Raw genomic sequence first — 69,682 nt, forward strand, 5'->3', positions numbered from 1 at the left:
AGCCTTTTTAAATCCTCAGAGCCATAGGGAAATTGCAAACCAGTCACTTGACGATCAGAGGAAAATTAAAAGTCCAACTTCAGCGACAACAAAAATAACCCAAAGTCACGATGTGCAATAAACAGCACGGGGACCAGAAGGCTCTTTAAACAGGTTTTTTAATCTCCTCTCCCCTCTGCTCATAATATTGCCTTTATTATTTTCTGATGCAGAGCCTGATTCTCACAAGTGCAGCGGATGCTGACAGCAGGGTAATGGAGCAGCGGCAATTTCTCCTGGGCAGACCTCAGGGATTTAATATTCCTGAGGAGAGAGATGGGCGAGAGGCAGCTCAGGAGGAGAGGGCGAGCTGGGCCAGGAGGTGCCATGCAATAAGGTGCAATCAAGCCACAATGATAAAGTGCCTGCCACGCTGGGCAGGGTTCCTCAGCGATGGGTGAGCGATGGCCGCTTGCCCCGGCGCCGCGTCCCCTCCTAGTGCCCTGCGGTGCCTGCTGCAGCCATCGGGGTTGGGGGAGAAGGGATGGACAGGGACAGTGCAACCCGTGTCCTGTGGTCCTTTGCCCAAGTCTGCCCTTCAACCCCAGCGTTGGTGGATGCCAGCGCATCCTCACAGCCCTTCGTGTTCTTGCTAACACCGGAGACCCAGGTTGTTGCACAAGTGCCCCCTTGCAGCCAAGGCCACACTCACTTGGGAGGGCGGCTCGCAAGAGCCCCAGAGATGCAGGACAAGAGGAGGACACCCCATCACCAGCCCAGCTGTTGCCTTCAGAAGCCTCTCTGCACATGGGCAGGGAGATTCCTGCTCCCCATTTGGTGTTGCTCATCCAAAGGGTTCCCTTTTAGTTGAAAAAAAGTCAGCCAGCTGCATAGGAAAAACATGGATGCCCTTGTTCCTGCAGACACCTGAAATCCCCTTCCCGCCTGTGGCTTCAAGTCCATACGGCATCCTCCAACCTGCACAACATCCTGCTCCTGCAAGGGAGATACCTGGGGTCTCGCTGCCACCACTCCTTCTCACAAGTACTTGCTGGGGTCAGATGTGGCAGCACAGGCTGGCCCATGCCTGGACAGTCTGACTGAGCACTGACTGCCGCAGGGGACAGCTGGGGCCACAGAGCCCACGGGAAGGTCTCTACTGGCTTAAGAAAAAGGAAACGTGTTGAGATCTGAACAGTGACTTTCACACTCCCATCCCATCTCTGGCCTCTCAGAGCTACTACAGCCACCGTCACTGCCACGTTTCCCCACTGAGCTCTGCGTGGCCGTACACAGTCACCCAGATTTTGGCCACTGGTGTGACACCAGCAGCACTGACAAACACTAAAGAGGAATATTTAATGGTAGGACATAAGTGGCAGTGCAACAGATCTGGTCTGAAGAGCAAAGGGTGCCGGAAGAGAGGTCACATCCCATCTGCCCCCATGCAAGAGCACCCACCGCGAGGGAAAGCTCTCCTGGTGCCTACAGCCCCTGCACTGCCTGCCTGTGCCCTTCTGCCTGACAGCGGGACATGTGACTGCGGCTGGAGTGATGGATGGGGCCGGAGTCTCTATTTAATAGTATCTCACAGTGGTTTCCGTAAGTTGATGGAGATTGCACAACACTACCAACTGCCGTGCCGGATATATTTTGCAACCAGGGCTTCTATGCCACATCTGTAGGATGATATGCCAGAGCCTTCTGAGGAGGTCTGGGGAAGTTTGAGCACAGGAAGAAAAAAAGAAAGAAAAAGAAAAGGAAAAGAAAAAAGTCAACAAACTTCTTTCCATAGCAGCTATTTTGGTGAGGCACCCTGGGGTGAGGGGACCTGGCACCAGCCAGCTTTGGAGGCACAGCAGCCCAGCGGGGTGCTGCCCATCCCCAGCAGCTGGGAGAAGGTCCCTCTCCCATGGGTGGGTGGCAGCACACCACAAAATGCCTGGACAGGAGCTGCAGACACAGCCTGCATCACTGAGGAGTTACTGCAAGACGGGGCTTGAGGTAGCACCAACCTCCCTGGGGAAGGGGAGCTGCTGAGGCGCGATGGAGGCCATGGCCAGCTGCTGGGGGTGGCTGTGGGCTGTCTCAGCTGATAGCCCTGGGAAGCACCATCCCTGTCACCCAGGCTCCTGACGGAGGGTGAAAGCTCCCATGATCTGAGCTTACATCCTCTCCCATCATCTTGGCCTCTTTCCAGAAGAGGGAAAGGGACTTTAGGACACATGGATTGGGCTGGAAGATGTTGGTGAAGATGTTGGAAGAGGCACCAACCCAGCCGGTACCTCATGTGTCCTGGACACCAGCTCCAGTATCTCCATGGCAGAAGCTCACAGCAGTGACCCAGAGAAACACCAACTCTCAACATCAACCCACACATTGGCATTGCGTCTCACAACCGTCCACAGTCTTAAAATACACAGCACAGCCCCAAATGCAAACTGATACACCCCACATCAGTATCCCCACAAAATTGCCTTATCTGGAAAAATTTGGGGCCCAGCAAAAGAGCCAGTGTGTTGACTCCATCAGATTAAGGAGGCCAAGGAAAGAGGACTCCAGGATCTCCGTGTTTCTGGGCTCAGACATGCAACCATCAGCTCCTGGTTTAGGAGGAAAGGGATAATCTCTGACACAGGGAACCTAAAGGACTCTACAGACCAAAAGAGGCCACGGTGAGAGGAGCACCTTGCAGGGGCAGGACACCAAAGACACGGGCCATCCTCCCTGTGCAACAGTCTCTCATCAGTGAGGAGATGTGGGTGCAGAAGGAAGCATGGAGCCAAGGCTTCAAAGATGCTCAGGGCTTAAGTGGTTGAAAATTAAAGTGCTGGGACACTTTTTCAGCCTGCACTTGACAGTGGGAATGAGATAATGTCAGAAATGCTCAGCGGAGAGCATCTCTCGCAGAAGATTGATTATGCCAGCAGGGAACAAAGCCAAAAGCATCACGTCAACCTCCATCCCCTTGGAGATGAGCTCTGCCACGTGCAGGACCCCTACACGCTGACCAGTATGGGCCCTGTCACAGGTTCCCCATCACCAGTGAACCGGATCCAGTGCTCTTCACATCACTCCCCTGCCCTGTGCCAGATCTCCCTGCTCCCACTCCAGGACTGCTCCAGCCAGGGAACAAGCAGCTCTTCTGTGCCCAAATCTAATGGGTTGAAGACCCTTCATGTACCAGGTACGTCTCTCTTGTTCTTCATGAGTCTTTAGGAACCCTTATAAAAACCCACTAAGACACGACTCAGTGGTAGATCTGCTAAGGACTCCCCAGGTCTTTTGCAACTCACCCATTTTCCCCAGCTCTGCCAACACATCTGTCCTACGTGAGCTCAGACCTCTGAGCAACCATGGCCTGAGTGTAATTGAAGAGCAGAGAGTTTATTAAGCAGAGGTGTCTCACTGCCATGGGATGGGGAAGGTCTCATTGAATTACCCCTTGCCCCAGGGTAAATGCACTTGAGGAGCCACACTCCCTTCGGCATGAGGGAGAGGACGCACTATGCTGTTTTTCTCAGTCTCTTGCTCTAGAAGTGCTCTTCGGCAGCAGTCAGCACTCCAGCTGCAGGGCAGATGTTAGCAGCCCAGAAGAAATCTTGGGGACTGCGGGCCCTCCCAACCTTGCAATTGCCTGCCCTGCCCTCTCCTCGCAGGCTCTCTTCTCCTTAGAGGCAGCTGTAAGCAACTCCCTTCTCCCTTTTTCAAATAGGGTCTGAACTACCAGATGCTCACTCCAGGCAGTGACTTCACCCCACCACCCTATTTCTGTTTCTTCCAGTGTCTCCCGCTATTTTGTAAGGACCATCCTTGTTGTAGCACTGCTTGCGCTTGTCTGTGCAGCTCAGACCCAACACCATCTCATGCTGTGTGCCTTTGCCTGTGGATTTGCTCACCAGCTTAAACCAGATGCACTGGAGTCCTTGTATGCTCCTGTAAGCCTCAACCACCCCAGCAGTGCCTCAGTGGCCTGGTTAATCCTGACCACCCCGCCTGTGCCTGCGTCCTCTCATTTTAGGCGTCTTGGTGCCACCTTTGGACAAGCAGGTATCCAGCTCATGAGCTGAAGTGAGGCTCTCCTCTCCCCTGAATCGCACAGGTGAAACAAAAATGGGGTCATCCTCATGCTAGCAGCTTTCCCCTCATTTTGAGGAACTACCTGGGAACATGCAGCAGCAGAGCTGGCTGGTCCTTACAAGAGTAAGAACCAGCTTTCCTTTGATGCCTCGGTTCAGCCCGATTTCATCCCATTCAGAGGCGCAAATACCCCAAACCTCGGTCACGAGCCACCCAGGATGTGTTGTCCAGCCCCCTTGCCCAAGGCCAGCCCTTCTCAGACCTGCCATCACACTCTCCTTACCATGCCATCAGCAGTACCCACCCAGTTAGTTACTATTTGTTACTGCTGTTGCCTGGTGCCCTCTGAGCAGGTGAAAGAGCCAAAATGCTCCCTGGGGAGCCTGGGCTGAAAGCAGCAGGACTGTGTATGCCCCAGCACAAGCATCCAGATCCACCTGGGAATAGGGCCCACAGACAGGACCCATGACACAAGGATTGAGGATGTTGGAAGAATAACATGGAAAACACTACCTTCAAATTTCCATACACACCCTCACTCTTGGGGGGAAAAAAAACAAGAAAGGAAAAAATAAAGGGAAGGGGAAAAAAAGTATCCTTTTTCAAAGCAAGGATGTGGTAAGGCCCAAACAGCCTCCCCTGACACACGAGCCAGGATGCAGAGATGCTGTTTTTTCCAGGAGGAAAGGATGGATTTTACCATCTCCTCTATTTAATGAGGAATTCATCTTACCTCTCTGCAGGTGAGGGCAGCCCAGCATTGCCAGCGCCACAGCTCCTCATCCCTCCTCTCTGCCCTGTGCCTCAGTTTCCCCACCAGTAAATCATGTTGATGCTCATCTAGGACAGAGCCATGCAGCAAGGCTTAATCTGTAGCTGTAAAGACCTCGGAGGCCTTCACACTTTCCACCATCGTCTAGAACATGAACATGGGGTTTTTGCAGTGCAGAGAGCAGGTCCCAGGCAGGGAGAGGCTCAGCCCTTCAGGGCTCGGTCGCTCTCCCCACTCACCTCCCCTCCTACAGCAACAGGGCTCCTTTCCCTCATCTCTTTCCCGCACAGGCCAGAAGCAGAGCCAAGCTAATAATTCAGATAACAGAATTAAACTGATCCTGATTAGAAAAAGCCTTTACCCTGAAGAGAGCAAAACCTGGCTCTGTGCTGCCTGTAATCCAATAGTCTCCCACGGCCGCACAGCAAACTCGAAACCTGCCTGCAGGCAAAGACACTTTGTCTTGAAACAAGGGAAGTTAAATGTGTCTTAATGGGAATTTTGACACATTTTGCTTTGATTTTCCTAATGTTACAGAAGTAGCTGTTAGAAAATATTTCAGCTCCTCCATGAGGGGCTGGGTCCTCATGTGTATGGGCGTGCTGCCCAGCCAGGCCCTTCAGAAAGGGATCACGGTTGCAGGGAGGGGAGGTCTCGGTGCCAAGTCTCTCCACACTTTCCTGGGTGCAACTATTTCATTATGGGTCCATCAGGGAGGCAGAAATCCTCCAGCTCCCCTGGTTTGCCATGATACCCGTGGGGCAGCCCGCATCACAGAGGGGACCCGTTCTTGTCCACCCACACGGACAAAAACCAGGGGAGCTAATTCAGGCTGAGGGTCCTGTGGCTGCCAGGGTGGTGGGGTCTGGCACCACACTTGGGGGCATGGGGGATACAGGGTTGGGTGGTGGGGGTGCCATGGGGCCCACGGAAACACCCTCACAAGATGCAGGAAAAAAGGATGCACGAAATTGCTACGGGGGGAGATGCTAAGCCAGCACCCACCTGTGAGATCTGTCAGGAGGTGAAGACAGGCTGTCCCCAGCGTACCCCAGGGCAAAGGAGGATCCTTCTCTGCCTGTTTCCACTTCACTTGTACACGGGTACAGTGGGACAGTCACTCCTTGCAGGAGCGACACTGGCTCTGCAGGGACATGGCATCCACCAAGCAGCAGATGCTGAGCCCCATTGCTCCACGTGCACAGGAACAGCAGAAGGGACCCTGATGGGGGGCATGGGGACATGCCGCTGCCACGCTCTTGAGGGGGTGGGAGTGGAGACCTCCCTTACACCCGCGGAGACTCCTGGCAGCCCCACCTGGGGTTTTCCCCCTTGCTGTTTCCAGCCCCAGGCCAGGGTCTCTCATCCGCCCTGGGCAGAGCGGGGTTGGATTCAGTGCAGGCAGGATGGTGACATGAGCACATTAGTAATTTCCTGAGGTTTCAGCTATTTCTTTCCATTTGGCACCAAAACAGCAGCTGGTGCTTCCCTGGGCCTCAGTGACTTGGGGCTGGGGAGACCTCCTATACATTACGTGAACCCCACTGACATTTCAGGTGCATTTAACCCTGAAGCACCCGGAGACACGCACCAGGAGGGGGGTAGCTGCCTCCCACACTGAGGTATCGGTAAAACCCTGGGGCAGCAGGAGCAAGGATGTGCTTTCCCTGGCGTGTGGGAGCTCCTGCGCTCCACATCCATCCCCGATGGGTGCAGTTTGGATCTTAACTGCGATCCCAATCAAACACACCACATAGCTCCTAATCTCTGGCGTTCAGTGGGCAAGGAGCAGGATTTCCTTGGCTTTGCAGCCCCAGTTCAGCCTGGTGCTCACTACGGGCTTGCAGCACATCCCTGGCTGAGCTTTGGGGAGGAGCACTCAGGTACCCGCTGCCAGGCTGGACAAGGAAGAGGCGGGGGGGGGAAACCCTGATGCTGTCAGGACAGCACTAATTTTAGCAAGGCTGAATGCAACTACTCCAACTGGAATAAATCAAACAAACAAAGAGCTGGGGCTGTGGAGTTGCAGGAGGAATCTCTGTGCACCTTCTCAGAGATGGTGTTTACTTGCAGCGGCTTTTCCTGTCCCTGCTCTGGTGGCCCCATCTCCACCCAGCCTGTCGCAGCCCACATTTGTAAGCTATTTTTTGTTGTTTTAACGCAATGCTGCAATTCTAACCCAGAGCCTCGGATTGTCAAACAGTTTTTCTTTTCTTTTCTTTCCTGCAGAAAAAAAATACAGCTGAACTAATTTGATGAAAGGGGAAAATAAAGCGTAAGCCAGACTAAACACATGCAGTTCCTACCTACAGCCAGGGCCCAGCTTCTCCCAGGCCAAAGTCAACACACGTCAATTTTTAACATGACAGGGCTTTAAAAGGGAGGTTTGAGTCCTAGATGAGAGGCGGCTGGAAAACATTAATAACAAGGTCTGTCAATTAAAGGCAGGCATGACAAGCCACCAAGTCAAGGGTGGGGGGGTTACCCTCCCTCCCCTTCTCTTCTCTCTTAATTTGGTGAAAAAAGTGATTTATGAAGAAATCCATCCATTCGACAAAAAAAATGCAGCCACACTACCAAATGAAGGATGGGCTTTGTTTAGGATCCTTGAGAATAGCCCAGCAGGCAACGGTTGAGATCAACAGGTTCAGGAAAGCGCTGCCATAAGGGACGCTCCCAGTGGCCCCACCGGTCCCGGTGCGGCTGCTCCCGGGTCCCCTGGGCTCTCCGGGGGGGAGCAGCAGCCCGGCTGGCTGCTCCCCAGCACCACCACCCAGTTACCATGCTGGGCAGACTTGGTGGTGATGTGCCTGTTACACTAGAAATTACTCATTTGGGTTCAGAAAAAAAAAAAAACAACCCACCCTGTTTTTATCAGCCCCATAGGAAGCATTTCTATGGCCGGGCAGGTTTCTGCCCCAAGGCACCCACTGGGCTCCAAAACAACTGGGAAAAACAAGTGAAAGGGGTAGAGCAGCGACAGCCTGACCAGCCTTGGAAACGAAGGCAAAAGTGAGTGGGAAGTTGGGTGAGGGGGAGTGAGTGTTTCATTAGAGGGTGGAGGGAGAAAGAGCTTTTCTCCTGAAGTCTGGGAAACATCCACCCACCGTGCTGGGAGGAGGTTCCCGTGCTCCGGAGAAGCAGTGTTGGCTTTCAGCTGAGGGAGCAGGTAAAGATTCAGCCCAGAGGGAAACAGCAGAGATTCATTTCACCTTCAACACCTAAATAAATACTGCATCCAGAGTCACACACTCTGCACAGTATATACGGTGCCGGTGTGCATTACACATCCACGCAGCACAGGAACCGGCTGGTGGACCCGCTCCAATATCCCCTGCTGCAATATCCTGTCCCCAGCAGAGGCTCGACCAGATGCTCCAGCGGGTCTTAAGAGCCCTCAGTAGTCAAACACGACCTGCTGAGCCGCCCAGCGTCAGCTGTCTCAGTCTCTGAAGGAGAGGGGACCTTCCTGGAGACCCTCCGGGTACGGGCATCGCATCCACCGCTGACCCGAGAGCTGCCCATGCGGGGCCAGAGCAACACGCTTCAAGGGGCTGCTCAGATGCGCAGGGGCTCCGAGGGCCGGGGGTGCAGGATGCGGCTCTGCTGCTTCATGTGCCACTTACCGGAGTGTGGCGGGTGAGCTGGGCTCCAGCCCTGCGCTCAGGTTGCGTTTCGCTTTCTCTGGCCCAGCAAACAAAACCTCCCTCCAGCATGTATGGGGTTCACTCTGCAAGGATGGCAGAGCTAGCCCAGGTTGATTTATTCAAACAAGCCCCAGACTTGGCCCCTGAAGGGGTGAAAGGCTCTTGGGCTCTGTTAAATACCATCTTCTCTACTGGGTGGAAAACAAAGTTATTAGGTGCTCTTTTTCTCAGGGGCTTGTTGCCACTAAGGACTGAAAGAACAGACTGAGACCAGCACACCAAGAGAAAGCACTGGGGAAGGTGAAGCTGGTGCCTTCAGCCCAGCACAGACTAAACGCACTGAGGATACAGAAACCCCACAGGAGAGCCTGTCCCTGAGCTTCTGCCTCAGGCACAACCACGTCAGTCTTCCCCATTTGGGGCTCACCAGCCTCACTGCCCAGCTTTGGCCACCACCACCGTGGCATCATGGGCCACTAGGCCAGGCAGAGCCCACCCACGCTCGGCACCCCAGAGCTGGGGCAGGTGAGAGGACGTGATGTTCAACAAGCCAAGCCGGGTGCTCCCATCCCAAGGAAACAGCCGCTTTGATCACCAAAAAGCATTTGAAGGCAGAGCTCAGCAAGCCTTGAGCCATCCCTTCCCCGTGCCCACAGCTCCTGGGAACGGCTTCACCGATGCGCCCCACGGCCATGGGACGGCGGCTGTTGGCAGCACCGGCAGCGTCTCCACGGGCGGGGGCTGGAAAACACCAGCCTGAACAATGGAAGCACCTTGGCTGAAGTCGATAGCAGCTGCCTGCGCTCCTCACTAATCATTTAAATCATTAGCTCCGGCGGCTGCTACCAGGCCCCCCCCTCCCCCGCGCTGGCTGTCAGCTCCCTCCCTGCCCTGCGCTCCCCAGGACAAAGCGGGAGCAGCCTCGTGCAGGCAGGGAGGAGTGCTGGGGCACAGGGAGATGCACCTGGCATGATTTATGCCTTTGCAGCAGATACACTGTTTGGGTTTTCCAAGGTACGCTGTCAGGCACAGCTCAGGGAACAACAGCTTGGAGGAGACTGAAGCGGGGGAGCCGCTCGCCCTGTGGCCGGCGGGGACCGTCCGTACGTCTCAATCCCAACAGTCGCCTGCTCTCACTGTGCTCGCTGTACCCACACGGGCCTCGAGCACGCAGGTCCACCCCCAGCCACGTTCCATGTGTGCTGTTCTCATTGTTCTCCAAATACCCAGCACAGTCTCCCACGCTCTCCTCATCATCCTCCTCCTCCCCTTCCCTTCCAGGCAAGCAAAGTAGCCCCAGCTCCCCACAGCATCACCTAGCAGGGTCGCACAGCACAGGGAAAAAAATTGAAGGAGAGCCCTTTTAAATCAAGTTCACATCCTGAATCAAGAAAGGTTAGTCTTCCCACTGCCCAGATAAAAGATACAGATGTTAAACTGATGCTACATTTGATCTCAGCCAAAAAGCCAAGAGGGTTTAAAACATACATTCATCTCAAGCTGTAGGAAAAGCTTATGCTCGCTAATCTCAATAATTACTCCACTTCTCCCCCATAGTGAGGAGCAGCCGTGCGATGGCAAGGTTTCCTTCCTCCATGGGACCCCTGCTCAGAGCAGGGATCAGAGATTGGCAAAAAATTCCATCTTTAAAGAGGTACTGCTGGGAATGCTGGGTCAGATTCAATGGGATTGTTCTGGATTCAGAGCAGGATCTGCCCCAAACTCTTCCCACACGAGATGAGCATCTTTGATCCGAGAACAACGGGGCTGTTGGTGTCACTATAAGACCAGAAACATATGAAGTCATGAGGGATCAATAGGACTAAACCCTTTTCAAACTCCACAAGATCTTTTCAGACGCAGCAATGGGGGCGAGGATAAATTAAGCATCTCCAGTGTGGTATCAAGTGAACAATTAGTAGAGAAAAGCTGCCCATGAGGGCCTGATGGAGCAGAGCAAGGAGATTTTCTTCCCAGAGACGTCTGCTAGAAACAGCCTGAAACATTTCCATTTCTGTTGCCTTTTAATAGCAAGGTCAGCTCCTTTCTTCCTACCCTGACATCCTCCATCAGGGCCTCTTTCTGGGAACTCGCAGCAACACACCAGATGTCACTGAGAGACAGAAAAACAACCGGGGGCCAAACTGGGGCATTTCGCCACCGCCCTGAATCCCAAACCACACGGCGCCGGGCTCAGCAAGGAAGGGGAGCAGAGAGCATCCCCTCGGTGGCACCGCCAGCCCCCGGGCTGGGAAGGAGCCCCTTCCTCCCAGGCATGAGTGGCCACCCTGCTCCTGCAAAAAGCCACATGACAGCAGCCCCACATGCCTCCAGGTTTCCCCCAGCAGTAACCGGCCACTAGAAATAATCTAAATATTTGCAGCCCAAAGGGGACTTGTTTTTTTTTCCTATTTTTGCTTCGTGCTGGGTCTGAATGGCACTCTGCATAGCACCCAGCACGGCTCCGCAGCGTTCCCGGCAGCCCCGACGGGCACCAGCGCACAAACACCCCCACTTGCTGGGGGACAGGGATCCTCACAGCGAGCTCCCTCACAGCCCCCACGTAGCACCCACACTGCTGGCACCGGGGCAGCTCAGCCTCTACCTGCCCCTAGCAGCACGTTTCACAAGAAAACCAGAGCTGAGAGAGGAGAAGACCAACACCACTGCTCCAAGAAGAGGGTGCTAGCACCATAGGCAGGAGAAGGCCCCTTTTTTTAGGCAAAGAACACAGTTACTCCCAAGATTTCTGGAGGCTTTCTCAGGGCTGCACACCCCAGATGTGGAAACACCGTGCCAGCTGCTGCCCAGGGTGGCATGGATGAAGTAGGGAAGAAAAGAAACCACAGGACTTAAAAGAGAAAACCACCTACATTTGGTGATGCTATGTAGTCCTCTTCAAGCTTTCAGCTCAGGCAATGCTTTCAGGCTTCTTCCCTTTAGTACAAACCCTGAGACTAGAAATATTACCACCTTATTTAAAAAATAAATAGGTGAGGCCTAATCCCAGGATCCAAGGCTCAAAAATAAATAGCTTTGCATTAGCCCTAAAAATACAGCCATCTGCCCTCCACCACAAGGAGCAGAAGGAAGCAGAGCCCAGAGGGAGGGGAAAGGGGCAGGTGGGGGCTTTTATGAGTGCACAGGTGCCTCAGGTGAGGGTTCCCCAGGTGGAGAAGCTACCCTGGCATCCCCCTCCCAGGTGTGCTGCCGAGAGCAGGGGCTGCTGCCTGGTTTTGGGATTGGGCACAGCTCTGCCCACTGCTGTGCAACCCCTGCCTGCAAACAGCTCCCTGAGAACACCTTTGGGTACATTCCCACCTTTTGCTACACTGCGTGGGCAAGCACCCTGTGCCACCCACCTCGCCCAGGCTGGGGGCAGCCGAGGCAGCGGGTGATGGAGGGTCAGGGCTGGGGTCTCCTATCCCCCGGTCCCACTGCCCCTCTCCTCAGCAGGGGCAGGTCATCTCCATCCCTGCTAACCCCCTGCCTGGCCCACCCCAGGCTGCTTCAACAACATGGCTGCAGTCACCGGGACATCCCTGTAGGGCCCCCAGGGGATGAAGGGATGGCAAAAAGAAGGAAAAAAAAAAAAAAATTCTTCAATCCTTCTGCCACCCATGAGCTTCTCCCCTTTTGCACATATTTCCAGAGCCTCTATTTTTCCACATTAAAAGGGTCTGGAATAAATGTCACGTTGCAGCAGGTACCCACGAACAAAGCCACAAGTGCGGATGGCCACATCCACAAATTCTCTCCCCTGCTTTTCCAGGTTTTCTGGAGTGACCTTGGAAAAAGAGTGAGCCGTAGTTCTTGGTGTCACAGGCGATAACACGTTTGTCACCATTCAAACTGTCTGAAGGCTGCCCAGGTTTTATTTTATTGCATTTCTAGGTGTCACGAAGACGCAGCTGAATTACGTTGCCAATTCCTTCATAAAAAAAAAAAAAAAGTGACTTTGCTTTCCCTCCCCGCACCATGCTGGAGATCGGAGCTTGCAGGAGCGACTTGGATGTGTGGATGTGTTCAACCCTTTTTTTTTTTTTTTTTTTTTTTCAGGAGTGCAATAGCTCAAACTTGCAGGTGAAAGCCTTTGAGCACCTCGTCGCGACACGCTAATAAATAAAAATGTTTACTCGTCGCAGGAAGAAGCAGATACAGACTCCTGACATGTTTGCAAGCCCATAGCGAGTGTGTATGAATTCTGGCGAAGCGGCGCAGAGTTGAGCGGTGCCGGCGCGTGGCTGCGCGCCCCTGGGGTACCTCCCGCGGGGAGTCCCGCGGAGCCGCCCCGCGACCCCCGGCTCCTGCCTGGGTCCCCCCGTTTGCAGGCTGGGGGGTGCCCAAGGGGGGCGGCTCCAGCATCGCCCCCCGGCCTGACCCCGCGCCGCCGCTGTCTCACCCGCCGCAGCCAGAAGGTGACGCCGTCCGCCTGCAAATTGCTCCCAGCCCAATTAGGCGGCCGGTATCGGCTGCAATCACGGCTGCTGATAGAGATAAATAGGGAAGGCACTATCTGCCCAACAATAGTGGGTTTTTTTAAAAGGAAAAAAAAAAAAAAAAACTGGGGAAAAAAAAAAAAAAAACAATTGAACTTTTCATCAGCTGCTAATCATGATTTTTTTATTGCTTTGCTTAGCATTTTCTGGGGAATAAAACCTCAGAGGAGCCCAGTCTTTTGTGGAAAATGAAAGGGCATATAAAAAAATGAATGTACATGGATTCTAAATATTTCAGGTTGTATGACTTTGTGTTTGACCTTAGCAGAAGATGAACTAATCCTGCAATATAATAGACTTTCATAGAGATATGGAAAATGGCTGCTTTTTTATCTCGGTTGCCATGGGAACCATCAGAGAGAAGGCCTAGCTGAGATGCAATAGAAGGTTATTAAATGTGTGCTTGTGTATATTGGAAAAATACAGCTTTTTGTCATCTTGTGTCACTCATAGGTCTTTAATACGTAATGTTTAGGTTATTAATAAACTAACACAGGTCCATTTTTTACAGGGAACAACTGTGAATACAGCCATAAAAAAATTAGTACAAGTTGTACATTTGCAAGACTCCTGAGCATGGGCAGGGGCTGGCTGGGGCTGCTGCTTGTCCGCAACTTCCCACAAAAGTTTCTCTCCCTTTCCAGGCAGGGGAGGGATGAGCTTTGCTGGGCAGACAGAGGGGACTGGGACACTGTGGGTGTCCTGTCCCCAGCCTGGAATCTCACTGGCGCCCTGGGCTGGGGGTCCAGGACAGCACCGGGAACACAGGGCTGTGCTGTGGTGGTGTCAAATCAAATGCCCCTTGTTTGGTATCTGGGCACAGGCTCAGGCGCTGGCGGGGAAGGAAGGGGCGGGTGACAGCCAAGGGGACGAGTGTCCCCAGCTCTGGGTTGGGGCATCTTCTGTTCTGGAGTGGGGGGCTGCACAGTCATTTACTGTTATGCAGATGATTTTTTGGTAAACAAAAAAGAGAATGAAAAAGAAAACCTAGTGGGAAAGAAGAAAGGCAGGGAGGGAGAAAGTGAGAAAGAAAGAGAGAAGGAGAGACATAAAAAGTGAGAAAGTGAGAGAGAACGAGAGAGAGAAAGGGAGAGAGAGAAAGAGAAGAAAGAGGAGAAAGAAAGAAAAGAAAAAAGAAAAAAGAAAAAAGAAAGAAAATAAAAAAGAAAGAAAGAAAAGGAAGGAAAAGGAAGGAAAAGGAAGGAAAAGAAAACCTGATACTGCCCTGAGCTGGAAGAGACAGACTTCACGCTAACTCCAGGAGTGAAGCAGGACTCCCTTTCTGTGGGGTTTATTTGTTTCTTTTTCTCCCCCAAGATCACCAGTTGCTCCCACAAATTTGAGCTGCCCCAGGTGCCCTGTTCCGCGTGTGGCTGGGATGTGGGGGGATCCCCCAGCACTGACGGGGAGGGCTGGAAGCTGGTCCCAGCCCCTGGGGGACCCAAGGGACTGGCTGGGGTCCATGGCCAGGCTGCCAGGATATGGGGGGACAAGCTGGGGTGGGGGTGGGGGGGGGCACCGGGAGGTTTTACCAGACTGGTCCAGCTGGGGCCTGAGGCTGCCGAGGGCTGGGGCAGAACAGGCTGAGCCTGAGAGTGTCTTTCTGGGGGGGTCAGGGGTGCTGCACCGCAGCCAGGACTCAGCAGCTGCTCATGGGTGTGGGCAACTGCAACCGTGGGTGCAGGAGTGAGCGTGAGGGCGTGAGAGCAGGGTGCCTGGCGTGCCCAGGAGGATGCTCACGCCCCTTCCCCTCTCCCTACAAATCCATCGGCTACCCAGCGGAGCAATCCCAAATTTCCAAGCATGCTGCGTGGCAGCACCTTGCAGGGTGGGTTGCAGTCCCACCCGGGCTGGGGACAGGCAGGGGACACTCTCATCACTCCACGGAGTCCACAGCAGAGACCTGCGTGTGCTAAGAGCCTCGGGGGTGTCCCAGGCCCGGGCGGGGGGCACCCCGCATGCACAGCAGCCCCGAGTCCATGCATACTAAGTAAAGCAAGGAATACATAGATTTTGCCTATCTGCCGATCAAACGCGGAGATCTGCTCTGGTAAATGATGCATTAGATGCGGTGGCTGTATTTGTTGTGTGAGTTTTGAAAGGGTTCCGATAATCTGGAAGAGAGAGATAAGGAACACCATTTATTCAGCAGCACTTTGGAACCAATTTTCAACCCTGTTCAACCCCATTCTCCAGCAGCCTCCAGGAGCCCAGGAGATAAGGATTGGGCTATTCATTATCTTCACAAGGAACAAAGATTAGCTAGCAGAGATGAAAAATTACCCCTGGATAGTAATAATAAGGAAGCGAACCTGGAGAGTTGCTGAGCCTATATTCTCCCTGCTGCTGGTGCTGCTTCTTCTCTTTTTAAATTCTCTCCCTCTCTTTTTTGTTGAATCAATATTGAAAAGGTTGGTTCTTTTTTTTTTTTTTTTTTTTTAAGGGGGGCAAAAAAAAAAAAAAAAAGAAAGAAAGCCTTCCCCACTGTCTATCATATTTTTCAATATGCAGAATATGGTTGTTACCGTGGAAGAGAGCAGAGCCCGGTCCCCCCTTCCTCCCAGACTTCCAGGTGACATCTTTAGTACGAAAGCTAAACAGCAGAGGAAAACATCCTTCTCTTCCAGCGGGCATGAGGGGAAAAATCGCACCCCCCCCCTCCCCGCCCCTCCGGCCCCAAATGCCTCTGGTGGCACTTGGGGGGCTGGTCCTGGCCCCGGGACAGCCCGGGACCGCCCGGCCGGGGAGCGGGCAGCAGCGCGGGGAGCCCCGGCTGGGCAGCCCTGCCCCTCCGCCGGTCTCAGCCCCCCGAGCCCCCGGCTCGGACACCCCCGTCTGTCCCCGCCTGGGGAAAAATCTGAAGGCTTCAAACCCCGCTTTTCCCGTAGTTTTTCCGTCTGCGCGACGGTCCCTCGTTTTAGAGTCGTTCCGTGCAGGGGCGATCCCGGGGCGCGGCGGGCGACAGCGTCTCCCTCTTCCTGGGCACAAGGGAAAAAAGACGGGGATATATATGCATGTATATATTTTAATACCGCATTCTTTTGTATTTTTTTCCCTTGCATAAATCTGGCGATGTATCTCCTCTCAGAGGATGAAGGGTAATACAGGAGGAGTAATTAAAACACTTACTTTGGAAATGGGCTGCGTGGGGCTGATAAGAATTATCTGCCGCATATCAAGGACCCTTTTTCCCCCGAACCATATCACAAAGACAGACAGAAAATGCCAACAGAATAGGATATTCCCCCCCCCTTTTCCCCTGCTCACATTTTTACCTCCATTATGATGATAATTCCTCTCCCGCGAAACTTTTCTCCTTCCTTTCCTGAACCGTATTTCGTTCCCCCGCTCCCGCAGGGCCCCCGCCGGACGGTCCGGCCTTTGTCTCTCCATTAATATGGTTTTCCCGCAGCCGGGGGCGGGGGGTCTCGCCTGCTCCCCCCCGAGAATCGCGCCGCGCCCCGCGGCCCCCGCCACCCCATCCAGCCACCGGGCGCTCGGCGAGGGGATCCCCCCCGGCCCCCCCCCCGCCCCGCACCGCCAGGGAGATGCCCAGCGGGTCAGGACTGCCCAGCCGGGGCTGGGGCGCGCAAACATTTCCAAAACGTTCGTTCTGGCTGAATTTCCTGGTGGTCTACGAGATAGGTATTTTACCGTTCCTTTCCTAGCTATACCAACGCCCCGTCGTACAACATCTGCTTGCGCCTCTGCCAGCTCCTCGGCCGCCTCTCCTGCCTGCAGGTGCACAGCCCCGAAGGCTGAGTTTGGGAAGGGAGAGGGGGGAAAAAGAACCACGATGTTATACAAAAGCCAGGCTGGCCAATACCAGAAAAGAAAAATCCCAAAACCCCCAAACGTGCCCTTCACTAGGGAGCAAAAACAAAATTAATACGAATAGGAGTAATTCATACGAATAATTAGCCCTACGAGGCGGGTCCCCTCACCCCCCCTTCCCTGGGATCCGGTGAAGAAGCGAGCGGCTGGGCAGGGGCTGGGGCCGCGGCGCCGGTTTCCCAGCGCCGGGGATGTGAGTGTGTGTTGTTGGTGTAATATCAATTCATTTAAAATATGAAAGTCAAGTCGCGTAGACTGTGACAGCAACCGTAACAAAAGGTGCAAGCAACAGACAATGTGATGTGCTTGTACAGATATTGTAATGATGCAAATGAAGTGGAGGGGACGAGCTGCCTTATTATGTACATAAATACACAGTGGCTCGCTGTGCCATCCTTGAATGCAGGAGAGTGAGAGAGAGAAGGGGAGGGAAAGAAGGGAGAGAGGAAAAGAGAGGGAGGGAGGGAGGGAGGAAGGGAAGGGGGGAAGGAGGGAAGGGAGGAAAAAAAAAAAAAAGGGCTCAGCTCGCAAACTGCTGCCAGTTTTCAGCAGCGCGCACCTCGGGCAGCCCCTCCGCCGTGCTGCGCGCACCCACCGCCCGCGGCAGAGCCGCCGCTCCCGGCGCAGGCAGGCGGGGGGAGGCTCCCTGCGGCCGGCGCCCCCTCCCCAGCCCGCCGAGCGGCCCCGCCGAGGAGGAGAACCGGCGCTTCCCAGGCACCGGGCGGAAAACTGAAAGAAAAACGAGGACTGGCAAAAGGCAAGGTAAGGGGATGCGGCTGCGCGGCTCTGCGCGGCTCTGCGCGGCCCGGGAGCTGCCGTACCGGCACAGCGGCTCCGCCGCCGCGCCCCCGGGGTGCGGGTCCCGCTGCTGGGGTGCATCGCTCGGGGCAGTTTCCCCCCGGGGACAAACCTGGCCGGGTTTTGTAAAGAACGAAAAAATGCCCCAGCACGCCCGGACCCCCCCGGGCCGCCTCCTCCCTCCCGCCCGGCCGGGGCCGGGGCCGCGCTGAGCCCGGCTTAACGCCCGCCGGCGCAGGGGCTCCGCGGGCTCTGCCCGCTGGCTGGGGCGCACCCGCTGCGCTCCCCCGCACCCTCACCCTGCGGGGAGCGGGGCCGCCGGGCCGCGTTTGGGTTGGAGGTTTTGGTATTTGTGGGGTTTTGTTGGTTGTTTTGTTTTGGTTTTTTTTTTTTTTTTTTCCCCCTCCATTGTCACCGGGGTAATTATTTAAATCTCCATCTTGGAAAGTTGCATTTCACCCAGGGCGGCCAGGCAGACACTTCCCGGATACAGGGTGTGCAGAGCCCCGCACCCCTCCTCGCAGCCCCATCCTATCTCCTCGCTCCTATTGTTGGTAGATTTGAGCATTAAAAACAAAAAAAAAAAAAAAAGAAAAAAAAAGAAAAAAAAAGTATGTGAGGGTTTGTTCTGCTCCGGAAAGCCGGCAGGGCCCGGCCCCGCTCCCCCTGCACCTGCCTGCCGGGGAGTCCTCCCCGTCCCAGTCCCGTGCGGCAGCTTTACGGGGCTTTGCATGATTTAAAATTACCCAGCCACATCGGGGACCGGGCCGCTCCTTTCCGCGGGCTCTTTCACCCCCCTCTCCTCTTCTTTTTTTTTTTTTTTTTTTTTTTTTTGTTGTTGTTGTATGTGCAAAGTTCCCCTCTTTATCCTCCTTTTGCTTTGGGGTGCTGAAGCTGGAAGGCAAGAAAAAAAAAATTAAATAGAAGCAACCAGGAGCGGAGCCTGCCTGGATTTGAGGCGATTTCAATAAGAAAAGCGATTTCACTAAGGGGGGTGCGGGTTTCGGTCGCGGGGATTGTTGTCCCCCAGAGCACGGAGCATCTTTATTAAACGCAACTATTTTTTTTTTTCCCTCGGAAGTCTAAACCCCGGCCTGGTTCAAGCCCCGCGGCTCGCAGGGGAAAGGCAGCCGGGGGCGGCGGGGAGCGGCCGGGGCCGGGCGTGAGACGAGCCCCGCTCCGGGCTCGGTCCCTCCCCAGCGAAGTTTTGCCTGCGGAGAAACAAATCAAACCTGCGGGATCGGCCTCTTCCCTCCCTCCTGCAACAGCTGCGCCCGAAATAACCTTGCAAGGAAAGGGGAAAAAAAAAAAAAAAAAATTAAAGCAAGCTCCCGCGAACGAAATCTTTCCTGGCAGCGCCTAAAAAAATGTTTATACCTTTTTCTGGACAAAGCCGTGCGTGTGCGACATCCCCCCCCCCACGCGTTTTTCTTGGGGAACTTGCACAAAAGGCGTTTTTGTGGGCAGGCTGGGGGCGACGTGAGGCTTTTCCTCCCCTTCATTCGCAGCCGAACGAGCCGGGGGGCTGCGGGCGAATTGCGGACAAAGCGCAGGTGAAGGCGGGAGGCTGGGACAGGGGGTTCCCACCTCTGCGGGATGGGGGGATAGCGAGGAGGCTCCTACAGTATTTAAAAAAAAAAAAAAATAATTAAGCATTCTGTGATTTATTCCCCGAGCCGTCTCTCTTTTTTTTTTTTTTTTTAATGCAGCTTAAATAGGGTCTTGCGGTTAAGAGGTAACTGTGTCATTTTATAACCCTATTAGCAGCCATTAATACGTGCTAGTAACGCAGGACTGGGGGGGCCGGGGGAGAAGAAAAGCGAAGCGGAGACAAGATCAGAGGGAGGAAAACACCGAAAAAAAGACAGAAAGCAAGAATTTTCCCTCCCCAAAAAATCACACCCAAGGAAATAAACCCCGGGGGGGTGGGGGTGATGCTCGCCGCGGCCGGTGCTGCCCCGGGGGGGTCGCGGGGCTCCTACCTGCGGGCGGGAGCCGCTCGCACCGGCCGGCCGGTCCCTCCACCTGCGGCGGCCCCGGCGGGCGGGGGGGTCGGGGCGGTACAGCCCCCAGCCCCCTCCCCGTCGGCGGGCAGCCGCCCTCCCCGGCCCGCCCCGGGGCTCGCAGGCCGGCAGCAGGGCGGCCCGGCGCTTCTCTCCCTCTTTTTCTTTCTTTTCACGGAGTTTTTCATGCCTTCCCTGCTTGCGGCCGCCGCGGGTTGCACTTCGCAGCGGCGGGGGGCGATGCAGGGCCGCCCCGGAAGGTCTCGACCCCCGGGTCTCCGTTCACCGGGTGGCGGGAGGGAGCGTGGCCCCTGGGGGGGGCCGGCGGCTCCCCGGGGAGGGGGGTGTCTGGAGAAAAGTGCCCTGAGGGCTGCGGATCCCACCCAGCCCAGCCCCATTTGCTCAGGTACACTTTTTCCCAGGTTCAAGCACCCAGGATCGGGGGAAAAAAAAAAAAAAAAAAAAAAGGTAAAAGAGGAAGAAACCCCATTCCGGGCGTGTAAATAAATAGTCTGTGTGCGCGGCCGGGGGGATTTGTTTTCTGCCTTCGCCTCTGTCCGGGCATAGGCGTCAACTCCATCACATGGCGCTACTAACTGTTGCTAAAACATGTTGTCGTCTCCCCCCTCCCTTAACGATATGACATCACTTGTCAATCAAATCAAAATAACCAGTTGTGCTTTCAGATCTGAGAAAGCTCCCTTATTAAAAAAGAAAAAAAAATCAACGGCAATAACAATGTTAAGTTAATAAAGTGCAGCCCGTTATGTCGAGGAAAAAATGAAAAAAGAGGGGGGGGGGGAAAAGGAGAAAAGAAGGGAAAAGGGGGTTTGGAAGGAGCGGGGTGAGGGAGCAGGGCGCGTCCCGGGCCCGGCCGGACCCTCTCCCCGGAGGCTTGGCAGAAAATTGAGGGGAAAGCTGCTTAAGCAGCCGTGTGAAGCGGGCTGCAGAGCGGAGCGGAGCCAGCGCGGGCTGCCGGGGCTCCCGGTGGGGGAATTAATTCAATTACAAACCCCGGCCGTGCCGCAGGGGCATCGAGCGGCCGAGACCGCAGCCGGTTCGCTAAACGCAGGCAGCGGGGACGGGACACGGCGGGGAGGAAAAATAAAATAAAATAAAGTGAAATCCTGCGAGCCGGCTGGCTAGGAAATCTCCCAGCTCAAGCACAGGAATTAAACCGGTCCCTCAGCAGAAACCGTTCGTTCCTGCTGGAGGGGTCATTTCTTTTACAAAGGGCTTTAACCGGGGGGTGCAGCCCGCGGGAGCTGGGGGCGAGGCGCGGCGCCGGCCGCAGTGCCAGCAGCCCGGCGGCGGGGAGGGGGCCGCCGGGGCGGGGGGGTGGGCGCCGGGGCGGGGGCCCGGCCGGAGCCGCCGCCACTGCCCGCTCGGCCCTTTTGTTTTGCTTCGCCTGCCGGGTAACCCGAGACGGGGGCTTCAGGGAGCCCCGGCCGGGCAGCGCCGGGGTCTGCCTCGCCATAAATCAAGCCGCCTGATTAATCTTTACAATTTGTCTTTTAAAACAAACACGAACGAATTATCAGCTCGTTAACTGCGATTTTATCACCTGCCTAAAACAAACAGCCCACCCCAACTCCCCCCCGCCCCCCCCCCAAAAAAAAAATCGTGGCCCCGTGCTGATGGCAGGCGGGTAATAATTAAAACATCCATATTAATTAATAAGGGCGTAGCGAGGCGCTGGATTTCGCCGCCGGCGGGGAGTCGGAGCCGGCGGGGCTGGGGTGATCCCGGCTGCGGCGGGAGGGACCCCCCGGGCACGGTGTGTGCCCCGGCAGCCTCCGGGCTGTGGGGAGAACGAGGCGCCGAGGGGACCTACCTGCAACTCCCGGGTTTATGTTATACTTACCCTTCTTTCAAAAAAACAAAAAAATAAATCCGTTTTGGGGGGTATTTGGGTGGTTTTGGTGCATGTAGAAAGCAAATAGCTTCGGAGGATGAAGCCGGATTTTTAGAAAGCTCGCTTGGTTCTCTCTCTGCCTTTTAACTTTCCTTTTTCTTTTTCTTTTTTTTTTTTTTTGCTTTGTTTCCCTTTCCTCCCTGGCATCTCCGGCCTAAGGCTCCCGGGGACGCTCCGCCGGGGGCAGCGGCCCCGCAGCGCAGGGGGCACTTGCCCTGCCGAGCCCCGGTCCCTCTCCCCCCACCCCCCCCAAAGCCCGGCCCAGCGCCTGGCCCCGGCCTGCCCGGGCCAACCAGCCCGTCCCGGGAGAAGCGGCTCCACCGCCCCTTCCGCGCTCCGCAGCCGACCGAGGAGCTGCCGCCCGCCCCGCCGCTTGCGACCCCCCCCATCCCCCGGCGGCGGGAGGGGGCGAGGGGCGCCGCGGTCCCGGCGCCGCCGCACAGCTCCGAGGGCGGGGGGGGGCAGCGGGGCAACCCGGGCTTCGGGTGCGGGAGGCCGGCGGAGGAAAGGATGCGGGGAGCGGGGGGAGAGCAATGCCGGCTCCCCCGGCCCGGCCCCCGCTTCCCCGCCCCGCCGGGCTGCGCTGCGGGTCCCCCCGGGGGGCCGCGCTGGGGGTCCCCTGGGGGGGGGGTTTGGGGGAAGGAACGAGGGTGGGGAGGAATAGTTAGGGAGGGAGCCCCGTGTCGCTCGGGCCAGACGGGCTCCGCAGCGAGGAAAGGGAGTTTTATTATTATTACCGTCATCATTATTATTATTATTATTGTTATTATATAAAAAAAAAAGTTCATTTCCTGGCGAATTTGGCAGTGACGGGTGACGTCAGAGCCCCGGCGTCGTAGTGACTGGGGCGGCCGGGCCGGGGGAGGCCGGCTCCGGCTCCCAGCCCCCAGCGCTGCCCGCCGGGGGGGCGGCTCTCGGGGCAGCAGCACCCCCGGGGCCGCGCCGCTCCCCCCCGGCACCCCGCGGCCCGGCACAGCCCGACGGGCTCCCGCGCCCCTGCCCCGGCCGCGCCGTCGGGCTGGAGCCGCGGCCGCTGCCCGGCGGGCGGAGGGGCCGCTCTACGCCCCCCCCGCCCCGCTCCTCGGGTGAGGGGCAGTTTCCTCGCCCCGCGTCCAGCTCCGGGGTTTCGGGGACCGCGGGGAACGTTTCCCTCTGCCCCCCGAAAGCAGCGGCTGAGGAGTGGGAGGGCAACGCCTGGGAAACGGGACCTGCAGCAGCGCCCGGCCGCGCTCCGTGGGGTTGGTTGTGACTGTTTCCCATGATTATTATTATTTTCTGCCCCAAAAGCAAACGGGGTGGAAGCACCTTTTGGGGTGGCCGAGCCCGACCCGCGCCCCGGCTGCTGCCAAGCCCCGCCGCGAACTCCGCCGACAACGCCTGTTGAGTCGGGCCGCGCCGCTCCTCCCCGGCCCACAGCACACAAATAATTGCAGATATTAAAACTTTGGGGTTTGGGGGGTTTTGTCGGTTTAGGGTTTTTTTTTTTAAATAGGGTGGGAAAAGGGGAAAAAAACGGGGTTGCGGTGCCGCAGCCCCAATCGGGGAGGCTGTCGCCGGTCCCCAAGCGCCCTCCTGCCCCGGCCCGGCTCAGCTCAGCTCGGCTCGGCTCAGCTCGGCTCCCTGGGCCTGGCCGTTCGCGGCCGCAGCCGCCAGCGAGCCCCAGGCCGGGCCCGGCCCCGGGGAGCCGGGCAGGATCCGTCCCGGCCCCGCAGCCTGCCCGGCGCGGCCCTGCTGCCCGGGCCCTCCTCGCCCTGACGCTCCCCGGGGCCGGCGCGCAGCCTCGCATTTATTTGTTTTTAATTTGTTTTTTCTCCCCGATTCAATTATTTCAAACTAACGTGATGGGAACGACCACGTTGGGGTTCGTCCCGCTCACGGCTGCGGTGCCAAATTTAGGGGATTTTAACGTATTTACCTCCCCGGTGCCGACTTCCACCCCCTCTCCCCAGGCCCGGGCATCCCGGTGGCGGCGCTGGGAGCTGCGGTTCCGCGGCCGGGCAGCACCCGGTGGAGCCGGCCCCAACGCCGAGCCCTTCCCGCACTCCATCCTCGCTCACCCGCCCCGGCTCCCCCTCCCCTCCGCATCCCCCCCACACCCCGGCGGGACCCCCCTATTTTGCCGTCCCCGCCCCGCAGGGGCGTGCAGAGCCCGGGCGGGGAAAGCCCCCACGGCGCTGCCGGGCGAGGATGCTGCGGGCGGGGGGAAGGGGGGGGGGGCGGAGGAGGAGGGGGGGGGGGTCTGCGCCGCGCTCCCCCCCCCCCCCGGCGGGCTCCGTTTGGGGCCGGGGGTGCGGTTGGGGGCGGTGTGGGGCGGCGGGATTGGCTGGCCCGGCCGCCGGCCCTGCTCGCCCCGGCCCGTCTGCGGCGCCGCGGCCAGCTGGCGCCAGCGCTCATATAGGATGCGCGGGGATGGGACCGAGCCGGCCAGAGCAGCGGCTTTGCCATCTGAGTAACACCCTCCAGCCAGCCTCCTCTCCTCCTCCCGCGCTCGCTCTGCCTTTCCCCCCCTCTCCCTCCTCGATTTTTTTTTTTTTTTTTGGCCTTTTTTTCCTTCCCCCCCCCACCCCTTCCTTTCTCCCCCTCTTGCGGCACTCGCATCCTCCGAGCAGGATCCATCACCACCCCGGGTAAGTGTGGGGCGCGGGGGGGCCGCCGCGCCGCTGCCAGGGCGCACTCGCTGCTTTCGCTAAACACCCTTTTCCCCCCTCTTCTCCTTCTCTTTCCCCTCCCCACCCCCCCTTTCTCCCCCTCTTTTTCCTTTTGTGTCAGTCGGAGTTCTTGCTAGGACTACGCTATATTAGATCTGCCGTTCTTCCTTTTTTACCCCGCTTTTGAAGCCAGCTGGAAAAACTCCTGTTGACGTTTGTAGCGAGAGCGGGGGGGAAAAAAAAAAAAAAAGAAAAAAGGAAGCTTTTTTCTTTTTTTTTTTTTTTTTTTTTTTTTTTCTTTTGGTAAAGAGTTTGAAATGGGATCTCTGTTTATTTTGTGGGGCAATGAGCAGGGAGGGCGCAAGGCGAGGACTTTGGGGGAGAGGATATTTTTGGAAGGGGGGAGGGGCTCCGCTTCCCCCTCCCCATCCCTTTACCGCTGGGAAAACAACCCGGTGGGGAGCCGGCGCGGCGGGGAGCGCACCCCGGGGCTGCCGAGCCGCTCACCCGCCCGTCTCTCCCCGCAGGTGCTGCCCCGGCGCCTCCCGGACCTGCCTCCGCCACTCGCCCGCCGACAGAGGGACACGCCGGCCTCGGGGACCCCCCCACCCTTCCGAGGGCGCACTCCGCTCTCCCGGCGGTTTTCTTTTGAAGAAAAGTCCCCCCATCGCCTCTAACGCCGACAGATACCCCCCGAGCAGCAGCAGCACCGCCAGGCCCCCCCCCCGCACCGAGCGCCGCTCGCTCCCGGCCTGGGGGCGGGTGGGAGGGGAGGCCCGAGGCCATGGAGGTGGCCACCGACCAGCCTCGCTGGATGGCCCACCACGCCGTGCTCAACGGGCAGCACCCAGAGAGCCACCACCCCGGGCTGGCTCACAACTACATGGAACCAGCGCAGCTCCTACCTCCGGATGAAGTCGACGTCTTCTTCAACCACCTGGACTCCCAGGGCAACCCCTACTACGCCAACTCCGCCCATGCCCGGGCCAGGGTCTCCTACAGCCAGGCGCACGGTAAATCCGCACCCCCGGCCCCTTTTTCCATCCCCCCACCCCCGTGCGGGCCGTCCTGAGTGGGGCGAGGAGTTTCACTCGGGGGCCGCTTCGGAGTGGCGGAGCCGGGGGGGAAAGGAGATTTGAGGAAAGGGGATGGAAAGGGAGGCACGGGTGGATATTAACCCTGGAGATAACCGAGGACTGGCGGAGGGGAGGGAAAGCGAGGGGGGGGAGGTGAAAGAGGAAGGGGAAATAGTGTGCGCACAGGCGAAAACTTCTCAGACACGGCTACTTCCCGGATGCAAAATACAAACCGATTCCGATCGGCGATGGATTTTATTTGGGGGTGTTTTTAGGAGCCGGAGAGAGTACGCCGCAGCAGCTCGGAAGGGAGAGCAGAAAGGGGTTTGCTGCCGACTCTCAGGGGTGGGGAGGGAGGAAAGGGGGTGCCTGGGTCCCCCTCCTGCCGCCGCCCGTCGCTCTTTCTGCTTGGGCTGGCCCGTGTCTCTCCCCCGGAGGGCGAAGAGGCCGGTCTGGCGGCCCTTTGTCCGGGTTGTGAGATCCCTGCCCGTGGCCGGCTGCCCGGGCCGGGATGTGGGGGGCTGCCCGGGCCGGGTTGTGGGGGGCTCCCCAGCGCCGAGCCGCCCCGCGCTGATCCCAAACGCTCTTGTGTCCCCGCAGCCCGCCTGGCCGGGGGTCAGATGTGCCGGCCTCACCTCATCCACAGCCCCGGCATCCCTTGGTTGGACAGCAGCAAGGCGGCACTGTCTGCCCACCACCACAACCCCTGGACCGTCAACCCCTTCACCAAGACGCCCCTGCACCCCTCGGCGGCCGGCGCGCCCGGGGCCATCTCGGTGTACCCCGGCAGCAGCACGTCCAGCACCGCCTCCGTCTCCTCGCTCACCCCGGCCTCGCACTCCGGCTCCCACCTCTTCGGCTTCCCCCCGACCCCTCCCAAGGAGGTGTCCCCGGACCCCAACTCCACCAGCGCCGCCTCCCCGTCATCCTCGGCCGGGGCCCGGCCGGAGGACAAAGACAGCATCAAGTACCAAGTGTCGCTGGCGGAGGGGATGAAGATGGAGAGCGCCAGCCCGCTGCGGAGCAGCCTCACCAGCATGGGGGCGCAGCCCTCCACCCACCACCCCATCCCCACCTACCCCTCCTACGTGCCGGCCGCCCACGACTACAGCAGCAGCCTCTTCCACCCCGGCAGCTTCCTGGGGGGCCCCGCGTCCAGCTTCACCCCCAAGCCGCGGAGCAAGGCCCGATCCTGTTCGGGTAAGCGTTGCCCCCCCCGGGGCCGGCTCTGCCCCCGGCTCTGCCCTGCCGTGCTGCCGGGGGAGGGCTCTTCGGGTTTTTGGGGGGGTTGGGGGCTGAGCTTGCAGGCTGCTGCGGAGGGGCAGGTGGCTGCGGGGTCCCGCTTTTGGGGGGGTTTTAAACGGGGGGGGGGTGGAGCTCGTACCAGGGTTCTGGGGGTGCCACTGCGTCCCCAGCGGCTGCCGGGCCGGCGGGCAGTGGCCCCGGGGCACTCAGACCCCGGGGAGCGGTGCAGGGCAAGCCGGCCGAGCGAGTGTTCCAAAGAGGGATTTATTGGAGGAAAAAAAGTCGCCCGCGGAGAAAAAGCAGCCCCTGGCTGGCCTCGGCCACCCGAGGGGCTCAGGCCCGATCGCATCTCCCCAAGGCAGTAAAACCCCCCACGGATCACACGTGGGGGACTTTGTAGCGATGGGTATTTCTCCCTCAATATTTTTCCACGTCTCCTCATTAATACGAACCAAGGCCCCAGCACAGGATGAAAGCGAAACTTCCCCGGCCGGTCCGCTTCGCATGGCAGGGGCCTTATTTCCTTCACATTTTACAGGAGCAAAAGTTCAAATATAGTTTACATACCAGTGCGAGAGACTAAGGTGTCTAGTCATCGCTAACTTACTCCAGCCTAACTTTAACTAGAAAATAGTCCGTTTTTTTTTTCCCTTTCCCCTGAACCAGACATCTCTGCTCCCAAACTCCTGACCGCAGACCTTTCCCGTGTTCACAAACCCCTCCTTGCATTTTTCCCTGAAAGTGCAGTCCAAAATCAGCAGATTAGGTGATGGACAAAGTTTTGATCCCGCTTTGAAATCAAACTAGTTGTACAACTAGGCGGATGATTTAAGACAATTTGTGTAATTTTACTAACCTTCCTGGTTTAACAGCCTCAGCAATGGAAGGAGACGAACTGTGGTATATCGGGACTGGATTTAGCAGCCCTTTAAAAATAAATGACTAGATACGCGCGTGTGTGTGTATTCTTATCTATCACTGCGCATACACGCTTGTGAATACACTGCATGTATTTATTTTTAAAGTAGACAATAATTCAGAAATGTTCTCTTAAGAGTTTTGCAACAAAAATATCAGCTATTTTACAAGCGCATCAGCTCCGTTTCAAACGGCTCCTCTGAGGGGGAAAAATGCACCTTTCCCTTCCCATATTGAAATGCAGTTGCTACTGTGTAGATGTATTTTTTAGTAGTGCAGAGGTGGAAAGTAAAGGCAATTAGCAGCCCCAGCCTCCCGACTTTGGGGAAACAGATTCAGGACCCAGGTCTCCGAACATAAAGGGATCTCGAGTAGCTTTTTTATTTTTGTCCTGTAGTTGCTGATGATTTTATTAGATGGGGGAAGTAAGGAGCTTTTTTTTTGTTGTTGTTTTGTTTTACGGGTTGTTTTTTTTCTGTAAGGGAGCCCCCCTGTGCAAGGAACTGGGGAAAGTTCGTGACCACTCAGTGTTTTTGTAGGAAAACTAAGACTCACGACACGACGACTCCTGCAGCTTCCTGCCCTAGGAGGGACAAAAGCTACAAATGCAGCGCCGCAGAGCTCCCCTCATTTTTCACTCTAGACTGTGTTGTTTAAAAGCCACCCACTCCCTAGATTAAAGGAGACACAAGCCCCGCTGAACTCAACATGGCCTGCTTCAGTTATTAGCAAAAAGAATTTCCTCTCCAGTTAAATACTGTAGGATTTGCATAAACTATATTAAGAGAGATTTCTATATTAAGCAGACCTGCCCTCGAACCATCGGAGGCAAATGAACTTTTAGCAGAGAGCTTTCTGAGGCAGAAACCAGTATCTAGGAGTTACATGCTGGGTTTCAATAGAGCCACTCTACAATGCCACGTTTCCCACGTTGTGCTACTAAAACTAATAATGAAGCAGTAATAAGGTAAACTGCTCCCTACCAAATCCAAACTACTGTTGAAAAATCACAGAAACAGAAAAGAACTCAAAGCCTGTTTTTTACGGTAATTTCCAGAGTGCTTGCTGAAACTGAACTTTTTCAAAGATCAGCATTAACAGCGTTTTTCTGCCTTTAGAACAAAATCGTAACGGAGCCTTTGGCATTCTGTACCCATTCCCAGTCTGCTCGGCTTTACTTTCTCATCCCGTAACATTTGTGACAAAAAAGAAAGCGCAGAACGGGAGGGAGGTCTTTTTTGCTTAGATTTAATTGTAGAAAACCCCTTCCTTGGACCCTCTCTTGAACGCGTCGTGTGTTCGCAGGTGTGTGTTTGTGCACGTGTACCTGTGCGGTTGTGGCAGGAGAACAGGGGATGTAACCATGGGAGTGCAATAGATACGGGAGGGGAGCGGTGCCCAGCGCAGATTAAGGGAGTTCTCGTTACTGAAACGATAACTTCCATCTGACACAATAAGAGTGTCACTCTTTCTCACCTTGCAGAGAGAGCTGCCTATTTCTGATCATGACATAAAATACTCACTGAAGTCTGGGCGATCTCGAAAGGCTGAGCTCCCTGCTGCATGTGCTGTAGATGTCACTGCTGTCTGATTGTGCTTGAATTAACACACTGTTTTGACTTCTGGAAAATGCCTAAAGGACAATGCAAAAAGCTTTTGTGAATTTGTTTTTAAAGAAAGAAATCCGGTTTCTTCGTGTTTCCATTTAGAAGGCAGAGAGTGTGTGAACTGTGGAGCAACTGCCACCCCTCTCTGGAGAAGAGACGGCACCGGGCATTACCTGTGTAACGCCTGCGGGCTCTACCACAAAATGAACGGTCAAAACCGACCTCTCATTAAACCTAAACGAAGGCTGGTAGGTGTCTCTGTTTCTCCTGGGTTTGGGGGTGAATTAGGCAAAGGGACCACACGCAGGCACAGGGCAAACGTGTCTCGGAGCCGAGCTGTGCGGTGCTCGGGGCTCAGTCACGGCGGGGTCACTGCCGCGCCTCGGGGCGGGTCTCCCGGCGCAGACCACCGCGGCCCATCCCAGCCTCCCTGCCGCGCACCCTGCACGCGGGGTATCGTGTATCCCTCTCTCCGTTGATCCTTGGATGACAGCTTTTCATTTAATTCCTCATTTATTTGGCCTCTTGGGATGTTTTGGGCACATACTGGGAGCGAAAGGGTTATGAGCATGAATGTCCTCCACCGTGTACTAAAAAAAAAAAGTTCCAGCTCCAAAAAGCAAAACAGATCAGATGAGTCAAAGCTACTGCTCCCTACTTAATAATTATTTGTATAAAAGCCATGAAGTAATTTTCACTCTTATATTCTCTGGCAATATGAATATTGGTTCCCTCCCCAGACAATCCCCTACTGTTTTAAAAAAAAAAAAAAAAAAATCCTATTATTTTTCCATGGAGTCACCTATACTTTGTATTTTCATTTGAGTGATTTAAAAAAAATGTCCTTTCTAAGCTCCTGGTAGTAGTTTCCTATCCGGATATCTGTACGTTGAAGATAAGGAAACTTTGTGTATCTGTTTCCTGACTCTAAAAGCATTAGAGGGTTTCTATAGGCAAGCCTTGCCAGTCATGCTTGCTGTTTTGAAATTTCTAATACACTCTACTCCACAAATAATGCGTAAAATGCTAAGAATAATAAATATATTTTTTGGAGCTTTGTGATTTATGGTGCCTAAGTCTCTCAGCTATTCGTGGGCACGTTTCAATGAGGTTTGGAGAGCAGAAAATTGGCATTACTGCTCTAACACTGGGATGGGATACAGAAGATTTCTGTCGTGAGTCAGAATTTCAACTATGCAAGCTTCTTAATGACTTGCCTTCTAAAGTGACTGACATATAGAAAAATGTTAAGACAACAGTGTAACATTATCGTCTCTCAGGCTCAAGTGCTTTCCAGTCTGAATGGGACAGGCCATGGAGTTAAGCAGCATAGTTGAGTATCAGTAAGCCATCTCAAATATGCAAACATAGGTCTCCACCTTCCAGTGTGTTGGGAGACTGTTATACTTAGCTCACTGTGAGGGGTCTGGGGAGCACTAGAGACATTTTTTAGTGTAGTTGTTTTAATGTTTTGTTTTAATTGATTTACAGCTTTGTTTATTGCCCCTTTTTCCACTGTAGTTTGCTTGTTTGCGGGGGAGAAGAGATGGCCATCTTTGGGAATTTGTTCATCTGACACGCAATAGCAAAGTGATCGTATTAATAATGTCAGTGTTTGGACGTCTGGCATTAATTGTGTTTGGGTTGCATGAGTGTACTTGCAGTAGGGGGTACCCCCTCTTTCTGCCTTTGGCCTGTTCTCACAGGCAAGTAAGGGACTGAAATATATGAGTCTCCGAGGGCCTGATGCTTGCCTTAAGCTGCTGAGCATCCCTGGCTTTGGGAGAGTTACAGAGGGCCATGGCGTAAATCGGGAGCAAGTGAGAACAGACCCCGGGGCGCCTCTGCTGCCAGCAGACCTGGGAGCGCCCGAGTCCCCCTCTGGGCACCCACCGCTCCGCTCCGGGACATTAACGTGAGCTTCACCCTGTGAGCTGCACCCCATGGGTCTGGGTGGGTGATTGCAAAAATATCCAGGGAGCAAGGCCCCGGGGAAATTACCCCGATTGAAATGCGGATTGATACGCATTAGAAAGAAAACTCCCGCTCATTTAGGAAAAGAAAATACTGAGTCCTCAGCATTAATCCAATTGCACAAAATGATTGTATTTTGACCACTTCCAGGGGCAGGGTTGAAGCTTTCTAATGCAAAATTATTTCCCAAAATATGGGGGGTGCAATCAGTCCGTCCATAACGATACCACGCTTGCACAAAGAAGGTATTATTGTGGGGTGGGCGAGACAAGGGCCCATCCAGAAATTACTGGCTGCCTGCTGTTCTACTTTTCCTGTTCTTGTTTTGGGAGGTGGGTAAATGTTTGGGCATTTTTCTTTCCCCCCACCTTGGTTTCAGCAGAACAGTAGTTTTAGGAAAGGGTGGTGGATTTTTTTTTTTTTTTTTTTTTTTTCTTTTAAGACAGTTGTTTGAGGGCTTGTCAGCCAAGGAACTGAGTAGGGACAGAGGCAGCAGACGGGTCAGCGGAATCATTGCTGCAAGGCATGAAATTTGGTTTGCTAAATATTTAAAGAAAGTTGGAGCCGGTTTTGTTTTCTCCCTTTCACTTGTAAATGGAAACTGAATTTTCAGTGATGGCTCTGATAAATACTGCACCCAGTTAAGTAATGCAGTTGGTTTTCTTTTGTGTCCATCTTTAAAGGGCCAGAGTAGGGGTAAAAATCACATTCTTTAAGATCATTCCCTCTTTTCAAACCCAGTCCCAACACTGGCAGAAACTAAATTGGTCCGTTAAAAAAAAAAAAAGGGCAAATACATTTTCATGAATCTTGAATCTTGAAAAGGGAAAACCTGAACAAATCAGATGGTGTTTCCGTCTAAAATTTTTGTTTGTGAAGTTAGAGATGCATTGTTTCTCTCCTTACTTCCCCTGCACGCGCGGTGCTACGGAGCTTGAAGCTGCAGTCCGCACAGGAGAATACTCGAATTTAAACAAAAACCTAATGGCCACAAACCGTAAAACTGACAGGGCCCTGATGCTCTGTAAAATTTTACTAACTAGTTCTGCCCAACCTAAATATTGAGTCCAACTCGACCTTTCTCATGATCTCCCTCCTGCTGATACATTTTTTTTAAATTTTCTTTTTCTTTTGGTTAGTCAGCGGCTAGGAGAGCAGGGACTTGTTGTGCCAACTGTCAGACAACCACCACGACCTTATGGCGACGTAATGCAAACGGGGACCCAGTTTGTAATGCCTGCGGACTCTACTATAAATTGCACAATGTGAGTATTTACTCATCTCATGTGTCGCTGCTTGCCTAGCTGGGATTGATGTCTTAACTGCATGGTGTACACTAGGCTTTTATTGGTTTCAGGGGTTTGGTTGTTGTTTTATTCCTTCCCCCGTCTCTAAGGTTCCCCTGGGAAGTGACAGCCATTCTTTGTCAGCATAGTGATGCTAAGTTCAGTGACATTACAATGTATTAGCTTGGCTTCTAACGCTTGGGCAAATCAGGCAAAATAGAGCTACCACACTTGGTTTTAACTAAGCGTGTTTTGTGTGCCATTTCCCTCCAGAAACACAGGCCATTTGGAATGGGCTCTGTGCAAAAATTAATCCTGATGGGGCACCTCCTTTTTTATTTTTTAAAATGTTTTTAAGATATATTTTTATATATTTAGATATGTTTTAAAATTATATCTAAGGCTTTGTTTTATCCTATTTAAAAAAAAAAAAAAAATCCTAAGTAGGAATAACTTGACCACATGTTGGAACATTTTTTAAACTGTAAGTAACAAGAGGTTACCGGTACAAGATTGCTCATGTCTTAGGACTGAATTTGGGTCAACTTGTGCCTCCTAGTTTGATCTCTTTTATTAGGAAATGAATGAGGACTGAGGGTAAGCCTACGGGAAAGAGTCATCAGCTGCCAAATTCAGTTCAATTTGTTTTTCATGTCTAGGGGTTTTTTTTGTGTGTGGTTTTATTAAACAAATCAATATAAACAAGTTCTGCAGAGAGAAACACCATTTTTTTTGGCCAGAAAAAGGTCTCCGTCCAGGAAAAACACATGGGGGCTGTCCAAATATTTTCATTTTTGCACAATAAGGTCATTTTGTCTGCATGAGCCTGATTTTCTCATTTCTTGCAGGTGAACAGGCCTCTGACCATGAAAAAGGAAGGAATTCAGACCAGGAATAGGAAAATGTCCAACAAATCAAAGAAAAGCAAGAAAGGCTCCGAGTGTTTTGAGGAACTGTCCAAGTGCATGCAGGAGAAATCGTCTCCCTTCAGCGCTGCTGCCCTTGCCAGCCACATGGCACCCATGGGGCATTTGCCACCTTTCAGCCACTCTGGACACATCCTACCAACACCTACCCCCATCCACCCATCTTCCAGCATCTCATTTGGACATCCACACCCATCCAGCATGGTTACAGCCATGGGATAGAACCCGATGACCAAGAGACCTACCCAGAGATTAAGAACATGGGGCTTTGCCTAAGATGACACCAAGTAAGAAAACATTCTGCCAAGCGGAGAATGTGGGGATGGCAAAGGGGATCTTTGCTCCCGTGTGATTTAACTCTTAACGCTGGACTGAAACCTTGCAAATGATGGGTCTTCTGCAGAAACATGTAGTGGTGCCTGTAATGCACTTTGCCCCCTCAGGTATAAGGAAAAAGAACTCACCTGTTCGATACTTAATGGTCCAGCAGGAAGCAAAAGGTGGCAGAAGCTGAAGGAAAAGGCTTGGAACTGGCTTTCCTTTCTCTCTTTGTTATTACTGTGAATATTGTAAAGAGATATAAGCAGCCTCCCAGGATGGAATCGGCTCACTGGAAGCTAGACATGCTGGATTTCTATCACGGACTTTGTTTGGGATGAGGAAAAAAGAAAAAGGAAAAAAAAAAAAAGGAAAAAAAGAAAAGGACATCTTTATAAAAACATAATTTTTAAAATTAAATCAGACACAAAATCATATTTATTTTGCTCTTGTTTTCCACAAAAAGCCTCAACCCCTCTGCATGTTTTTGTGCTGTTGTTTGCAATGGCTACCCTGCAAGAAAAACCTGCCTTCAGAACAAGGGGTGAGGGGGGGACATATTCAGCAGCCCCTTGGATTAGCTCCATCTATCTACGATACCAAAATATCTACTAGGATGGGGGAAAAGATCGGGGGGCAGGGGGAACAAAGCAAAAATGTAGCCGTAATACGGGATTTTAATGTGCCCAAGGTGGTGGTTATTTTGACACAATTTCTTAATTCTTTTCTCTAACATGAAAGATTTATTTTAAAAAAAACACCCCCTCTCCCAACTCCCCTATTATTCCTCAAAACAGACAGCTAGATCAGACAAGCTGTTGGGGAGAAAAAACTCTCAGAAAGGTAATCCTGCACTAGCAAGGGGTGAGGTACAGGCATTTACCAGACTGTGTCACGGCTAACTTCTAGCAGAGTAGAAACCATCACAGGGCATAAAAACATCCAACTTGCAGACTTCAGAGGTTGAAGCATTTTGTTCTGTTGTGTTGGCAGCTGTCGCTTAAAAATGCAGATTAGCTGCTTGGGTAAACTTAGGGCAGTGTGGCACCCCGTCCACGCGCAGCCCCCAGCCCGTGTGCTGTCTCAGGCGTCCAGGCCCCGGTGGACTTCCCAGGGAGGAAGGGCAGAAATGAGGCTGAGAGCACTGGAGAGGGGAAAGAGAGAGACAATCAGTTTGAGCTTCACACATCCGTCAAATCCCAGACACAGTGACAGCTGATGAGACGAGGGAAAGCATCGTTCTAAGGGGAACGTCCGTTTTCCGTAGCTTATTTTATATGAAAAATAAAAAACAAAAGAAGAAAATTTAACTCTCCCATTATTAAACCATATTGTACGTAAATGACCGAAAACAAAGCTATTTCCAATGTGAAGTGTATTCTATTGATTGTTATGATCTGATGCCTCTCGTGAACACAAGCTCCAGTATAACATACAATGTACATATTTAGCTATACTTCTGATGAAAATACCCCAATGAACAAAGGGGTTTGATAATGTAAACCACGTAAGCTTAACTCTGTGACAAGCTTTTTATTTTATTTTTTTTTAATTTTTAACTTTTTTGTTGTTGGGGTTTTTCTTTTTTTTGGATCAAGCCAATTGTATCTTTACTGCAAGTCCTGCTTTAAAGAAAAAAAACAACAAAACATAAAAATGGATGTACGTTAATTTTTTTTCTAAACATGTAATTGAAATATTTAATAATGAATTAAGAACCAAGCAGCCATGAAAATCCTGCTTTCCTCCTTTTTCTGGTCTGCGTAGGCATATAGGTGCACTTTGTAAAGAAGTGGAAATAAACAGGAAACTAAATTGGTTGGGAGAAATCATAAGAATTTTTAATCTACTGAGGTAAAAAATTGGGTCCTTTTTACCTTTTACAATGGTACAGTTGTACATTATTTGTACCCAACTCAAATTTCTGTAGGATTTGGGCAGGGGGGCGGGGAAGGGATGTGGGTGGAAGACAGGGATTACTGATACAGTTGACAAAGTGCAATATATTGTCAGTCACTGCAGCATAGAGAACAGCAGTCGAGATTTAAATTATTTTGTACTTGTATCAGCATAAAAAAATTCTTCAGTATTTTCTGTTTTTATTTTAATTTTTATTTTGCTTATTTTTGGATTAGTGAACTAAGTTATTGTTAATTATGTACAACATGTTTATATATTGTCTGTAAAAAGTGTATGCTTTCCTCATATTCCTTCAAGGTGAATATTGCTAAGAATAATAAAATACCTTTTTTGTGAAAGTACCTGTGCCCAGCTCCATGTCATCATAAAGGCTGCTTTTAATAGGGAGAGAAGAAAAATTATCGTTGTCATTGTTGCCAGTAGAATTATTAGCTTAAACTTTATGCAGAGCAGTCTATAGATATTTCAAAAACCTACCAGGCTAGGGCAAAAAAAGTAGGTGAATGATTTAGTATGAAAAGCACAGGTACAAAAGCTCATTCTCTAGTGTTGTTTTGGGGTGACAAGGTCACGCAGTTAAGTGTGCTGAAGTTTCTAAACCAGTTTAAAATCTAAGGCAGCAGTCACATTGCAGATGATGAACAGCTTTTTTTTGGGTTTTTTTGTTTGGGTTTTTTTTGAGGGTGGTTGTTTTTTTTGAAAAGTGTTTGGATAAATATTTTTCAATTAAAAACAAGTTTTAAAATCACTGTAAATGCAGAAAAGCAGCTAGCTGCCTTGCCAGGTTTCAAGGCAGGGCCTGTATGAGACCGGGCAAAGTTCTCAGTAGGTTCTTGCACTGCTGCAACAGGCAACACCATCAACCTGGAAACCTGTTTCTTACCATTCGGCATGATCAGTAGCGTGAAGGGAGCAAGGGGGGGGTAGGCCAGCCTGGAGCTGCTCGGTGCTGTCCTGGGAACAAGGGGTGCAGCCATGGGTGCAGGAGGGTGCGCACGGGGGCTGGCGCGGGAGGATGGAGAAGAGTGCTTACCAGGCAGCTCTCCCACGGCCAAAACTTGGCGGCTGCTTTCATTACGGTCGAGTCTGACCCACACAAGAAGCTCCTCGGGGCCTTGCGGAGTGAAGCGAAGTCTTGCAAAGTCCCCCTGCTATGTGCGAGGATGAGTACTGCTGCTATTAAGACAATATATTCAAGAAAACTGCTAATGAACTTTGGGTTTCCTCCTTTGACCCCCTGGGAGTTGCATCTCACTTCTGTGGAAACCAACTCGGGTATAACTCCTTACTCATTAAGAAAAAAAATAACCTGAGTTCCTTTTTCAGCGCGTGTGTGCAAATTCCAGCCCTTTCTATCACTGCTTCTCTTTAACCGTGCAGCCTCCTCCCCAGCCCCGCTCGCAAATGGGAAGGAGTCGCATCAGCTCTGGATGTGCCGAAGAAAGCAGACGCCGTCGGGACGAGGCCTTCCCGCATCATTTCAGACGAGTTAATCATCTCTCTAACTTGTTTAGCGAGGCTTAGTGCAAACACCCGTTAAAAAAAAAGGCAGTTTATAGCATACCGTGCAAGCTTCATTTAAAAAGAAACATGTTCATTTTCAGACAGGTTTAAAATGGGGTTATAACTAAACTCGGCCACTCTGCCTCCTTATTTGAGTAGCTGAGACAAGGCGAGAACAGGAGAACTCACAACATCTCTTTAAAATAATTGAGAATAATCAAGCTATTTGCTTTGGTTGCACATTACACACATGTTCAGGCTTTGATGAGGTCTCACCTCGGTGTTGCCTCTCTGCAGGCATTTTCCTGGGTCAGTCCGATCCGTTTGCAGAACCAGGGCCACAATCCCTCTGCATGTTAGGAGGGTGCAGCAGCCCCCCAGCACCCGGAGGAGCGGCCTCTTCTGAGCAGGGTCTTCAGTGGTTCCTGCAACACAGACAACAAGTAATCCCGTGTGTGTCAGGTGGCACTAATCTGTGAAAGATCAAACCATCTCTTTGCCACGCGCGTATCATGTTTGTCTCCAGACATTTTGCATAGCAGAAGAAAAACAAACAGCAGGGAATGGGAATGGAGCAAGTGTGTAAAGTTCAACGTAAAGTGTAAGTACAGAGCAGATGCTGAGGCAACAAATTGGGATTTACAGTCCTTTCACTACCACCAAATGCTGGGGGACAGGCTTTTTGTGAGGGGAGAACCCTGACATTACTTGCCTTTGGTTCCCGTTGTTGGGATTATTGTTTTAAGCCGTGCTTAATTGTCATGTCTCCACGGCCACATCAAAAGCCAAGAAGATTAGGTTACAGGGAGTGTTTGATGTCAAAATACAAAATAAATAAAAGGAAAGCTGAAAAGGTACCGTATTTTCCATGATGTCTAGTGAGGTTTTTGCCTTAAATATCTTTTTTTTTTTTTTTTTTAATTTTGCAAAGGTTGCACTTTTAGTGACAAGATTTCATTTACTTGCTTCGAAATGACTGTACTACTTTCCTGCAGCAGTTCGAAAGGGTTAATATCCCCTCTTTGATGGCAAACATGGTATAATTAACGCAAACTTCTTAAGTATCCTGGTGACCTGTAGATGGCCACATGAGAATTTTGTTATTTACTGACTTGCCAAACGTTTATTGCTTATAGCAGGACAAGTGGGAAGCAGGCATTAATTTTGATGCTGTTATCTGTGATTGCACGTAAAGTTCATAGCAGAGAGTGCCTATATGTCAACTGCAATTAAACATTTTGCTATTTTTTTAAAACGAATTTCACATTGGTGGAGGGGGTTGGACTGGCAGCTTTGCAAACTGAAATCTTGCCCATCCGCAGAGCAGGCACGACACAGCCAGACGCAGGACAACTTCCCCTTACCTGCCGGCTGCAAAGAAAACAGTCTGGCGCCATGGAGCATTTGATCCTTGGCTTCTCCACAGAGACAGTCAAATCAGTCCCAACTGTGGCAGGGCACAGAGGGAGATTTTGCGGTGTGACATCTCCCCTTGGAAACCAGCCTGAAGCACACCAAAAATGAACCCAAAAGTGGCTATCAGGTGAATATGTTCATTTAACACCAACCTGGACTGGATTAGAATATGTGACCTAGAAGTAAAATGCTTTGTTTAGCCCAACTCCCTGGGCCATCTGGTCCTCGCAAGTAAACATTTCTAAGTGAGATTAAGTGACTGTTCCTTAAGCATGGTGATATGAGTGCAAACCAGGCTGCTCTGGATCTAACAGATCAAACCTCAGCATCAGGGCAGCCGCCTGGTGCCGATTCAGAGACACCATTTGCTTGAACAGCTTTGGGTGCAATTCTCCGTGGTGCCGGCTTTGCAGTCAGTCCTGATTCAGTCTGATGTGTCCCTGTCAGATCCAGAGCTTGACCTAAATCCAGGGCTCAGAGTGCACCAAGGTGCTGCTGGGAGGTTGACAGCCCCATCAGCCTGGGAGAGGCTGCAGTAAGAACTATACTGCCTTTGCAATAAGAACTAAGTTGCATTTCTGAGCACCAAAAGCTCACCTGAGCAAAATGCAATTGCAGGGTAGGAGATACAGCAGAGAAAATATCCAGCAGGTAGTAACACAATAGAGAACTAACTCCTCCTTCAGGGAGAGGCTTCAACATACCACTGAGGGAGGGAACCGCTACTGTTTGGTCTATAAAAACTAAATCAGGGAAGTATAATGTTAACCCAGCCTATGCAGCAGTGCCAGGGAGCAAACAGCTACCTGCTTGTATCCTGCTCCTGTGCCTCTCTCTGTGGTACTGCACTCTGGGCTGCAGAGAGTTATTTGGAGGAAAGTTGGCTCTGGCTCAGGAAGGTCAAGAGCACATGTAAATCATTTGGAGTTGGGCCTATCAATGCCAGAGTGTGAACATGGACCCTTGTTTCTTCTAAACACTTCAGTGTTTCACCAAAGTTTTCCCCAGTGCTTTTGTTTTCCTCTGGAACTTGATTCTGCTCTTGCCTGTTCTCCATCAGGCAGAGAGGATGTGGCAGATTTCTTTACCTGGGACCCAAGAGCATTATGTTGGCTGTTTTGGTTGTGATTTTTTAATCTCTGGTTCTTTTTTTCACTCCCAGCTGCCCACATTGGCATTTTGGTAGCAGGTTATACTGCTGAAGTGATTTAAGGGTGTCCCTGTAACTCCCTACTGGATTTCGCTGTAAAATTCAGATTAATTTACCATCTCCTGCTGCATTCAGTCCATCCGCTAGTTTTTTTCTTTTCTTTTTTGTAGGTCCTTGTAAAATAAAAAAGTAAAAGCACCCCATTTTGAGAGTTAATCTGTAAGAAGACAACTAAGATGAATGAAAAGGAACAGACCAAAACCATTCATGTAACCTTTGTGCCCACAGGCACTCTGGGCTGTGTGCTATTTTCCTCTGTTCAAGCATAACTCCCACCAACACAGGGAAGATGTTCTTCATAAGGAAGCACATCTCAGGAGACAGACCACTGCCTGAGTGGTGCCAGGACTCACCCTGATCCCTCACACACTCACTTTCTGATAACAAGCAAAGGCACAGCAATCCATGCCTCAGTTTCCCCTCACAAAACAGGCATAAAAAAGACATGACCTGCCCTATCAGCTACGTACAAGTGTTGATTCACTCTGGTCTCTCAGACTTCTGGGCAAGTTCTAACAACTGTCAGCGTGTGGTGTGGACTGATAGGCACCGGGAAAGGGCACAGCACTCTCCTCTCTAGGTTAGAGGCTCCTCCCTGCCTTTGCTGAGGAGCTGCTGCACTGCCATTAGCCTCTCCGTACAGCTGTCTGTGGCAAAAATGACACATTGGAGGAATTAGTCATTGGAGTATATCACCCGGCTGCTTCCAACTGCTGCACATGCACACAGACACAGAGCCCCGCGCACACGCACGCACGCACTGCCTCCAGCCCCAGCCCATTGTGAAGCAGCCCTTTCTCCATCTCCCATGCTGTCAGCCCCTGACCTTCCTTTCACATGCTTTAATGGTCACTAGAAAACTGCAAGAGAACACAGTCGTGGTATTAAATAGCCCCAATTTGTCTCCAGGCCTTTCCCCTCCTCCCCCTCTCCTCAGTCTCCCGCGACTTAACGTTTAAACCAGCTGAAGTTTACAACAAATCAAAGCCTCCCTATAGGCCCAGATTGTCTAAATACGGAAAACAGGAAGTGAGTAACCTTCAACGGGAAATTGTTCATCCGATGGAGGCCAAGACCCAGGGCCTGGCGCTTTGCAGTCCTGCCCCGGCACAGGCAGACACAGCATGTACCGAAGAGGGACTCGGTGTTTCACAGAAGAGGGTGGTTTAGGGAAACTTTTGCTTCTCTTGCAGTCCCGTTGTGGCTGCTTCAAGAAAGGAGATGGTGTTTGTGCCTCTGCAGAACAATAGATGGGCAGTTTGGGAGGGTTTTTTTTTAAAAAGAGCGGGGATGGGATGGAGAAGCAGACAGGGATCAGAGGAGAAAGCGAAGAAGGTGCATGAATCCAAACTAAAACAGCCTCTTGCTTCCTATGAAGGTGAAGATGGCAAGAGAGTATCGCAAATGGCATTGGGCGGCTTCCAGCACACAAGGGCGGGAAGAGGTTTTGTGCGACAGCCCACTTGGTGATGAAAAGGAGAACACTTCATTTCCTAGGCAGAGAGAATAATAATTTATTTTTGTAGAGTAACTTGCCTGCTTCCCCCCGCCAGGAAAGATCCCAAATTATTTTACCGGCTGTTTATCTAAGGCTTATATTATTCACTACTGAATTGCAACCATTACTGGGGTGGAACACAGCAGCTGTTTAACAACTCAAAACAATGCCCCTTTTTTACAGAAGGTCATATTAAGATCCTCTCTAACTGAAGGTGAACTTCTTGTTACGTGCCGCATCCACTGGAATAAAGCTTTGCTCACAATTACACTTCTCAGAATCACAAAACCGCCAAAGAAACGGGGATGCACAAACACATCCAAGCACGCCTGAGTCCTTCCACTCCAACTCCGGACAGGGCTAATGAAACGTACCACAAAGCGGCCCCTGGGTCATAGATAACTTCCTTCTGACCTGCTTGGAGCCTGCACCTATGCTCACATGCCAGTTTTGCTCTGGGCAGCTCATGGCACCAAGCCTATGGCCTGTGATTTGAGAAATGGTTGGAGAAAAAGGCAGCATGGTCTGGTTGGGAGTTTGGCAGCACTGTGGAGGAGATGTGGGCTGGCCGGTTGTTTCTGTCCCGGTTCCTTGCCCCAGGGCTGGTTGTGCTGCAGATGAAGGGTACTCCTGGGCAGACGTGCACACGTGGGACAGTCCCTCTCCAGAGGACATTCGTGCAGAAGGCACAGCTGGAATTAGACCTGCCTGACTGGGATGCTGCACCTCTGCAAAGACTGGGGCTTGAGAGACACGTACAGCAACGGGTAACCACTGGGTCTGCCGAGGAGTGAAAGTTAGAGATGAAGCTTCTAGTTAGATCTCGTTGCTGCAGCACTTCAAATATTGCTCTGAATTTACCTTTTAAAAATACATTTTAAATACTGGTTTTAGGCAAAAATATTTTTTCTCTTGCTCCTACAGTATTTTTCTGCAAGGATTTCCCCAGATTTCTAATGGTTTATATAGGTGAGTAAATCTGGACTTGTGGCATTTGCTTCACAGAGATTTTCTCTCTTGCATAAAGATGAAGTTTAGTTGGCTGTTTTGCTAGCAAACCAGCTGGCTGAGAGAAAGATGCTCTTAATCAAACGGCCTCGCTGCATCTCTGGGGAGAACTCTGTCTTTTTTCCCATCACAACAGGTTTCCTCTTTGTTCTATGGTGGTCAGGTGTTGTCCCACTGGGATGAGGAAAAGGGTAGGCTCTGATCCCATTAAAGATAGCCCCATTGGTAATAGATCAGAGGGGCATCCCTAGGTTGTGGGAGAGTATGCCTGTCTTGCTTCACTGGCTGGTGAATAATAGAGCTGGCTCTCAGTGACACTTGCAGGGATTTTAACAGGAGTCCTGTTCTCCAGAGAGACAATGAAAGGGAAAGGAACCCAGAGGGTGATGGCTGTGTCTGGCATTGCCAGAAACCACAGCTGGTCCTGCAAGTGATGGGAACGGAGACGATGCTTCTATCCAGGAGAGATGCAAAGAAATGCTCCCCTGCTGCATTATCTGCTTGCTTTACTCCCTTTCTCTATCACTTCCACAGCAGGCTGACTTTGAGGGATGTGGAATTGAATTTTGCTCCAGTGGAAGGCAAGACACAGATAATCCCAGAGATGGAAACGCTACTGTAACCCCTGGTCTCAGCCACCCCTTGGTCCTTCCACCTTGAGGGTTACAACAGCTCTCTTCTGATGTCCTTGGAAGAAAGACTGGGAGTGTGGGCTACAGGAGGTCAGGGAGCTCCAACCACATCCCTCGCCTGGATGAGGTGACTGGGAAACAAGGGTGGTGTCTTGCCCAGTGGGGCCTGTCTGCCTGCAGTCCCGACATAGCATGGAGTAGCTTTTCTTCTGCTGACTTTGTGCTCAGAAGAACTGAGATAGTAGCAGGGATCTCCAGTGCATTTCCTTCTTCTCTGCTTCTTAAAGCGATCCAGGAGGTGAGTCCACTGTGCCCAGGAGCTACAGACCCCCAAGATTTAGAATAGGCTCTATACCTGCTTAACTCGGAGGCTTAGTGTCTCTGCCTGCTCAGTGAAGGCGGGATTTATCTACCTCGCGTAGGGTCGTGGCAATCCACCAGTCTGTGTTAGTGCAGGCCTTGGACATGGTCACGTCCCAAGAATGGAAACTTGAAGCTGGATACGTATAGCAGCCAAAATATGCAGGTCTGACTGCAAACCATACCATAGGCACGTTCACAAAGAAGCAACAGCACTGTGGGCCAGAGGCTTGTCCAAATGAAGCAACAGGTCTTACAGACACTGTGTCCAGGCATGGGCTCCTTGAATTTCCTTTCTCTGGTGAGATTCCTTTGGTCAGTGTCATTCCAGCTCCAGCGAAGCTGTCCATGAGGGACTCACACCTGCTCAGCAAGGACCCTGCATCCTCGAAAGAGTTAAGCCCGAGCTCCTGACTCAATGCACAGGAATGCAGCCACCTCAGGTAGAGTCTCAGTGGGGCCAGCCTTGGACACCGCCTTCACAGGAGCCTGCACAACTCCGAACTCAACAGTGGCTGCACTCGCTTGTGTCAGGGCTGACAAGAACAGAGATGGTACTGGCATGTTAGACAGCTGGCTATATTTAAAGATGTTCTACTTTTACTTTCTTTTCCTACATTCTTCCTTAGTGCCACATGGAAATCACGCTCCTTTTGGCCTGCACAGCCTGCACCAGTTGGACATCTTTTAATCTGCACCCTCTTTCCTGGTGCTTTTTTCCTGATGTTTCACTCTCCCACGTACATCCTTGCTGAATTTACGTGTGCGGCTCACAAACCTGCCAGAGGCCTTTACTTCTGCTGAGCTAGGGCCTGGGAAGACTGGTCATTCTCCTTGCGAAGCCACCGCTACGGGCCGCTCCTCCACGCGATCCAGCCCTGCCACTGCCAGCCCTGCCTGAAATCACCGCCCCTGCTCAGCATTTCTGCAGGCTGCTTTCACTTTCAGCCCCGGAGCTGCACAAACCCAGCTCTCTCTTCGTGTACACGTATGTATGTATTTATACACATAGCCCCCACCACAGAAAGAGACCTATTTTGCAAGGTTTAATACGCTCCAAGTTCTGCTGCGGACTCTTCCTCTTTTGTTGCAGCTGTGGTTTTGGGGCAGGCTTTGCGGGTTTGAGAGAGTCCTTGGATGCCTTGGGAAACGTTCTGCAAAAGCGGACTTTCTCTCTGTGCATTCTGCACTCCAGCCACCAGGTCCTGAAATCTCCGTGCACAGGATTTCCCCTGTTTAGATGAACACAAAATCTACTTGTCTTTCAGACATAGTTTCTGACTGATACTACTCATTTATGCCTGTGGTGTCAGGCAAAGGAACAGGAGACCCAGCTGGATTCCCTCCTACATCAGCAACAGCTCTAACTGAGCCACAACACCACATCAGGATGCTCTGAATGGGCTAAGAAACATCAGCTCACAGCCACAGCAGCCCTGGGTTGGCTGCTGTAAGCTGCTTTGCCACAGCTCTGGAAAGAGTAAGATCTTACCCGTTATCCTTAACATCTCTGGCCATGACACAGGAGAAGCAATACTACCTACCTTATAGAAAATAAGGAAGAGCCTGCAAGCACCAAATAACTGTGAAACAGAAACACTCTCTGCCTCTCCTGTGCTTGTCCTAGTTACTCATGAGGGAAAGTAACTCTGGCTTAGGAGAGCTGAGGATTAGCCTAACACACCTGGATACCACCTGCTGCTTTAGTGGCTCCAGCTCACAGTTTTGTGACAAGCTGTGTGCTTGACAGCAATATCCCTTTGAAATGCTATGTATACTGCTCAGGGTTTGGAAAAGCCTTGCTCCAGCACAGGGTGATTGTCAATATGCATGAAGACAAGCTTCCTGGGGTTGGCTGGGGGCAAGGTGGGGACAGCTCCGGTGGAAAAAATGTTTCAAGCACAGCACAAGGCAAGCCTGTGCTCCTAACCGGCTAAACAGCAACTTGGCCCTATGGAGTTAGAGCAGCCTTGAGGTGGCTCTGACAGGCAAAGCACACAAATGCTGTGAAAAAAACCAACCCATGAAGCAACAGAAATGTCTCACAAGGTTTAAAAGCACAGTTGTTCAGCCTTGCCTATTTGTATGGGAAGCGGGAGCCGCAGCTCCTGAGCGTGGAGCTGGCAGGCGGCATAGGAAAGGAGAAGGAGGCGAGATATGTGGCTGAGGAATTTGCAGCCTTCAAGTTCCCTCTCTCCCACCTCCTCCTCTCACAGGAAATGAAAGAAACCTCTTTTGTGGAAGGAGGATGGTAGGTGTGCATGCGTGAGTGTGTGCTGGGGAGCAGCCTGGCCTCGCAGGATCCCTCCCGGCGTGCAGGGCCCTGTGTTTGCACGCACGCATGTGCACGGTTATGCTGAAGCTCAGGGCTGGCCCAGGGCCGTTTCTCAGAAGTCTCCTCATGCATGTCTGAAAAGGTGGATCAGGCAACGGAAGCAGTGAAACCACCAGCATGCCCAGGCCCCAAATGACTGCCTTTTCACTTTTTTTTCTTTTTTCTGTAAAGCAGCCCCCCCACTTCTTCCTCCTTCCCTCCCCCACTCTGCTCTGCTGAACCGCAGTGCCAGAGCGACAGAGCCTGAAACTGGAGGAGAGCAAAGGGCAAAAAAATGTCCATGGCTGCTGCAAAGAGCGATGCTGGGGGCCGAGGCTGGCAAAACTGGCTGTGGGCATGGTCATCTGTAGCCACTGCTGCCCTCCCTTGGGCCTGAGCATGGCGTGGAGCTCTGGCGAGACCTGCCTGGTGCAAGGGAGGGAGACCCTGAGGAGGGAAGGCAGCCCACGTGCCGCCCCTCATAAACCTCCCTCCTCCCTGCCGCCATCCCGCTGTCCAAGCAGCATAGCCCTTCCCTCCATGGAGGCCCAAGCCTGGGGAAACATGGTGGGAAAGGCAAAGGGATATTGTGGTGGGGTAAAACCAGTCAGTCTAGTTGTCTTTCTCCCCTCTTCAAACCACGGTGGGCTGGTTGCCCTCTCCCAGGGCGAGCGGGGCGGGCTGCAGGGCTCAGGTGACCCTGTCCTCTCACAGACAAGATGGCGTCTGCCCTCACCGCCCACCCTGGCAGCATCCTGGATGCTGACACCACACAGGACAAATTCACCCGTGACTCTCCTCCAAGGGGGTCTCTTTTAGCCTCTCTTTCCACAATAACGGGGACAACAGAATGGGCTGTTTATCCCCATCCCCACACACCACATTACGCAGCGTACCTGCACGGCCCGGCGGTCTCTCCTTGGGGTGCCCAGGTGGGGTTTGTGGGAGGGAGAGGAAAAGCATGGCTGGAGATCCCACTTCTGTTTACACCTCTTTGGTAGCAGTAAAAGCTTCCTCTTGCCATGCTTGCTCCTGAAGCGAGCGTTTGCAGTAGGCAGAAGAGCGAGAGGGTAGCCCAAGCCCCCTCCTGCAGCCTAAAATGGCGGTCAGGACAGGCTGCCTCAGCGCTGCGATGGTGAACAGGTCTCCACCATCCCCTGTGGGCTTTTACCACCCTGGTCCACAACCAGACAGCCTCAGCCTGGCACCTGGCACCTTCCCCTCAGGTAAACACAATGGATCCCCATCACTCGCCACAGATTTGTTCCTCTGGGTGTGGGGGAACTCTGCCATCTCCCAGCCAAGCCCCAGCAGCAGGAGCACAGCTCCCTCAGAGATATCGCTGTCAGCGTGAGAGGTAAAATGCATCAGAAGAAAATAAAACCTGCTCAAAGCCATCATGGTAAAGGCAAACCCAGCTGAGAGGAAGGGTGGAAAAGCTGGGGACTGAGACGAGTAAAGGAGAGGGCTGTCTGGAGAGTCTTGTTGGAAAGAGATGCCAGGATGTTATAAAGACCCAAATTCTAAAGACAGTTTTGGCACCAAGAGCCGAGATCCACTTTCCTGAATAGCACTGAGTGCACATTCAGCCCTTCTAGTTTTCTGGGTCAAAAATAAACCCTGCACAAATAATAATTTATAAAAAAGACGTAATTTTTACTTTGCATGTTTTCTGTAGAACAAAAGGTATTGGGTGAAAGAAAGGAACTGCCTGAGAAGGTGGGAATCTCCCAAGTGGGAAGGACAAATTCAACACTGCCAAAAAAACCGCATAGTGCCAAAGGAAAAAGGCGAATGCATTGAAGGGAATTAAGAAATTGAGGAAGTAAGGTGCCATGTGAGGCAGTTCTGAAATCTACCCGTGTGTAAGGCAGATAGGGGTCCTTACAAGCACAATAAGTAAGGTGGGAGAGAAAAAGAAGAGTAAATAAAGAAGAAGAATGTAAGAAATAAGAGTGTGCAAAGCCTGCTCAGAGATCTAAGGATTAAAAAGAAAACCTTTAGTAGAAATGGAAAACAGGGAGGCAACCAAACAAGAATATTCAGTCAGTTAAGGCTTGCAGGGAAAAGATAAGGGCAGCAAAAATGCAGAATGAGTTAATTATAGCCAAAGGGATTAAGGAGAATAAGAGGCCTTTTACAAATATATCAGGGGAAACAGAAGCACTAGGTAGAAGGTGGGTCTGTTAATAATAGGTCAGAGTAGGGAAGGAAAATAATGAAACAAGGGGACACGTCATGCCAACAGCAGTGTGGGCATCTTCCTGTTAACAGCCAGTCCAAGACCTCCAAGCCAACACGACAGGTCCATTGACTGAGACCGGTTTCAGCCCAGACTCCCCATCCACAAGTACAGATCCGAGCTGTCATCACAGTAGAGCTGGGTATGGAAATGTGCCACGAGTCTCCCCATGCAGTGCCTGACACCTTCCCTGAAGAAATCAATATATTTTCAGTGATTTAATTGCCTCAGCCCTGCTTTTTGTGCTGTAGGAGGCTGGAGAAAGTACATACACCAAGGTTAGGCTGCATACGTTGTGCAATGGCCTTGGAAGAAGACCTGGTTAAAACACACCAGTGGGTGATAGACAAACTGACCAACTAACTATGGGTTTCTCATCAGCTCTTGTGCCTTGGTTTGGCTACTTCCTCTCTGTCTGTCTCATGCTCACTCCCTGAAAGCAACAAGAATAAACCCCAGTAAATCCCTTGGGGCTGGAAGCAGGGATTGGCAAGTATTAGGACTTTGCAAAACTTGCATTTCACTGATTTGTGGGCCAGATTCTCACCTCCTAAGAAATTTTGCGCAAGAATTTTAAATATTTAAGATATGCACACATTCCTGCCATCAGGATTTTGGCTTTCTCCCTCTCCAGAAATAAAGTTTGGCTCCAAATCCCAGGTTTCCCTCTCAGTTCCTATAAAAACAAGAGGCTCAGTTAGGAAAACTACAGCCTATTTATGTTTTCTCAAAGTCAAAAAAGAACCGTCAGCGAGACAGAAACTCTTTCACCCAGCTCTTTCACAGGAGGAAACCCATCGCTCTCCTGTCTGCCTGTGGGCGCGTTTTGCATACTGGAGGTTTTCCTTGAACAAGACCCCTCAGGCACCCTCCAGCCCCCATCTGCCAGGGAGTCACACAGCGAAACAAAGGGCCAGCTCCTTTGTCCGAGGAGACAAGGTGCCAACCTGCCTGTCTCTGTTTACCAAAGGGAGAGATGTTAGCAGGGTGAGAATGGGGGGCTGGGACCATCGCTGGGGTGGGGGCCATTTGTCCTCTATTCCCGGCTCAAGCGCTTTCCCCTTCCTGCTGTCTCTCTCTGATTTTCACGTCTTGCCAGCTTGGCTTTTTGAAATGCTTTAGATAGTTATTTAGGAGGCTGCTGATTAATAATGGATGGATAGATAGATAGACAGATAGATAGATAGACAGACAGACAGACAGATATTTCTATCTCTGCAAGGGAAACCAGGGAACAGCCCCAAAGTCCTGTGAGCTAATTCCCTACAGCTCCGTCCACCCAAGATGCACGGTGCTTTGACCCATGGCTTACCCCAGGTGGACGCACACACACACAACCCATACCTTGTCATTTACTCAGTGTTTGCTTTTTCCTGCATCCCTGCCTGGTCTTCTACAGAGAGCAGACAGTGAGGAGGTGCTTGGGGCCGAGTCCTAGGACACACCTGGCAGTTATATCAGTAATTGAACCATGCCAATAAACACTGTTTTGGGGATGATGGCTCATAGAACTTTCCCTAGCATGATTTTCTACCAATATATGTACCAGCATGGGGCTGAACCAGAATAGTTTTGATCAGACAGAAAGGTGGATGAAAGCCTTGCACTCACAGAGGCTTCCACCTAGACTGCATCAATGTGTATACCTGCTGCACATCCATGACAGCAGCATGCTCCCCCCCAGCCACACCTTTGCACACTGAACTGCATCAGAAATGGACAAATCCAGCCAGCAAAATGCACGGGACACAACACAACATGAGAGACTTTCCTTCCATGCTCATCCTACTTACCCTGGGGACCACACAAATAAGAAAAAACACTGCCAGCCTTCCTCTCTTTTTACCTATGTTGCACATTACAGGGTGAAGTCAGTGCTCTCTATCTCCCTGCTGCCCCTTTGCACTTTCAACCCAAGTGTGTAAATCTGCACAAGGAAGGAGAGGTTAAAATAACAGCACTCCGTAATAAAAGACAGGTAATATACTGTCCTTTATAGGTCTTCCCCTAACACCACTGGTTCTTTTACCAGCACGATCTCTGTTGGGTGTTATGTTAGAGGGAGTGTCACGGAAGATGCTAGGCAGGAGATTAGAGGAGCTATAATAAATAAAAATATGAGCTATTTTGTATTGCACCCTCAAGCTGAGGAATGACACACAAGTGATGCCGAGTGTAGCTGTCCACAGGCAGGTATACATACACTCTCCCACCTCTTGCTGTATCTGCCCAGCAGTACTACAACAAGAGCCCTCACGCTTCCTCTGTCCACTCTGGCACTCAGGGGCCCAAACAGGAGCAGCAGGATTGCAAGAGCATTGCTGCTTCCCTGGCTCTGCCCCTCCTGGAGCAGGGACAGAGTTCGCTGGCTCTCCAGACTCACCCAGCCTGTTCCTCCCCTGCACAGAGGCTTGCTGATGTAAGTCTAACCTGCCCTTTATTTTTCTTTTCTTTCTGAGCACGATTCCTGTGTCTCCCAGCTTCCCAGGAGATGGTTTGTTAAATCCAGCCAGAAGGAGAGGTAGTGTTGTGGGGAGTGAAAGGAGGTAGAGCCCAAGCCAAGAAGCATCAGCACCGACAGCAGCAGCCGCAGCGGAAGGCAGCGCTTTGAATGATCTCATGAATCAGCCACGACATTATCTACAGTGAAATGCCCGGGAAGGGGTTTCCCATGTCCTACCCTGACCTGGAAGGTTGAATCCACAGCGGCCTGAAGGGCATTTTGGTTGCCAAAGACAAAGGCTAAATCAGAAGGAAATGATATTTTATTTAACCTCTGCATTGGGGTGGAGGCCTGAGGGGAGCATAGAGGCAGGGGGGCGGTGACAGAGCCGTGGGGATAATACAGGGGATTCAGAAGAGATAACTCGGTAACATATGGGCTTTCACTAAAGCAGCATGTCCCACCGAAAGGCCCATTTCCCTCAACATGCTGTCAAACACTGCCAGGGGAGGGCAGAGCCCTGCACGCAGCCCAGCCCGCTCTGTTAGGGCTGTGCTCTGCCATACTATCCTGCTCTTCGGTGCCAATATGGAATTTCCTTTTGGGAAAGGGCTGCGATAATTGTCTCTCCTATTTACACAGTGCTTCCCAGAGAACGTGCCAGAGGCTGGAGCCCTTATACAGGCAAAGCTCCCAGGGACAACCTGACTTGGCTTGAAAGTCAGCTAGGGCTCTGAGTACCTAGATCATGTAGGATCGGGCTGCAGGACTGCAAACCTGTTGGCACAGGGACCAGCTCTCCCATAGGTGCCCCATGCCCAAAGTGGGGCTGGTGGCCATAAAAGAAATCAACATCAAAAGGGCTTTGGAGTGGTCGTGCAGGGTGGGCTTACCTCCTTGTTTACATGGCATTAGAACTACAAAGGCTTTAAATGCTTTCCTGAGTGACATTCCCTAGGAAGTTGCTGTAGATGTCCTGAGGACTAGGTGATCTGGTGGGTGGGTGGGGAAGGGCTATCTAGCAGGGAGGGACTGGGCGGGAAGGTGGGGGAATGCAACCAAGTGCCTCTAAGGGAAGGTGGGCTTTATGCAATAACGCCCTGGAGGGGAGGTGGGGGCTGTAGCTGTGCAGTACAACCTGTGTGCCAGCGAGGTGAGGTCTGGGTGCTGGAGTCCACTCTGGTCTTCCTCTGATGAGTCTGGCAGCCCTGCTCTCAATACACACATATCTGAACATCTCCAATTCTTCTGTGAATTCTTCAGCCTTTCCAGGACTGTTCTCCCTCTGTTTTTAGCCAACCCAGAGACACAAATAGGGTGGATCAGAGAACCAGAGGTGTGAGAAACGGCAAAGACCTTCACTCCAGATCGTTTCCTCTGGTATTTCATCAGACCAAGTAGGCATACAATGGCACTTATCACTTCCTTTGGGAGGTAGTTTCCATACCTCTTACACCCAGGAACAGGTTTTATTTTGCCAAATTTCTGTTTCACTGTAAGTAGAAAATAGTCATGGATGTCAATATGAATTTTTACAAGTGCAAAGGACTTAAAAGTGACACCCCCTCCCCTCTTCCCACAGTACCAAAATATCACACGTCAAAGATCCTCCTGCTGAGAGCTGAATTCCCCCTTCACGCAAAGTTCAAGGACTGAGGCTTGTTCCAAGCGTTTCTATTTCAGACTCTTGGTCTTTGACCAAATCATCACATTTCAGGCTTGTGCTAAAGACCTGAGGACCATATTTGTTGGTACTCCCTTTGCACTTAGGGGCCCAGCCACAGCCCCCTGTACTAGGAGATGTACCAAGGCAACAGAAAACCGCAGCCTGTCCTAAACACGTTCCCCCAGATACATGTTTCCTTAAGGTCCTGGATACTTCGGGGGCAGGTCAGACACACACCAGTTCTCCAGCTCTGCTGCGTAGGGAACCTACAGCACAAACTGATCTGTGGGGAGCATGACCCAAAGTGTCAAAACAGGGCCTTTAACATCTTCCACTGCCACCAAACCTGTTTGACTGAATTGCAGGTTAAAAAGGCATTGTGTCTATAATTGTTGGGCTTTAGAGAGCATGTCTTTTCCTTTAATGAAATACCTTGCTCATTCCATTCGAAAAGGAACCAAAGACTTCTCAGGTTTATGATAAAGTTGTAAAAATTTTATTTACCCCATATTTCCTGCTGGGTTATTTACGAGGCATTTTGTCAGCTCTCATAAAACTGCCTAGTAAAATATATTTTCTTACAAAAAAAATAAAATCATTTGTGCGGAACATCTTGAGAGCAGCGAGGACAGAGTTAATGGGATACACACACGTTCTGACTCTGGGAGAAAACAAAACAGAACGAAAGCCAGGCATTGTTGTGCTGCATTAGTTAATAATAGCTTTAGAGCTAAAATCCCGCTCCCACTGATGTTACTGGAAGTTGGTCCTTAATATAAAATAATCAGAGAACCAGCTGCCATGAATTGCAGAGCCCCAAAATGAACCTGAAATGCATCAAAGCACCCAGAAAACACGCTTCTCCCATTGGGATTTCAAAAGAAACACCAGCTCAGGAACTTTTTCTTTAAAATATGATGTCTTTGATTTATGTAACTTGGGGATGGAGGCAAATTGTCACTCAGAGCTGGAACCCAAGGTTGGTTGATTATTAATGCAATAACTTTTACCTAGTTAAGGGTCAAGATGCAAGAAATGAAGCTCCTTGACGTAAACCTGGAGGAAATCCCATCTCGGTAGTTGCTGTCAAATAAACAGCCTGGGCACAGGAAAAGCACAACCCACCCACTCCAGGCGCAGCTGGGGTACATTTGCCTGTCTTGGAACACAGCTTTTTGGGTTTGTGTCACATGTTTGCAGCTGCTCAGTTCTCCGTGGTCTAAACTTTTGCTTTTCTTTCCAGCAGTGCTTATGTTCCCTAATCCCAGTGGGAACCTTGAAGCACTAAGTTTGTTGTGCAGAATTACCCCTAACACCCTTCATTTCAACCCTTGCAACTTCACTCCAACCACGCTTACCACTTACAGATAATCTGAAGACACGGGGAAAAAGTTTGTCCCATGTGGGTGGCTTGGCCTGGCTCACTCAGGAGCTCAGCAAAGGTATTCTAGCTTGGAGGCACCAGGAATATAAAGGAAGCAAGAAAACAATGAATAAAAGACCAAAAAATAAAAATTAAAAAAAAAAAAAAAGAGAGAACCAGGGAGGGTTGTTTTTAAAACAACAAGAGCTAGATGCTGGGAAGCACTCAGAGGTCTTTTGTTCTGTGCCTGTACAGCATTTAGCACAACACAACCCCAAATTACAGCTGAGCTCCTTGCTCCTGCCGCTGTGCAAAAGTAAAGAAGCAGCAGCTGAGTCCAGGAAACAGGCAAGGAGCCAGATTTGCAAAGGTATTTGAGTGTGTAAAGACACAGGGGGATATTTATTTACGGATGCTGGTAGAGGTCCTATTTCCTATGGGAGCCAAGGGGCATTAGGCTCACAGCTCCAGCACTTTATCAGTGCCACCAGGTGTTATCTGTGTCTTTAGGCACAGGTGGAGCTGCATTTACCACTCGTAGCAGTAAGAATTGTTTTTTAACAGCTACTCCTACCATGAGGTTGCTCTCCTATGTGTTTTCAAAATGCCTTTTGGTTGCAAGGTCCTGTCTCCCTCCATCACACAACACATGACAGCATTTAGCAAAACAACAGGTCCAGCCTGCTTCGGGCAGATGCAGATCTTGGGGTGTGCTTTCCTTCTGCACAGCTACATTTCTCAGGGAAGGCAGGGGGGTCAGAAGGTGTCTGGGTGACCCTGGGGCCTGGAGCTGGGCAGAAATCCCCTCTCAGCCTGCTGCTGGGGAGGGGAATGGGGGGAGCTGCCTGCTGAACTGAGCAGGGTTGGCTCCCAGGAAAACAGAGAGCATGTACATAAAGTGGGATGTACCAGACCTGAGCTTTAACAAGCAGTTCAGGAACTGGCTGTGATTTTAACAGAGTTTAACCAAACTGGACCAAACTTCCTCCAGCTCAGCCCTGCCAGAAGTGTCTGATACAACAGAAAATGTGTTGTACAACTGCTATATTCTCCCTAGGCTGAACTAAGTCCATTACGCTAACCCAGCAAGCAAATTCAAGTTGGACTCACCTGGAACATTCACAGCTGTCTAGAAATAAATGCAGAGGAACTCCAATGCTGGGAGTCTGGAGAGGAGAAATGTGTCTAAAGGCTCACTGGATGTGGCTCTGAGTGTTGAGTAGGCGGAGATGGAGAGGGAAAGCCATTTCTACTCCAGATATCAAACAAGCTCTCAGGGAAATTCCTTCTGCAGCTTAATTCATTTAAAAAGAAAACACCTTTGCCTCCTAGCTTTCAAGAGGTTTTGGCATCCTTTACAACCAGCACAGTCAGTTGTTCCAGAATCAACAGTTTTGGTCAATGACTGACAAGGAAGGGCTGCTTTGCCTCAGTGCACCAGGGAGAAACCAGCAGACATGCGGCAGACACCTTATTTGCACTGGTGGGACTAATGCTTTCGACTGGGCTTGCGAAAGGTGAGCTGGCAGGATGTTAGCATACTGCACGCTTTGACTAACCCTGGTGATGAGAGAGCTGCTGGCGCCCAGAGCAGGCCGGCCCAGGGGGAAAGTTTCTCCCCGTTCCACCAGACTGTTGCTATTAATGGGGCAAATTCCAAAATTAAAGCACAAAAAGTGTCTCCCTGTGCTCCAGGCAGGCGTCAGAACATATGGTGCTTAAGCTCGAAAGCTGGCATGGGTGTTGTCCTTAGGAGGGGAAACATAAAAGGAGGCAGATAGCAGAGATGTGCAATAGCCCACGCTGAGGTCTCTGAAAAGCTGCCACTGATGGGAGTCCTTGTCAAATGACTCCAATCATACCAGCAGACACCAGGCTCAGAGCTGCCTTTTTTTTTTAACTTCTTTGCAACAGGCTGTGTTATTTCTCCTCCCCACTGCCAACTGGCATCAGTGACCAATTTATCTGCATCAAACGCAAAGATATGGGTTGTCTGAAGCCAAGCAGGACCCTCATCTAGGGAACACTCTGGAGCTATTTAATAAAGTTTAGAGACCAGAGAAGCATCCAGGGTTTCCCACCATAGTAGAAGATGAAATTCTTTAATTGTTTGTGTTTGAGTGAAACTCATATAAAAAGAGGATTTGGGATTCTGGGGAAGCTTTAGAGCTGAGTCTGACCTTAAGCCGTGTTTCTGCAGAGCACTGCACGCTCTCACACTGCGCTCCCAGGACGCGCTCTGGGAACTCGGCCCTCACTCACATCTCTCTTACTTAGGCACATGGAGGGATTCAGGGAGGCAACAGTTATTTTATCCTATAGTTAATACAAGATCTTTTGGGGCCTGTGGTCCAGGCAACTTAAAAGAAGCTGTGCCTCTCATGGGCAGACAAACACGCACGTGCTCTGCATCCCATTACGGCTCCATTCTCCAGTTATGCAGAAGTCACAAACTGGTTTGGATCCCAGACTACCTCTGCCATTGGGTTCTCTCCCTAACCCCAGTATGAGCACATCTGCAACATTTCACCTATTCTTCTCTCATCGTACCCCACACAGTCCTTATCACAGTGCTCAGACTTTTCCAAGGAGCAGTAAAAGGAATAGACAAATCAAGTTTAGCATGTGGATTTGGCTTTGAATGACAGAAATCTCACAGGACAAGCAATTTTCACAATTTTGTCCTCGTTCAGGATTGAAGTTCTGAGCCTGGTAAGCTGGCTGCTATTTGGACCTGAACGAGGTCCTACTTGCTTGAGATTCAACCCAAATTTGGAACTAGCAGTGACAACATGAGATCTAGGACTACAAGCAGAGCAGCCAACAGCCCAGGTGCATACTGGAAATGACAGGTGAAGGATCGGAATCTGAATTTCCTAAACCACAGAACAGCTCATTAATGCTGTAGTCAGCCTCTGTGGCATCTCTCAGTCTTGATAAAAACAAACTGGTTTTGGGTGGTGGTTCTTTGTTTGTTTGTTTGTTTTTTTAATGGATAGATAGAGGGACCACTGGGGACTGTTTTAATTTTTTTTAAGTCTCAAAAATCCTTACAGGGTGCAAACTCTGCCTTCCACCCTTCCTCACCTCACATCCACAAGACACTCATAGAGATGATGCGTTGCCTTTCCCTTTCCGGCTCCGTGAATTTTGGTGTCACTCTAGATATTGTAGCTTTGGGTAGAGAATATCATCAAAGCTGTGGCACAAGCACAGGCTTGAAGGTGAAGCACAGAACAATCCCTTTGGCCCAAAATATGCCAGGATGCTTGGCCTCAAATGCCACCTGGCACAGTGTAAATCTCCCTGACAAGGAGACCACGTAACCAAACTGACAATAGAGAACAGGACAATCATGACAGGAGTGACTGGTTACCTCTTTTCCCCAAATTATCCTATTTTTACCTACTATATCTCTGTGAGGAATAACTAAAGAGGCTGGGGCGTTTCAGTCTGGGAAGTAAACAAGCAAGAGAGAATATAACAGAGGTCTATAAACTGCTGCGTGGCACTGGCAAAGGTGAATTAGGAACAACCATTTACCACCTTTTCTGGCAGAGGTAGGGAGCAACTAGGGAAGCTAGGAGGAGGCAGAGTCAGAACAAACAGAAGGCAGCATCTGGGCAGCGTACGCTACAGCCTGGCCCCACTGAGTCTCTGTTTTTAAAAATAACCCTAACGAGGGCTACCAGCCCAGACGAGGCTCGGTTGAACAAGCACCAAACGCTTAACTGAAGTGCAGGTCTGGTTAATGACAGGGAACCTTTGTGAGAGGTCGCCTCAACTGTAGGGAAGGCAGATGCTTTCAGTCAACCTTAAAAAATTAATTTTAGCCTTTTTGTTTCCTGGAAGTGACATACGAGTGGGTTATGAGCCTTCCACCTTCTGCTAATCCTGGATGGCAGCAATGATTAGCAGTCAGAGCGTGGCACAGGTTGGTTCAAATTCTCATGCTGCAATCCTGGTTTTACCACTAGTTTATCATATGACATTACAAAACACATCTAAGGTCTTGGCATATGACGGGCGTCAAACCAGCAACAGCCAGGGGCCTGTAGTCTAAAATTCGGCTCAACTTATCAACTTCTAGATGAGAATGACAGCCTTTGCCTGCTGGTATCTCAGGAGGGTGGATGGGACTTCACCTAACACTGCAGAGGTTTAGGGGTGCCCAAATGTTAATTGTGCATATTTGAGTCAGACTGAGTAGATTAACCCCCAGCTTTTCAGGGTAAGTTGGCAGAAGGCAGGACCATCTGCAAACTGAGAAATGCAAACAAGGAGGGAAAAAGTTCAGTTTTGCATTCTGAAAGAAAATGCAAATCTTATTTTGCTTGAGCTTCAGTGCCAGTCTTCTCTGACTCTACACCTTCTGGCACAGGAATGAAACCAGTCTAATCTCAGTAACTGGCTAAGGAATGCTCAGGCTTTCTGAAGTCCCAGCCCACTTGGTTAGCTGTGTTTCTGAGACAGAGAAACAGCAATCTTTCTACATTTAACATCAATAACACCAGTTATTCTCCCAAAGAATTATTATCAACAATTCCTTTGCTATATTTACAAAGAAGCAGGGCTATTCTTAGAGAAAACACTAAAAAAGCCATTTTATTTAGCTTTCTTGGCAGTTATACAAAAATGTAAGGAATGTAGTCAGTTAAAAACATCAAATCCCCAGCACGAGCCTATAAGAGCTTTCTAATGCATATTTACAGTATAGAAAGCAACCACTTTCCTGTTTTGTAGAACAAACAGGGAACCTTCTCTTTTCCTCCTAGCTGTTCCTGAAGACCAAACATTAAGTTAGACACAGAATGCTGCTTTTAATGGTGTGGGCTGTAAACTTTTAATGCCTAGAAAATGGGACTTTATACTACAGCCTTCTTTTCCTAAAAAGGAATCGGAGGCAAATTTTACTGCTTGGTTTTAGGAAAGTTCTGAATTGGCAGCCCAGGGTATCTAAATACTCCTTTAGCCACCGCTTGGTTTGCCATAGGGAACAGCAGTGCCAACTTCTTCCATGCTGCTCCTTGCCGAGGCGAGGTCGTGCACCCCGGGGCGGGGACTGCTCTGCTCCAGCAGCACTGCTAGCAGGATTCCCACAGGGACCCAGCCCAGGGGGGACACTGGGGTTTGGGGACACAAGCAGGGGACAACACCACTGGTGCCATACATGCATCTCAGTACTTTGCTCCAGCCTCTGAAAACCATCAGGAAAAATCTCTCTTAGGGGCATTGCTTACTGCTTAGGAAGGAGACTGTGTGGCGCATCCCGGTCACAGCTTTCCTGACGATGCTGAAAACAAACAAACAGAAGACGTGGGTTATTGCTCCAGGCTTGGGTGGGGGATTAATGGGTTTGGCTCTTACCTGGTGAAAATGGCAAATGCTACCAATGCATTGCACAAAGCCCCAAAGACTTCCAAACGGACATGACAATACCTCCTTTAAAGAACAGTCTATTCCATGGGGAAATAAAGAAACTCACTTTGGGGATTTTGTAAATTAACTGCTATAGACAATATACTGCAAGGAACAATCCTCTACGGGCAGGGACACAGATATTCAACCTCTCCCTGTTCTTCAGCTATAACTCAGAAAAAACCCTCTATTTCTGTCTTAAATTTGCCTGTGTTGGAGACCTCCTGGTCTCCTGAACCAGCTTGAAATTGAAGACCTGGAAGGGCTCCAATTGAAATTATCTCAGGTCTCCCAGGTTCAAGGGAGACTGGAATCATACTCCTCTATCCCCTGTTGTTTAAAATATGTTTTCAGGGGGTTCCTCCTGAACCTTCCTCAGGGAGGTGATAAAACTGCCTTTGAAGAGCTCTGCAAGTTTTTGTTTTCATAACCAATATTCATTACATTTATTGAATTTCTCCAGATTACTGTTTCCCAATTTTTTTCTTCCTATCCTTATACAAGATAATGACCCAAAAGGACAAAATCTTTCCTTGTCCTACACTGAATCAGTGCTCTGAAACTGGAAATGAGTTTGGCTTCCTTTGCCCAAATAGCCTTGGCCACAGCCCTGATAGTTTCAGCCTCCTCCCAACCAAGAGGGCGGCCTCCCTCTCATCAGGCCATTCAAATGTGCCACAGCCTTGACGCCGCGGTGGGAAATGAATATGTCAAGCAATCATTTTGCAGCACAACATGCCAGGGTCTAACAAATTAGCCCATCGCAACGCCCTGCCGCTCTGTTGGCACGTGCCAAAAACAGTGGGAGAGCAGCTTGGCTCCTGCTACCCTGCCGTGGCACAAGGCAATGCCAGGTCGGAAGGAATCCTAAAACGGCCCATAATGACACTGCAGAGAAGGGACATGGCCTAGGGGAGCAATCGCTCCTTGTGGCAAATGATGCAACCCCAACCAGGATTTCTATGGGCTTTTGTGATTTGTACCATAACCATATGCTTCTCTTTCAGAGCGATCAGAACTGAGCAAGCCCTCATCCGGAGAAAACCAGGCAAGGAAATGACCGCACTCGAAGTGAGTGAGAGGAAACGAGAGACTCGTTCAGCCTTTGGCTGCCATTTGCTGTCATGTAACAGTTTCATCATTGTAGGAAGTGTCAATAAGATACCAACAGGGTAAACAATTGTCAGACAGATTTTCACAGAGCCAGTTGACTGGACCATGGCTGCTTTGTACACAATGCCAGTGCAGTGTCATTTCTAATGGGGGAATTTATACAGTGTAATTATGTCAGAATTTGCTCCAGGCTACACACTGTTGCATTATAAACCTGGCCATTGCCATGTGATTAGTCAGAGCTTTAAATAACACTGAAAGTAATTATATCAAGCAAGATGAAGAAAAGTGGTGCATTCCAGTGCTTGCCACAGACCAGCCCCTGAAGGGGGTTAGCTAAGGATGATGTCCCCTTTATTGCTGGAAGTTTTGATACCTTAGGCCACATCCTGATCACCTGAGTCACAAACAGTTTAAGGACCCTCTTAGTTTGGCCCCTGTAATTAGGGAGCAGAGGGGACTTTATGGGAGTTATGAGTGACGATAAGATTCCCAAATGACTGGATGTAGATGGATGTGATTGAAATGCAAAGAGCGTGGAGGCTGCGTAAGGCCAAAGGGGCTTTGCATCAGAGAGATCTGGCTGCATGCTTGGAGGGTATGTCAGGCATCCTGCCACCAGTGGCCTGAGGGCTAAGGGCTCCTCCAGGGCTGCTCTGGCTGCAGCAAAAGGGCAAAAAGAGAAAAAGTTTTTCTCCTGATGGTGGCACTGGAATGAGCAAGGCTCCTCCAGGCCTGCACGAGCAGGGTATCACATCGCTAGTGCTCTGCAAAAGTCAGGGCTCCATCCAGGAGGGACAGAAGAAGGATCTAAAAGAGAAAGCGATCACTGGATCAAGGGTGAGCAGATCACAGGGTTATGTGATGATCCTATTTTGCACCTTCCGTCATCTGGCATCCTTAGATCCCCATTTCCAAGAGAGAAAACCCAGATCCTTTGCTTTCCAAGTCATGCTGAGCTTCAGTCCTGTGAGGGGGACGAAGCTGGCTGATATCTCCCTTGCTCTGGCCCTGGTCCCTCAGGGCTGTTACAAACTATTCCAGTTTGTAGCAGCTCTCCTGAGGGCTGTTACAATGGGTGGGAATTGCCATTGCAGCATCTTTTAGTCTCACTCTGTCCTGCCTTCATTCCTTGTTCTGTGCCACACAGGGTGTTTCCCCCTCACTTGACCTTCTCTTTCCAATAAACGCTCAGCCAGAAGCAATGCGTGGGGATTATACCACCCCAGACCTCATGGGATCTGAGGCACCTGAGATGTTGCAGCCAAATCGGAGTGAATCACAGCCAGAAATGCTGCTACTGCTGGTGCCTCACAGTATCTGCTCTAGAAGGGGCTGAGACTGTCAAGACTGTACAGACACACTTTTAGAAACTGGGTGGATAATTCATGAGAAATCCCCACTACTTCTGCTTCTACCTGGCCTGAACAGCTACAGAGACCAACAACTACTTGTGGTATCCTGGCATTTCTGCTTTTGTCTGGGATGGGAATTAAACCAGGCCCTAGATTGACAACAGAAATAACAGAATGGTGGAGGATTAGCCAATTCTTTTCAAATCTCAGCAAAAAAGTTCCCTTTGGCTTTATGAGCAGGCATTCAGAATAGTTTTCATTTGCTCTGGACTGATTCACCCTGCCCCTTCCTTTGACCTGATGAAACTGTGGCTGGAGCCCGAGGTTGTGCATCTTGTTCCAGCTACAGCTGAGCTCCACGCAGAGGTGTCTGCCCAAAGCTGCTTTTCGTGTCTCCCATCCAGAGGCTGCCACCTTTTCTGATCTGCCAGCATAACTATTTGTGTTGTCAGCTATTTGTGTCATCACTTGCACAGCGCTATGAAAATAGTCTTGCTTACAGAAGACCTAAATTAAATGGGCTTTAAAATACAGAAGTCACATAGGTCTTCACCAGGATGGGACTAAGTGGAGAAGTGCTGTTAAACAGTATGTTCAGGTCAATGCCTTGAGCAAGAACCAGGACAAATACCCATACAAGACATATAATATACCAGCATTAAAAATAATGGGGCTGGAGGCAGCAGCCCTGAAGCACCCCTAGCCGACCTCTCTGCTGAGCACTGCTGTCCTGCATGGCCTCCCTCTTTCCCACTGCCTTTCTCACTTGGCCCTGTAAAGAATTGCCTCAACATGTTGAGCTGGCATAAAACTAACCCAACCAAAAATTACTTTCTTTTTGCCACTCAGCATCCTGAGCAGGCTCAGAGCAGGATCCAGTGAGCCACAGAGCCAGCGAGAGGGTGGAGGCGGCTGTGCAGCCAGAGCCCAGATACATCACTATAACAAGGTGTCTCTCTTCAGGTCTTAGTCTCAAAATCTGCATTGCCAAGCTGCTGTGAAAATAAAAGATGCTGTGGGCAACAGAGCGGGAACTAAACAGAGGTAAATTTGAGTTTCAAATGAGAGAAAGAAGGGGGTGGGGTGAAGAATGAAGGACAGCGAGAGGAGAGATGCATTTTTTGAACAAAGCACCACTGTTTTATAGGACAGGATTTCTCCTGAGTGTCTTGAAGTCTGATAATTTTACATCCACTTCTGGATGGTAATTCCTAGTCATTTCAGCTCATGTCATCAACTGTTCTAATGGACCCAACCTTGTAAAACTGCTGCTGTATTTATCAAACGTGTAGTCACATATGCGCACACATTGTGTGTATCAACCGTGAAAAAGGAAGTAAAAACCAATACCCTGATTGGATTTTCCATCTGAGGTGCTTTGCCTCAGCGTAAGTAGTTCAAAAGTACAAAAAAACAAATCTTAGGTCGTAAGTAAACTGATATGTGGTTGGTTGGCTTGCTGTGATTTACCTTCAGCACCACTCTGGTCTGGAATACCTGGACTTGGTTTTCATTTTGAACTGGAAGGGGGTTTTGACAAGCAGGGGTGCTTTTTGCTAAGGGCTCCCTGTTCTTTGTTCCCAAGTTTGTCACACAAGTGGAAATGTCACTCAGCGGTGTGCTAGCCATCGAGGAGCACACAGAGCGGTTGGGCGGGAGCTCTCTGGCTGTGCTGCTCTGGCTCTGAGCACGAGCCGGGAACGAGCAGACCTGGTCCGTGGTGGCTGTGCGTTCACCTGGCTCCTTACCAAAGCAGAGCACTGAGAGGCGGTGTTGGCTTCATACTGCCAGTGCTCCCGAGTATGCAGCCCCTCACCTAACAAACAGTGTAAACCAAGCAAGGCTTTACTCTGAGCTCCTTACCTGCACCCCACAGCACTGCTGGGCTGGCAGGAGGGGGATGTCCCAAACTGTGCTCATGAGCTGTGGCTCTAAGGGCCTTTGGGCTGGACCAGGCCCTGTTCCGAGGCAGCTGAGGGAAGATTTCAGGGATCTTCCCACTTCTTCCAGCTTCTCTGCTTGAAGAAGAAAGAGAAGTAACTTTTCTTACATCTTCAAGCTTCTATTAATAGTTGCAGAAGTCGCTGTGCTACGGCAGCCTGGGGCAAGGCAAAACCCCACTGCACAGGACCTTGTACTTGCAAGAGCAAGTAGAACAAAAGACAAGCCAAAAATGTGCGTGGGCACAGTTGCCCCACTTTACAGCCCCATATTCCTCTCCGAAACGCCTTAGCAAGGTGTTGGTAACCATGGCTCCCAGGCAAGAGAGGGAGGTTTTGCTCTAGGGAGTGACCAAAAGGCCTGAGAGGGCTGCTGGGCTCTCACTGAACCCCTGAGTCCCTCCGGTTCCTCCAGCAGCGCACAGCCCTGGCACAGCTCTGCAGGGGAGCGCGCAAGGCCAACCCACCTCCGGCTCTGGGATCTGCCAAATTATTTTGGTCCCTTTGACAGGGAGTTGGAAGGAACAGGTCCCAGTAAAGCTGAGGGGTGCACGGGCTGTCGGAAGTATCAGTCAGTGCCAGATGGGGACTTGGTGACTTTAAGCCTCAGAGGTCATAAGGCCCCCATCACGGACTGCACCGCAGCCACTAAACTCGGGAGGAATGCAGGAATGGGGAGGTGGCACTGAGCTGGTCCCTGCACCAGGCCCAAGAAAGAAAAAAGAAATGGAGAAAAATAATTGCTATATTCTCCTATACTAAAATGGCTTAAAAATTTCATTGAAGTGGCTTTGCCCCTTCTCTTGAGCTTTTCTGAAATAAAATCTGTGGTTTTGAGTGTTAAAAAATGAAAATGATGAAGTGATGAATGAGACATTGGGATGAAGTGGGGTGGCTGGGCAGGACGAGCAGAAGGGATGTGCCGTGAGGAGGAGAAGAACAAGGAAAAGGCACACTAGAGAAAAAGGAAGAAAGATTGGTGGAGGGAGAAGGCTGTGGTGTGGCAAAGAAACCCTTGCGGCAACCGTGTCCCGGGAGCTGCAGCCAGGCAGCGCGGCTCGCTCCCGGCCCCCAGCCTGGTCCAACTGCAGCAACATCTGTTACACTTGAGCTCTGCTCTGTTAGTGGCATGTTTGTTTAATTGTGGGCCTGGTTTGTTATTTTGCTTCCCATTAGGAAGCTGAAGAAAGGAGGAGGAGGGTGTTTTCATTCTGGGGAGCATTTCACCAGGACAATGAGGTTTTTTTCCATGGCACTGGGTAGTCAGAACTAGCTGTACTGCTCCTCACAAGGCAGACGCCTCCGAAGCCCATTGTTCAACCTGATGCATTAAGGGCTCACACTTGTAATTTTGGCGCTGATCCCCCTCTCCCATTGTGTGAGCAGAATGGGCTGAAAAAGGAGAGTCTGTCCTCTTTATCTGGCAGCAAGAAAGGGAGGCAGCGGCAGTGGCAGCGGCTCCTCTGCCCGCCAAGGTTTTCACTCTCCTGCGGCAGTGGCGGGGAAGGGGGGGTGGTGGCTTTGAAAGCTTCCCTGGTCACTCCCAGGAAAGTCACCCAACTTTCCCTCTCTGCTCTAGCTCCTTGGCTTCCCTCCAATTTTCCCAAATTCATCACTGAGTATTTTGGAAAAATTACTTCTTCCTGCCTGATCGTTCAGGCTTTTTTGTTTTAATAAAAAAGAGAATTGTTGAAAGGGGAATTTTCTAGTGCTGGACTGACAGCCAGTACCCTCCGCTGCTCCACGCACCGCAATCGGAGTATGGCAGGAGCAAACTCCCGTGCCACAGCCCCCCACCAGCAAGGTGGTTTTTCTCTGGGACTGATCAAGGTGGTGCTGTCAAAGACATGCCCATCTCCTTCTGATGTCAGGGTGATGCTTTGACTTTGTCCAGGCCCCCAGAAAGGCTTTGGGCTTGTAAGAGGAGCTGGCATGTCCTGTTGTGCTTGTCTTGCTCAAAGGCATGACAGATGACCAGCTTTCTGACCCAGCACCAAGCACAGACCTATCTAGTGGTCTGGCATGAGAAGGCATCTCCTAGCAGCAACTGGGACAAAAGAGCGTCAGGAATGGCCATGGGTTGACAATACAGTACAGTTCTCATACTCCTTCACCAGTGCTCAAAACCAGAGACCCCAAACCAAACCACTGGACCCAGGCTTTGTATCTACGGCAGCAACATGCTGAACTCACAAGGAACATTTCAGACATCTGCTTAAAAAGCAAAATAAAAACCCTTTCCTTAAAGTTACGGATGGATTAAAAAAAAAAAGAACTGAATATCAGAAGCTTAAATATAAACTTAAATTGGTAAACAGGCAATAGAAACAGAGCCCTGACTTTGCAAACATCTACATATGCAAGAATCCTGAGCACTCTGAGCTGGAGGGGAAGGATCATGTGTCTAAACATACTTATGTGGACCAGTGTCTGCCAGGCCTGGGCCTGACACTGTAAACGCTTCAGGCTGTGCTCTGTCCTCTCCTACAGCTGTACAGCAGGGATCCACTGCTGAACTCCAGCAAGAGCCCACAACTGGCCAGAACCTCATTAGCAGAAATAGAATGCCTTGGATCCTAAGCAAGCTGGAGAGAAACATCAGAAAAATCCAGGGAAAATGAACAGTTCAGTCAGAGGAGTGATGCAGATGCTAAAGACAACTACAAAAACACTTCCCACCTTCAGTTTTGCAGACTCCAGTGTCCAGCCCTGCTTTGGTGGGGCTGTGCTCCCTGTGCCCAGCCCATCCTCCAAAGGAAGACCCAGCCATGCCTGGGTGCATCATGTGGACCCCAAACCTCAACCCCAGGCCTGTGGGCTCCATGTTACCTTTAGAAAAGGATCTTCCTTGGCTGCAGTTGCATGACTGTAGGTGAACCCCTGGCTGAAGCCTGCACTCCAATCACATGCGGGAACTTCTCCATGCCAGCAGTGATCAGAACTTGGTGTTTTGGGTGAGCTGCCCCACTGGTGGAGGTTTGAGCCTTTCACAGGGCTCTGGGAGAGCAGGGTCTGGCCTGGGGAGGGAAGGGACACTTTGATGGACTTCTTTCCCCAGCACCTCAAAGTCAAACATGTTGCCAAATTATGGTAGGAGCTTTACACAACTAGACGTCTGCTGCCAACTATTAAGACTTGCCTTACTGAGCTAATTTCATCCACCTTCAACTACAATTAGATGCCTTTGACCATTAGAAACTACAGCTTCCAGCCCCTCCGATGAAGAAATATCCATGGACAATGTGAGGTTTGCCTGTTTCTAAGGGCCCATCTCTGTTGGCTTCAGCTAAGATTTAACAGCCATACTCGTAGGGCAGGACCGTGTCTTCCTTCCGGACATGTGCCTTTTACATTGCAATCACCACCTTGCCATGCCTGCCTCAGCGTACGAGAGGGAGAGGAGTCATCATCATACCTGCTACCTTTGCAGAGCAGCAAGTCCTCCTCAGTCGCCGCTGACCTCCACTAGCGTCAGCCAGGTGAAAACAGCAGTGTCTTTTCCTTGCTGGAGCTGCACACGGACAGACTGACCTGATACAAAACTCCCCTCTGCAGGGCAGAGATCCAGCCTTGGCTCTTGCCAGCCACGGCTTGCTTGATTTTCGGTACAATGAGAGATGTAGTTCGCTGACCTATTCCAAGGTGGCAGAAGTCTGCGAGCGCTGCCTGCATGAATGTTTTAAGCCACAGAAAGTAAAGTTATTTGGGATCTGGTACTAAAATGACTTTACGGGACATGCGGCAGCTGCCAGCTGCTTGGGCACCAGCTTCAATCTCATCTGGTGACAAGAGGACCATGGGCACAAGAGCTCACGGCCAGAGGCTTGGCAGCACGGTAACTGGATTGCAAGATCTGCCCAGAGCAAATATGTGAGCGAGGTCTCCCCGCTGCAGGGCTGAGCCCGCAGACTGGCTTACACAGCCACCGTCCATTAGCGCAGGAGGCACCGCAGATGCTATCTACCTGCGGTATTATCCCTCGCTGTTCTAACTTAGCTTTGGACAGTTAAGATCTTGATGACATTATGAGCGGGGCCAGGGGCAAACCGTGGCCACCGCCAGATTAATGGTGCACACGGGGCCTTACTGGGGGAGCACTGGCTGCTAATACACTCGCCCGCTGCTATTGCTGCTCCTCTCCTGCACTTCTCTACTCCTCCTCCTCCGCAGTGCCGTGCCCCGTAGCTGCACCAGGGCAATTGCTTGCAAACCGCTGTGCTGAAATAAGGTGAATTTAAATAAAACCACTACGGAAAATACACGGCCAAGTTACGACCCCAGCCGTGGCGAGCAAGAGACAGAGAGACATTTGCCGCCTTGCCAGGCGAAGCGTGCGATGGCAGGATAACCCCGTCGGTGGCGTTCAACCCCACGCCTCCCAGCAAAGTATTTGCCACCCTCCAGCCGAGGGGCGTGTGATGTTTGCTTAAGCTCAGGCTGGTTTCACGTTTTCACAGTGATATGATAATTGCGTTTAGATAGCCCTGTCTCTCTCTGCTGGGCTTTTCACAGGGCTCTCCTGGCCCCCAGCAGGGCTAATTTAAAAGTGGCTCCACTCTCAATGACATGCCACAGTGTTTTCAAAAAGAAACAACCAGCAGTGGCTCTCTGGAAAAATAACAAAGGGACCCAATTACAAGCAAATGTGTTGAAGGGTCCCAGGGCCGTCTGTGGGCAAATTAGGGCCAATTAAAGGTCAAAATGATTTAAGGTATAAGGACAAGAGAGAGAAGGGAAACAATTGGTCAGATTCCTGCACAGAATAAGCATCTGCTCTTCAGTTTGAATATGTTTTAGTGCCCAAACGGTGGATAAACTTCAGAGTTGGGGTTATGTCTGATTTTTAAAGTGGGTGATTCATACTTTCTGTTCCATCCATGCTTGGGAAAGTGCTTGACGTGCAGTTCACCTCCAATGAGCCCTGCTAGGACCTGGCACATGGCAGCCTACGTGGCCCCTGTGCAAGCTTGAGTCCTTGGGCAGCGGCAAGCGGACAAGTTTTATTGTCACCTCCAAGCTGTGTGAAGGGTGTGCTCTGGTTATCACTGCTGAGGGGCAGAGGGGGTTCAACGTGACACTCCAGGTCCCCACCGGCTGGGTCACAGCTGCGGCTTGGACCAGCACTTCTATCAGGTTCACTCAGCCTGAAGTTGGGCATTTTCTCTGGAGAGCTGGATGGCTCCCCAGAGGAAACGGTGCCCTGCCATGCTGTGTGACAGCCCTGTTCCATCCCCCCATCTCCCCACCCGTCCCCCCACAGCAGCTCTGACCTCTGCCTGTGCTCCCTTCAGCTCCGGGACCCGCTGGCACATCCGTGGGCATGGTGGCCATGGTTGTTTTGGGCAGAGGCACTGCTGAGCCTTCACACGCACCTTCCTGCAAAGGTGGCTTGAAACACAGGAACGGACGTAACCCTGAGGTTCGGAGGCTGAGGGGTAATGCTTGAACACATAATTTTTTTTTTTTCAGCATTATTACAGAATACTCTTTGGACTGATGGTTTGGAAATGTTTAAACAGTTGTACTCGAGTGCAGTTCACAGCCCTTCTGTGTGAAACCATCTTCTCTTCTGCTACCCAGATATCAAAGCAAAGGGAAAAGCAACTTTCCCCTGACCCAGTGGCAGAGCCTCCCTCACTAGAACCTCTGTTCCCATGCCCTCAGAGACAAGATCACCTTCACCCACCTGAGAAAGCTGAAATGTCATCCAAAACTGGTCCGGCACATGAATCTGTAAGTGGGCTGGGGACTTGGCACCAACTTTCCTTCCAGGATCAGTTCCTCTGCCTGCAGCTAGCACAAATACCCCAGAAATGCTGCAACAAATACAACATGATAAATACTTTCACCAGATCTATTTAAAACCAGAGAACATGTTCAGCCTGCTGTTTTCTGCTGAATTTCAAATGAACATTATGGAGGAGATGATAGTTTTTTCATTGTCATTTTTATCCAGAGGCAAAGAAGCCAGGAGAAGGGTTGAACTCCTGGTTGCTCCCCCACATCTGCCCTGGTTCACCGTGGAGATCCACACTGACACTGGAGAGTTGAACTGCAAAGCTGGGAGCTCTCTGCCTGCAGTGGGAGGGAGGGGTGGCAGGGGGTGGCTGGGCTCTGGGTACAGGGACATGGGCACCGCGTGGTACAAACCCTCACAGGGGGATCCAGTTTTCACTTCAGATTCATCTGCCTATCACTGTCACATTTTAGTAAGATAGAAATATAAAGACATAAAGCTCTTTTTCCCCCCCCTTTTTCTTTGTTTCTTTTCTTTTTTTCCCCATACAAAGAATGGACGGGCTGTTCGAAAAAAGTAACCTAGATTTAGATTTCACACATCCCTTGGTGAAGAAGTGCTGAAATTCAGGGAAAGACAGGGTAGAGAACTCCTGACGTAGCATTTTGAATAGCCCATGCTGCTGGTTGGCTTTTTATAAGAAAGCAAATAAAACCATTCAGGGAGAAATGGCACCACAAATGCTTTTACCCAATTATTCATTATTCAGTGACATCTTCATCATCCCCTACCTGAACTGTTTGGAAGCAGCTGATTATTGGTGACATGTTTCCATGCAGACCTGCTTTAAAAAACCACAAACAAACCTAAAAAAGCGCCAAAAAGCAGTCTAAACCCATCTTACAAATGGCTCTAAAACATCCAACCCTGTCCCATCTCCTTCTGCCCCCTTCCTACCGTCTCCAGATGGAAAAAGAGACCATAAAGCAGTTTTGTGCAGTCACATGTAAATCCCCTGT

At 51.1% G+C, this 69,682-nt stretch overlaps 2 protein-coding genes across 8 annotated transcripts; one reads left to right on the forward strand and one right to left on the reverse strand.

Annotated features, from left to right (window-relative positions):
- Window positions 1-13,415: 13,415 nt before the first annotated feature.
- On the reverse strand, window positions 13,416-25,171 carry LOC141928117 (uncharacterized). 3 transcript variants are annotated; one of them, XM_074835799.1, is made up of 8 exons: window positions 25,081-25,171; window positions 18,987-19,228; window positions 18,842-18,893; window positions 18,356-18,503; window positions 16,632-16,735; window positions 15,850-15,955; window positions 15,503-15,570; window positions 13,416-15,091 (listed from the first exon to the last, which is right to left on the reverse strand). In XM_074835799.1, exons 4-8 carry the CDS (start codon window positions 18,363-18,365, stop codon window positions 14,714-14,716), a joined length of 666 nt encoding a protein of 221 aa, XP_074691900.1. In that variant the 5' UTR covers window positions 18,366-18,503; window positions 18,842-18,893; window positions 18,987-19,228; window positions 25,081-25,171; the 3' UTR covers window positions 13,416-14,713. The 3 variants fall into 3 exon arrangements, with proteins under 3 accessions (XP_074691900.1, XP_074691902.1, XP_074691903.1); XM_074835801.1 differs by lacking the exon at window positions 25,081-25,171 and adding an exon at window positions 21,477-21,701 and having other exon boundaries at window positions 18,356-19,228; XM_074835802.1 differs by lacking the exon at window positions 15,503-15,570 and having other exon boundaries at window positions 18,356-19,228.
- GATA2 (GATA binding protein 2) lies at window positions 17,110-35,786 on the forward strand. 5 transcript variants are annotated; one of them, XM_074835796.1, is made up of 6 exons: window positions 17,110-17,573; window positions 24,703-25,188; window positions 25,852-26,451; window positions 29,091-29,269; window positions 32,135-32,260; window positions 33,130-35,786. In XM_074835796.1, the coding sequence occupies exons 2-6, from the start codon at window positions 24,960-24,962 to the stop codon at window positions 33,427-33,429; spliced, it is 1,434 nt and encodes a 477-aa protein (XP_074691897.1). In that variant the 5' UTR covers window positions 17,110-17,573; window positions 24,703-24,959; the 3' UTR covers window positions 33,430-35,786. The 5 variants fall into 5 exon arrangements, with proteins under 5 accessions (XP_074691897.1, XP_074691898.1, XP_074691896.1 ...); XM_074835797.1 differs by lacking the exon at window positions 17,110-17,573 and adding an exon at window positions 22,634-22,765; XM_074835795.1 differs by lacking the exon at window positions 17,110-17,573 and adding an exon at window positions 23,954-24,154.
- The last annotated feature ends 33,896 nt before the right edge of the window (window positions 35,787-69,682 follow it).

The sequence above is a fragment of the Strix aluco genome, chromosome 11, assembly GCF_031877795.1.
Source record: "Strix aluco isolate bStrAlu1 chromosome 11, bStrAlu1.hap1, whole genome shotgun sequence".
In the NCBI taxonomy this organism is placed as follows: domain Eukaryota; kingdom Metazoa; phylum Chordata; class Aves; order Strigiformes; family Strigidae; genus Strix; species Strix aluco.

Coding starts and splice junctions, on each gene's coding strand:
- LOC141928117 (XM_074835799.1), bottom strand. Junction 15,956..16,631: donor GTATAGCTAGGAAAGGAACG/GTAAAATACCTA, acceptor CCTTGTGCCCAG/GAAGAGGGAGACGCTGTCGC. Junction 15,571..15,849: donor AAAACTACGGGAAAAGCGGG/GTTTGAAGCCTT, acceptor TCTGCTGTTTAG/CTTTCGTACTAAAGATGTCA.
- GATA2 (XM_074835796.1), top strand. CDS start 24,960: ATGGAGGTGGCCACCGACCAGCCTCGCTGGATGGCCCACCACGCCGTG. Junction 26,452..29,090: donor CAAGGCCCGATCCTGTTCGG/GTAAGCGTTGCC, acceptor TTGTTTTTAAAG/AAAGAAATCCGGTTTCTTCG. Junction 29,270..32,134: donor TTAAACCTAAACGAAGGCTG/GTAGGTGTCTCT, acceptor TCTTTTGGTTAG/TCAGCGGCTAGGAGAGCAGG.